This window comes from Lactuca sativa, chromosome 9, assembly GCF_002870075.4.
Source record: "Lactuca sativa cultivar Salinas chromosome 9, Lsat_Salinas_v11, whole genome shotgun sequence".
NCBI classification, from domain to species: Eukaryota; Viridiplantae; Streptophyta; class Magnoliopsida; order Asterales; family Asteraceae; genus Lactuca; species Lactuca sativa.
This window is the reverse complement of record NC_056631.2, coordinates 69,069,365-69,141,453: the sequence shown is the minus strand read 5'-3', so window position 1 is coordinate 69,141,453 and position 72,089 is coordinate 69,069,365. Positions and strand designations below refer to the sequence as shown.

General features: G+C 35.2%; 3 protein-coding genes and 1 pseudogene across 4 annotated transcripts; 2 read left to right on the top strand and 2 right to left on the bottom strand.

Moving 5' to 3' along the window:
* The first annotated feature begins 29,482 nt into the window (after window positions 1-29,482).
* Window positions 29,483-35,870, top strand: LOC111901672 (LRR receptor-like serine/threonine-protein kinase ERL1). Its single transcript, XM_023897557.3, has 27 exons — window positions 29,483-29,945; window positions 30,391-30,529; window positions 30,619-30,690; window positions 30,783-30,854; window positions 30,949-31,020; window positions 31,107-31,178; window positions 31,257-31,328; window positions 31,428-31,499; window positions 31,585-31,656; window positions 31,754-31,822; window positions 32,188-32,259; window positions 32,337-32,408; window positions 32,485-32,556; window positions 32,664-32,735; window positions 32,823-32,894; window positions 32,972-33,043; window positions 33,146-33,217; window positions 33,292-33,363; window positions 33,438-33,509; window positions 33,597-33,668; window positions 33,748-33,819; window positions 33,924-33,995; window positions 34,102-34,175; window positions 34,263-34,394; window positions 34,465-34,812; window positions 34,877-35,247; window positions 35,342-35,870. Exons 1-27 carry the CDS (start codon window positions 29,837-29,839, stop codon window positions 35,672-35,674), a joined length of 2,943 nt encoding a protein of 980 aa, XP_023753325.1. The 5' UTR covers window positions 29,483-29,836; the 3' UTR covers window positions 35,675-35,870.
* A 15,947-nt stretch (window positions 35,871-51,817) lies between these two features.
* Window positions 51,818-55,777, bottom strand: LOC111901751 (protein TPX2). 2 transcript variants are annotated; one of them, XR_008226825.1, is made up of 12 exons: window positions 55,363-55,777; window positions 54,696-54,854; window positions 54,401-54,569; window positions 54,200-54,308; window positions 53,964-54,112; window positions 53,724-53,873; window positions 53,591-53,654; window positions 53,401-53,481; window positions 53,239-53,304; window positions 53,099-53,143; window positions 52,930-53,014; window positions 51,818-52,113 (listed from the first exon to the last, which is right to left on the bottom strand). XR_008226825.1 is itself a non-coding variant. In XM_023897630.3 (12 exons), exons 1-11 carry the CDS (start codon window positions 55,544-55,546, stop codon window positions 52,937-52,939), a joined length of 1,239 nt encoding a protein of 412 aa, XP_023753398.1. In that variant the 5' UTR covers window positions 55,547-55,776; the 3' UTR covers window positions 51,818-52,113; window positions 52,930-52,936. The 2 variants fall into 2 exon arrangements, 1 of the variants encoding a protein (XP_023753398.1); XM_023897630.3 differs by having other exon boundaries at window positions 52,930-52,999; window positions 55,363-55,776.
* Window positions 55,778-67,372: 11,595 nt separating this feature from the next.
* Window positions 67,373-69,612, top strand: LOC111901671 (probable aminotransferase ACS12). Its single transcript, XM_023897555.3, has 4 exons — window positions 67,373-67,981; window positions 68,099-68,227; window positions 68,325-68,485; window positions 68,582-69,612. Exons 1-4 carry the CDS (start codon window positions 67,508-67,510, stop codon window positions 69,429-69,431), a joined length of 1,614 nt encoding a protein of 537 aa, XP_023753323.1. The 5' UTR covers window positions 67,373-67,507; the 3' UTR covers window positions 69,432-69,612.
* A 1,929-nt stretch (window positions 69,613-71,541) lies between these two features.
* LOC111901749 (vacuole membrane protein KMS1-like) overlaps window positions 71,542-72,089 on the bottom strand; it is a 3,563-nt pseudogene continuing 3,015 nt past the window's right edge.

Genomic DNA, 72,089 nt, shown 5'->3' with positions numbered 1-72,089 from the left:
ATCCAAAATCATCATTACCAAAAAGAAATCTTGAAAAGTTGGAAGTTAAAGGAAAGAGAAATGAACCATTTAAACCAACATAACCTCACTTTCCAAATCCGGATTCAAAGTAGAAAGCCAATGATTCATTTGTCAAAGGGAAAACTAATGCGAAGAATATAAACCATTGGCTCGAAGGCAAAGGCAAGTCATATCAATAAAGAAATTTTTCTAAAGAGGAAATCATGTATGTCTATGAAAGATACTTGAATGAATCACAAATTGGAAGTTCTTCATCATTTGAATCGAATCCTTCAGCTAGAAAATGGAAAGAAATTCCCAACACAAAAGTTGAGGCACAACAAACTGTTGATGGAAAAAGGAAAGTCACTGTCGAACCTAAACCATTGAATGATTTCATTTTGATGCCTAAGTCTGGAGAAGTTGACTTTATCGATAGTCTGGACTCGAAGGTTCGAAGTTGGGTATTAGGATCTTCCTTTCACAATGCATTTCACTCTAATATCCAAGGACCCAAAAAGCCTTGGGGACCTAAATTCTTTAATTAATCGCAGGTACTGTGTGACGAGTATTATGAACACTGGTATATCGATAGTGGTTGCTCTTGTCACATGACAGGTTAAAAGGAAAATTTGCGGGATTTTAGAAGTCTGGAAAATGCTAGAGTTGTGAAGTTCAAAAATAACCAAAAATGCAAGGCCAAAGGTTATGGGAAAGTAACGAATGGAAAGTTTCCAGTCAACCTGGTGGCATATGTTGAAGGTCTTCAACACAGCTTGATAAGTGTTTCACAACTTGTTATGGGCACTGGCAATCAAGTAGTCTTCGATGAGGAAGGTAGTGTCATCTCGAATAAGGAAACAAAGGAGGTATTGATTAAATCGAAAAGGAAAGGTGACATGTTCACACTCGACATGAAGCCAATTGTTGGAGTTCCCTATGTTTGTTTACTTTCGAAGGCTTCTTCTGATCTGAGATGGTTGTTTGTCTAAAGGTCTTAATGGTTAAAGACCTTTAGATTAAGTGTGTGCTATAAAGTTACTAGTTTCTTGCATCTTTGGTCACTCTCTGAGAGTGAAAAGCCAATAGCATCTCCATACACTCCCTCTATTCTCTTGCTTTGAACACTTGAAGATTTGTTGCTTGCATTGTGCTCTCTTTGAGCCATACTTAGGTCTAGTTCAAAGATTAAAAGTTTTATACAAAGAACTAGCATTCTACATCAAGTTGAGTCATTGTTGGTGTCTCTAACGTTCATCATTCTTCATCAATTTCCAAGCCTCCCAAGATGATCCAAAGAACTACAAAGGTTGTTATGTCTTCATCTCTTCCTTGGTTGGTGTTTAAATCTTTCTACAACTTGCAAGATGATCCTTGGTGGTTGTAAATTTGCTTTTGTTATTTCGAAATCTCAAGTCTTGTATTTGCCAAATTGTCTAGTTTACGAAACTAATTTTGAAATAAAACCCAACAATTGGTATCAAGAGCCACCTTGCAAGTTTACTTGGATTTTTTGATTTTTGAAAATATTAGTTTTTGGAGAATACGGATAACTTGTTTTTGTATAAAAATATGTTCTTACGTATTTTCTTTGATAAATTTTTAATTGTTATTTTTTGTGACAAAAATTTACATTTATTTTTAGTCACTTAAAGTCGTCTTAGAAAAACAAAAGTTTTTTATGTTTATATGTATTTTTTTAGTGTATAAACAAGCCATGAACCTTTGTATTGTTGTTGTTGGTTGATTTATTAAAATGGTTTGTAATATTCTTTTATTCATAAAGTATATAATAAAAGCAGCTAGTTTTTATTGTTGTTATTTTTATGTAATGAATTAGTTTTAGACTATATTTATTTTATAAAATACGTAACAAGATGAAGATGGAGGCCATTTTTAAAGACCTTGGAGGTGCCCATTGTTTTATGGACGGGGCATTTTCAAGCCCAAGAAATCCAATAAGGTCCACGTAGATGGATCTTGTTTCTTTTGTGGATAAACTGGACATTGGAAGAGGATATGCTCATCTTATATGGAAAGCAAGACTGGAAGAGACTAGTACTTCATGTTTCTACTAGATATAACTCTTATTTTTCATATAAAACTTAGGTACTTGGTACTTAAATGTTAATCTAATATTTTTAAATGACTTGCATATATTTACAGAAGAGTAACCGGTTAAGCAAAATCAAGTTGGGACTACACTCTCATAATTTAGTTTGTTAATTATGATAGGAAGATAATGTACTTGTAATATAAAACAATGTTTGTTTTAGTCTTTTAGAACAACGTATGTTTTAAATTAGCTTGTCTAAATATATGTTTCAGTTTGCTTTATGAGTGATTGACTATTTACTTAAATCGCTTTTCATAACGACAACCTTAACAATCGGAAATGATTAAAATTATTTTTATGATTTGTTTATGCTTTGTTTTTAAAATCAGAGAAATCTTTTAAAGAAAACAGTTGCGGAATGTGTCCCCAAAACAAAATATGATAAGAATTTATCAAAAGCATTTATTAAAGAAAATGTATTTTCCTTAAATAATAAAACCTCGGGATGTCATGTTCCGATACAGACCAAAACCATAAACAGTATAAAATAGACCTTACGACAGTTATTTATAACTACTGATCTATAATCCAAGATCTCTTGTTAAGTCCACCAACTTACACTATTGTGCCATTACCTGTAATGCAAAGAAAACTGAGTGGGTCAGGCTTGGGAGTCTGGTGAGCATAGAGGGTTTTCAACCCACAATAATACATTTATTATATTCAATTATCAAATAATCAACCCAAATACCCATCCCCATATCTCCTTTATTTCTCAAGGGTTTAACCTAAGAACCCACTATCCTTCATTCATTCATTCCTAAGGATTTAACTAAGGAATTGGCACAAAGTCCATTTGCTACCACGGTTTATACAACCGGCACTACGTCACATAGTCACCAGGGTTCATACAATAGGCACTACGTCTCATAGTCACCAAGGTTTACACAATAAGCACTACGTCTCATAGTCACCAGGGTTTACAAAACAGGCACGAAGTCACATCGTCACCAAGGCTTACTCAATAGGCATGAAGTCGCATCGTCACCAACTATTCCATCTACCCATGTTCTACCCAACACTTTTGTAGATATAAATACAAACATAGTTTAAATCATTTAACACCCGTATAAAAACATCAATTCCAAGCCCATCTCAAATAGACAAATAATATATAACACATAGCACGTATTTCATAGCTAATACTTTATATTTATGTGTTAGAAGAAAGTAACTATACACTCACTTGATCAGAAGATGATCGGATAACACTACGGCTTGTAAAAGTAGTATTTTTCGGTAGATCTGGAAGATCTTCACAAAAACCGGGATCCTCGCGGGCAGAGCTTGGGCTCGGGAATTTCACTTCTCGGGATCTTCGGGGCCTCCGGACTTGCTTCGGGGCTCGGGAATGATACCGGGGCTTCGGGATATTTCTTGCACGAAAAACGATGCAAAAACGCGAGAGAAAGGGAAGAAATGAGCAAAGAACTCGGCTGCCCTCGCATTCCTTTTATTAAGGCTGAACCACCGAATTACGTTGGGCGTAACCTGGATAAGCTCGCTGACTCCCCCCCCCTTTGGATAATATAGGATATTTATATTTAAATTTAATATCAAATTTATTTAATAAATTTAAAAAACTCATATCTTCCTCATACGAGCTCCGATTTCGACGTTCTTTGTATCCCCGTGTAGGTGAGACTACGCTCTACAACTTTCATTTAGACTCCGTCGGCTAATTTTGAATTTATTTTTATTATTTATTTTTAGTATGCCGGAACAGGAACATTCCGTTATAAATTCGTAACTTCTTCATTTGACGTCCGTTTTCGCCTATCTTTTTATGGTTTCACTACTATTAACGAGATCATCGATTCTTGTTTAGATTGTTTCGGCTAAAAACCGCTCGATCTCAAATCGAGTATTCGGGCTGCATACCGCTAAGTCGAAACTTATAAAATCATAACTTCCTCATACGAAGTCAGATTTGGACGTTCTTTTAATTCACGCTCACGGTTTAACGTATTCTACGACTTTCGTTTAGATCGCTAAGGCTAAATATCGCTCTAACATAAATTCACTTTTTACGTCGCGTTGTGTCGTGCCGGTTCTGTCGCGAAACTTCGACAGGTCATAAGTTCTTCGTTATAACTCGGATTTCGGCGTTCTTTATATGTACGGAATCCTTGTAACATATACTATAACTTAGTTAAGATTAATCATTCTAAATAATCTTTCATAAAAAAGTCATTTTTGACGCTTATCGTCTCTAAATTGACTAGCCCTGATCTACGGGCGTTACATAGACGATATCAATATAGATTAGCCTGCAGGTTTTCTTAATCCATGTTATCCAAACAAAACGTGTAAAGATAAAGATCCATGTGCGGATATAAAGCAAACATCTCAAGGTTGCAATCGTCATTTTAATATAAAATCACAAGGTATGCTTTTATATCAAGATGAATAGAACATGTGTGTTTACTAAGAACTAGTATGAGCATAGTAACATTCCTAATCTTGTATGGGTGAGACATAATTCATCATAAGAAATTATATTTTGACCATGCCAAGCCTTTTCATCTTGACTCATAATGTGTTTCTAAAATGAAAGACGTATGAAGGACAAGATACATTCTTGGAATGTAAAATATATAAAGATAAATAAAATGAATATTAAAAGTTTTATATCTTTATGCATACATTGACAATATCACAAAGAGATCAACATAGAAGATTTATCTGGAGGAAACCTTAGTATTGTTACATGCACTAAATTTACGCCAGCCTCAAAAGGAACCTAGCTCATAGGTTTGAACTAGCTGAAATGATTTATATTCGATTTGCTTGGCAAATGAATCCATCATTTATGCCATATTATGCATAAGACTTGGTATATGATCAAGTTACGGGCATATCATAACATACCAATTGAATACAGGGTTAAGTCACGGGATGACTATAAGAACATTCTAAGAGTACTTTAGAAGAACTAAGAAAATAGATAGGATATAATTAGTTTAGAATAACATCTTCAGGGAAAGAGCTACATAAGATTATGATTTCTAAGCGAATATAGATAATTATGAATTATAATTGGATTATGACTTCATTTTGGAATGAAGAGTAAGTTTAGTTAGAATGAGTTCCAAGCAAAACAAAATGACATGGTCTACTATGAAATAAGAATACAGTACTTTAGAATTTGAAATCGAATATGATTAGATGAATGAGTTCATTGAAAAATATGTCGACTACCTCCATTCAAGGATCACATAGAAAATCTTGTGACTTCGAGAGTATACTTGATCGAGCTAAGAGACTATATGTCATGAAAGAAAACCAATCATATACTCCAAGACATTTAACTATACCTAGAGTAAAGTCAAATATGGAGATGATAATAGTCACAAAATTCACACAAATTAAGTTTAATAGAACCTATTAATAAAGCCTTTCTTCTAAGTATGACTGGTCACACTTCAACTGTAAGTATTATTCTAGAAATGGGATTTTGATTTGGACTTAGTATTTGCATATTGGAACATTGTGACAACAAATATTATATAATGTTTTGATATATTGTCATATGATCATAACATCAATACTTGTTGTGTTCTATATTAACATGTTTAATCCTTGAATAATCTTATTGTTCTAAAAGTTCATATGCGGTTGTAATTATAGGAGCAATTATGAAGTAAGACTAATATGAATTGGGTTGGATGAATTTCACCAGATGAAAGTAGGCAATGGGTTGTAACTAAGTTTCATAGGTACTTGTCAGAGAACTAGTATTGAACTGACCCGAATCAAGATCATCTCATGGATCACTATCATCAATGATACCTTATTAAAAGGTACTATCTTTGTATCCTTAACACCTGAGATACATAGTGTGACTTAAGTGTAAGGAGTGTTGTGCTTTGATATGGTCAAATGTTGGTCCTTAACCGGGCACTTATAAAATCCATTTTCAAGTATGGTGTGAACTATACAAGAGGCTTATGTAGACAATATGGGAATTTTTTTTTCCTCTTATGTGTTGAGATTTTGACATCTAAGGCACCTTACCAAAAGTTGAACACCTAATGAGATTGATCACGATCCGTATCTCATGTTCAACATGATGTATGTGACAAACGGATAGCTGACTACCTTATATGCACCAATTGTAACTTTGGCCTTTTAGGAATTAGGCGTTGATAGAATGACACAAAGTCGTATGTTGATGGGGGCAGTGAAATGTTGCAAGACGTTCATCACTCTCTGTATTAGTCTAATATGAATCTTGTGTAAGTGGGTGGTTGAAGGATCTTGTATACTCAAGAATCATCGAAAAGTGACATTGCTAATTAACATATGATACTAATGGGTCACACTAACAACAACTTAATACAATTAATTATTTATTAGAAATTGATTCTAATAAATATTTGTAAACTCTTATAATCAATTGGGAAAATATTTATTTCATGGAAATAATTATTTTATAACCACGAGTAACATATTGTTTTCATATGATATGAATTAATAAGTCATGCACAACTTTTTGGACTGGTTGAAACTGTTTTGTCTTTTACCAAAAGACAAAGCTTATATTTTATAAACTTTGAGTTTATAAAGTTTAAACAAACTCTTCTCTTTTTACTAGGCATTGCCGAACATTAGAGAGGGGTGAAAAGGTATGGACTTTCAATTAGTTTATTCAAAAGTAAAGGAATGGGATAAAGCATGGGGGCAACCTTGTCTAAAGGTCTTAATGGTTAAAGACCTTTAGATTAAGTGTTTGATATAAAGTGACTAGTTTCTTGCATTTTTTTGTCACTCTTTGAGAGTGAAAAGTTGAGCGCATCTCCATTCACTACCTTTATTCTCTTACTTTGAACACTTGAAGATTCGTTGCTTGCATTGTGCTTTCTTTGAACCATACTTGGGTTTGGTTTAAAGCTTAAGAATTTTATACATAGAAATAGCACTATACATCAAGTTGAGTCATTTTTGGTGCCTCTAAAGTTCATCATTATTCATCAACTTCCAAGCCTCCCAAACATAATGACACATATCAAACATCGTGTTCCCTTCTATTGAATACTCAAATCCCTCAGAAGATGAAGCGAGGGGGGTGATGAGGACGAGAATGAGGGTGATGAAGGACCATGAAATCATCCTCAAAATGGGGGGAGCCGACAAGTCTCATGGTCCCAAATACCCTCTTAATCAATCATTCAACACTTTCAATCATTTGATCAAAGATTCATGAATTTTGATCAAAGATTCATCAATCTAGATACATGCCAAACCAACTTCACCATCACATATGATGTCCTATCTTCGCGAAACAAACTTTTTTCTGTTTGCCAAGAACACACGGCTCACATAAATCTACTTCCACGTTCTCTAGATCTTGAATTTTTCCTTTGGAAGCAAGCATCTTCATTCCTTTTTCAATCATATGTATACCCCAACTTCGTCAACAACATGTGCCTCATCATCAAAAACTTCCACCATGTAAAGTGTACCCCGCTTCTGACCTCTAGAAGCCATCAAGTTTCCCATTGTCACCTTCCATTCACGATCACCAAAAGGGACATGGTGACCTTTATCATCAAGTTGCCCCACTAATATCACATTATTTTCAACTCTGGAATGAACTTGACATTCTTCAAAGTCCACTTCGTATCTAAACTAGTCTTGAGGACCATATCCCCAACACCTTTAATATCAAGGCGCGTGTTGTCTGCTAGTTAGACCTTCCCTTGGTACCGCCTGAAATTCTACATTACATCTTTGGAATGACTATCATGGAATAACACACCAAAATCCATGATCTAGGATTTAACTGGGTTTTCAACTGCACATATAAGAGCATCTCCTTTAGAGTCTGATGTAATGTTTATCTCATTCTTTCCTTTATCTACAACAAGCTACGAACATGAATTCTTGAAATGAACCTTTTATTTGCAGTTTGAACAAGTGATGTCCTTCCTGTTTTTCGATACATATCTCTTCCTCGAATTTGATATTCCTCTACTCCCACTTCATCTGTTGGACTTCCTTCCTCTTTTCTCAGTACTAATAAGACTTTGGTGAACTCACAAAACTTCTGACAAATAACAAACTTTGGTGAACTCACAAACTTTTGAAAAACGTAAATAAAAAGAACACGATACTTAACGTGGTTCGGTCAAGATGACCTACGTCCACAGGCGAACGAGAGAGAGAGAGAGAGAGAGGGGGGAGGGAGGGAGGGAGAAAGAGGATTTTATTAATTTTCTGGAACTATTACAAGCACTTAAAATTGTATCTCACTTTGAGCTCTCAAAGAAATTTATCAATTTACAATGATGGGGGTATGAGCCAATTTATACTTGAGGGATCAGACATAAAACTCTAATGGGCCAAGTCCATTGGTCCATGAATGGTGACAACCAATGATATTCCACCATGCATCATCTTCTGGAACATTATTCCATGTCATACATGAAGGGTTTTGAGCATTCTAACACTCCTATGGTGTACATGCAACCCTAGAAACCTTGGATCTATGTTTTCTCTATTATGCATGCAAATTTGATTTTCCAAGGTTCTCATCCTAACTAGCATGTTATGGGGTACTTGTAACAAAAAAACATAGTAGAATAACATACCTTTTCTTGTGTTTGAATGCTTGGAGTCTTGAGAGCCTAGCACCAATAATGTGGATGCCTCAGGTGGAATCACAAATCACCAAATCAACTTGGGAAACTTAAGAGAATAGTATGCACTAGAGAAATTGGCCCACTCTTATTCACTCACACACTAGTACCATTTCATATGCCAAAGACCTCTTTATATAGTATGGAGGATTAGGGTTACATCCATGTAAACCCTAATACCCATGACCTTTCATTTCCATAGGATCCATGGGTTAAAAAACTCCATGGACTATCCATTCAAGCTTAGCTCATCCTAAATGAACTTGGCCCATTATATATATATATATATATATATATATATATATATATATATATATATATATATATATATATATGAACTCAACCATATCGCCTCCTTCACCGCTTCACTCGCTGCTATGTACTTTGATTCACATGTCGAATCAACTACCGTCTCCTGCTTGGAACTTTTCCAAGTAATTGCTCATCCATTCATGGTAAAGACCCAGCCTGAATGAGAGTGGAAATTATCCCTATCAGTCTGAAAGCTAGCGTCATTATACCCCACTACTCTCAATTCATCACTCCCACCAAGGGTAAGGACCCAGTCCTTAGTCCTCTGTAGGTACTTGAGAATGTTCTTCACCGCAGTCCAGTGAGCCTTGCCAGGACTCCCCTGATATCTGCTGACCACGCTCAAAGTAAAGGCCACATCAAGGCGGGTACAAGGAATAACATACATGATCGAGCCAATAGCGGAAGCATATGGTAATCGACTCATCTCAACTATCTCAGCCTCTTTACTCGGACTCTGAGCCTTGCTCGGTTTGGCATTATGCTGGATCGGTAAGTCGCCTTTATTGGAATTATGCATTTTGAACCTTTTCAACACTTTGTCCACATAGGTGCTTTGATTAAGTCCGATTAGTCTTTTACTCTTTTCTCTCAATATCCTTATCCCTAGGATATAGGGAACTTCTCCAAGGTCCTTCATAGCGAAACACTTCCCAAGCCAGGACTTAACCTCCTGCAAGGTTGAGATGTCATTTCCTATGAGTAGTATGTCATCCACATACAATACCAAAAAGCTAACTTTACACCCACTAGCTCTGACATATACACATGACTCATCTTAGCTTCTCGAAAAAACAAACACTTTGACTTTCTCATCAAAACAAACATTCCAGCTGCGAGATGCTTGTTTCACTCCATAAATGGATTTCTCAAGCTTGCACACTGTATTAGGGTACTCTACACCAACAAAACCCTCTGACTGACTCATGTAAACATCCTCAGCCAACTTCCCTTTAAGGAAAGCGCTTTTGACATCCATTTTCCATATTTCATAATCATGAAATGCAACAATGGCTAGCATAATCTTAATAGACTTAATATTTGCCACAGGTGAGAGGGTCTCATTATAGTCAACTCCCTAAGTTTGAGTGAAACCCTTTGCAACCAGTCGCGCCTTATAAGTGTGCACTTTCACATCCATGTTGGTCTTCTTCTTGAATATCCATTTGCACCAAACCGTCTTACAACCCGGTACATTGTCAACCAAGTTCCAAACTTGGTTGTCATACATGGACTGAATCTCGTTGTCCATAGCCTCTTTCCATTTGGCTGACTCAGGGCCTGTCATGGCTTCCCTATAGTTGTTAGGTTTATCCAAATTTACCAGTGTACTATCACTAATAAATGTATCACCTTCCGCAATAATATGGAAACCATAGTAATGCTCAGGTGGGTTCCTAACTCTAGTGGAACGCCTCAGAGGTACAGACTCGCCAGATGGTTCAAAAAAAGTTTCCACCTCAGGTTGATTGCTAGGGTTTGAGGTTCCTTCACCATTTGACTCTTGAAGCTCTTCAAGGTCAATTTGCCTCCTATTGTTTCCTAGGCTTATAAATTATCTCTTTCTCTCTCTCTCGAAAGACCCCTCTCATTGACACAAAGACCACATTCTCACTGGGTATGTAGAAGAGGTAACCAAAGGATTTATGTGGGTAGCTGGTGAAAATACACCGCTCACTACGAGGTTCAATGTTGTCCTGAGTCTCAGGTCTCACGAAAGCCTCGCAACCCCAAATCTTGATGTGGTCAAAACTGGGAACGTTCCCAGTCCACATCTCGTGTGGTGTTTTGGCAACCTTCTTGGTAGGGACTAGATTAAGGATATGGACAGCAGTCTGTAAGGCATACCCCCAAAATGAGATTGGTAACGAAGCTCGACTCATCATGAAACGAAGCATGACCAACAAGGTTCGATTGTGCCTATCAGCCACACCATTAAGTTGTGGTTTTCTGGGAGGTGTCAATTGTGAAACAATTCCACATTCCTTAAGATAGTTAAAGAACTCGGTACTAAGATACTCTCCTCTTGATCGGATCGAAGCATCTTAATGTTCATGCCCAACTGATTCTCCACTTCCTGTTTAAACTCTTTGAACTTTTCAAAGGTTTATGACTTATGCTTGATTTAGTTGACATAACCATATCTACTGTAATCATCAGTAAAAGTCACATAGAAGCGGTTAACATCCCTAGTGGTGGTTCTAAAGGGTCCACACACATCTATGTGTATGAGGTCCAACAAACCTTCACCCCTAGCACAAGTACCAGTGAAGTGTGACTTCGTCATTTTTCCAATCAAATAAGACTCACAACTATCATCTGACTTTAAGTCAAATGACTCCAATAATCCAACCCTTTGGAGTTGGCCTATACGCTTCTTGTTGACATGTCCAAGACGACAATGCCACAAGGATGACTTATCCAAACTAGTGGAAGAATCGATATGCAACACATTATTTCATAAGTTGTCTACAACTGACACAGTTTCATATACACCATCACAAGGTAATGCTTTAAAATAAATAACATTATTATAAAAAGCATTAATACCACCACATTCATTATCAAATGAAAAAGTAAATCCTTGTTTGTACAAACCGTGAAAAGAAATAATATTTCTCGCCATTTCAAATGAGTAACAACACTTATTCAAATCTAAAAATAACCCACTACTTTGCAACAAAGAAGAAACTCCAATCTTGGTGACAGGTGAAGCTTTCCTATTCCCCATTATCAATTTTATCTTTTCGTGCTCCATATCCTCACTTCTTCTTAGGCCCTGCAGATCAGAACATATATGAATACCACAACCTGTATCAAGGACCCAAGAATTAGTACGCGGTGAGTTATTAGACAATATAGTGTAAATACTTGCATTGGTAGGTTTGACCTTCCCATCCTTAGCATCTTGCAGGTACTTGGGGCAGTTTGGTTTCCAGTGCCCCTTATCATGACAATAGAAGCATTCAACTTCCTTTGGGTTGGAAGAAGGTGTGACAGAACCACCTTTGGTTCCACTCGGAGAGGAGCCATCAAGAGACTTTCCTTTGGTACCGTTCGAAGGGGTTTTCCTCTTTTTCCCTTTACTTTGTCCGATTACCAGAACATGGGCAGTGTTAGGAGTAGGAGTAGTAACAACCGATTTACCTTTGAGACTACTTTCGACGGTCTTCAAAAGTCCTTGAAGCTTGTTGACTGTGACATTGTAACACCCCAATTCTCAGGTATTGCTTAAATAAGATTTATTGGGTTAAGCTCTACTCGACGAGTTGGTTGACCTACTCGTCGAGTAGCAGCGATATGGGATCGCGTGTTAAGTGATCTACTCGATGAGTCCATATTGGGACTCGACGAGTAGGAGCTGGCAGATGAAACCATAAATCGCGGGGTTTGCACCCCTATTTAAAGGGACCTTAGCCTCCCTTAGGCTTCTTTACAATTCTAGAGAGTCCTTATACGTGTGTGTGTGTGTGTGCTTTGGTGTGGTGTTTGAAGCTTGGAAAGAGAATCTTGGAGGAAGAAAGCTAAGAGTGCAAAGGAATTGAAGCAAGGAAGGCGTGGGAAGCAACATTTACCTCATCTAACATCCTTTAGAGTTATCAAAGTGCCATCCTTACTCCTCTTTTTCCCTTTCGTTGAGTTTCTAGGGCTTTTTATGGATTTTCAAGTTGGTATGATGAGCTATGGGATAGATCTGAAGTTGTAACTTCAGATCTGTACCCTCCTTGGATTCTAGAAGCATAATGTCACAATTATGGTTGTGATTGAGGTCCCTCTTGGGCATGAAGCCCCATTAAGAACTTAGATTTGGCATTTAGAGCCTTTAAGGCCATGCATGCACGTAAAGTTTGCAACTTTACGTGATAAGCATGCCCTAGAACTTTGGATATGTGATTTGGAGCCGCTGCATGTCTCAAAACAAGTCTGTATGGAAAGAGGAATGAATGGACTCGGCGAGGCACATGAAGATGGTCGTGAACTCGACGAGTTGGATGAACAACTCGGCGAGTCCGATGAAGATCGTCATAAGACTCGACGAGTTGAAGAACAACTCGGCGAGTCGGATGAGTTTTCTCTTGGATATGTATGAGTGTGTATCTGTCGAGTTTCAAAGAGGGAACTCGATGGGTGGCCTTAAAGTTGATCGAGGATCGAAGGAACTCGAGAAGTCACTCCGATGACTCGGCGAGTTGGAATGTACTTCAGGGAACTCGACGAGTGGCCGAGGGTACTCGGCGAGTCAAGGTCAACATGGACAGTTGACCTTGACCGAGGACTTTGACCTTGATCAGGGATTGACTAGTGGGTTATGGGGTACCTTATAAGGTTAAGGACTTATGAGTATATTGTACTATGATCATAGGTGGTGGAGCCGGTGTCGGGTGATCCGAGAGTTGGAGTGTATCTTCCGAGTCGACATTTGCAAGGTGAGTTATCCTGACTATATCGATAGGGTTTACGGCACCAAGGTCGGCACTTTATTTGTTGATGTTATGGTATGCTACATGTGGTTATGATCTGTTAGATTGGAATCATGGTAGACAATATGTTATGCTCTTATGATCCGTAAGGATTAGTATGTTACTGACCTACTAGGTCGGTATGTTAGTTACGAGAGAACTCTATGAATGATGATCAGTGTGATAGATATGTCTGATGTTGTATATGCCAGTATGTGATAGTTATGTGCACATGGTTATTTGCTTGTTGGATGGGTTGAGGCGGTCCTGCTTTGTGCTGAAGGCCAACATATCCTATGAGCGGTCCGGGGAGACTGCATGCCTACGAGGCAGACCAGTCATGCCGAAAGCTCGGGATAGATTCAGATAGACTGTAGGCCCAGTAGGGCGGTCCAGTCAGGCCGATGGCCAATATGTATGTTGATTGATTGATACATTGTTACTGATATGGTTTGTCAGTGTGGTATTGGTATTTTGGGGGTAGCTCGCTAAGCCCTCGGGCTTACAGTTTTCAGTTTATTGTTTCAGGTACTTCAGGAGATCATGGAAAGACGAAGGCGTGACAGTACCGCTCCTCATCCGTATGTTATGTTTTTGAGACACTCTGATGGATATTGATTTGAAAACGTTTTTGTAAACAATGTTATTTGACTTTCATTTATGGTTGAAAAAGTTTTAAATTGGTGTAAAATTTATGGATGTTACAAGTTGGTATCAGAGCCTTGGTTTGAGTGAATTGGAGGAACACTCATGTGAATCCAGTCTCAAATCAAGGAGATTTTCGGAAAGTAAGTTTTAAAAAGGTTTTCAAAATAAAGGATGGAGGATGCAGAGGGTACGATCAGCCGGAGCCTGTAAGTAAACGCCAAAATACCATGCAGTTATTTGATATTCTGATATGTTAGGACAGCATGCTAGTGCTAGGCTAGGGATCTTCAAGAATCGCATGATAGATTTTCCTGATTACATGATGCCTATTAGCCTAGGGTTTCTTGTACGTGGAATTGACATCATAACTGTAGACGTTTAGTGTATGCATCACGGCTGATCATAATAAAGACCTTATAGCCTGAGAATGTTGATTCGGCCTTTGGGTAGGATTGGATATTCGAAAGTCTATTGGGTCCAGCGTTATGTGCAGCTAGCGTGCACTGGTGCTGCAGGGGATGATGGAAGTTTCATGGATGTGTGAGTCGTGATAAGCGGTGGGACTAGGTGCGAGATAGTTGGTATTCCCCTAGAAGTGAGGGTTGAGCGCATTTACTATGTTGATGATATTGTTAGGACGTTGTGGTGATACTTGAGACAAATATGGGTAAGTGTGGAAGGTAGTATAGGCCCGTACTACTGAAAGCATAGGACCCATATGCGTAGCAAGGAAATCATAACCCCTCGGGTTTGTGAGTTATGGCCTCCCGAAATTATGTTATTTATCTGATGACTTGTGTATATATTCAGTATGGTGGTGACGAGACGTGTTGCTTCTGGGTCCGGATCAGGATCGGGGTTGTAAGACGGAGGGTTGGAGGTGCCGGTAGCACCTGAGCCCGTGCTACAGATAGGGACCGAGGAGTTGGATGCCAGGATCCTGGAGATCATGCACGACGAGATTGTTTCTGCATTCCGAGCACAGTTACCAGAGATGTTTGGGTCAATTAAGACCGCGATGGTTGAGTACTTTGATGAGCGATATGCAGCTCTAGCAGAGATAGCTGTCGTTGCAGCCACTTCAGCTGTAACTGTGGCAGGGGTTGGAGGAGGAGTCGGCAGGGCTTTCCAGTACTGGGACTTCGATAATACGAAGCCCCCAACATTTGATGGTACTCAGGATGCAATCAGAGCTATACGGTGGTTGTCTGACGTGGAGGGTTGTTTCTTCACGTGCTCATGCCTACCGACCAGAAGGTCAGGTGTGCTCTCAGCCTGCTTAGGCTCGGGGCAAAGGACTAGTGGAGATTGACGACATGTTCATATTCTGATGATCAGCGGACTACTATTACTTGGGAGTAGTTCCAGGATATGTTTTGCACCCGCTACGTTCCACGTGTGGAACGGGAGCGGCTTGCTCAAGAGTTTTTGACATTGAGGCAAGATGGGGAGTCTGTGATGGAGATTACCCGGATGTTCACTGAGAGGGTTATGTTTTGCCCGGAGTTTGCATCAGAGCAGTCCCAGATGACTCGTTATTTGAGTATGCTCAAGACGGATATACGACAGTTTGTGGCTACACAGCGTTGTGATACCCTCCTAGATCTACAGGAAGTCGCGAGGCGGCTTGAGTTGGAGATAGAGTTGCAGCTGAAGGAGCAGCGTCAGGCACCGACATAGTCTCTGTTGGCGCCTAAGCGGTCTAAGACCGCTGATACACGGTCTGGGGGTCAGCGAAGTTGTACTTGTGGAAAGTGTGGTAGGGTTCATTCGGGATTTTGTAGAGCAGGAGGTGCGCGCCACAAATGTGGCAATGAGGGGCACTATGCCAGGGACTGCCGTCAGTCCGCCCCTCCCACAAATATGAGGATTTGTTACCATTTTCATCAGGCTGGTCATGTGAAGACCAACTGTCCACAGCTCGCCGCCAAGCCGGCGCAGGGTTCCACGCCAGCTACTGTGAGGATTGGAGATGGGAGGCCACGCGCCTTCTAGCTCACGGCCGAGGAGGCCAAGGTAGCCCGGGATGTGGTTGCTGGTACGTTTCTATTCTCTGTCTTAATTATTGTATTTGTGTTATGCTTGTGGGTTGTACCTGTGATTAGGTACATTTTTAGTAAATGCTTTACCCGCTTTGGTATTATTTGACTCGGGGGCGAGTCGATCGTTTGTATCTCAGACCTTCTCTAGAGGGTTCAGTGTGTCGATGGATGATCTTGAGTGCCCATTGCGAGTTTCGATCATCAACGAGCGCGGGGTTTCTACTTCTTCGGTCTACCAGGGATGCGAGTTGGAGATTTTCGGGGTGTCCTTCCCGATAGATTTGATTCCTATCCCCACGGAGGATGTATGCGTGATTGTGGGGATGGATTGGCTTAGCCATTATGGCGCCTTGATCGACTGTGAAGGACAGTGGGTGGTGGTTTGAACCCCAAGTGGGGGAGAACTTGTAGTATATGGTGAGGGCACCAGGTTGGGAGCAGGGTTTTGTTCGGCAACCAGGGCTCGACAGTATATTCAGCACGGGTGTGCTGGTTATTTGGCGTATGTGGTAGATACACGGGTTAGAGAGCAGCTCTCAGTTTCTGAGGTTTCGGTGGTGAGGGAGTTTGCTGATGTGTTTCCGGAGGAGTTACCCGGAGTGCCTCCGGAGAGGCAAGTTGAGTTCAGGATTGATCTAGTGCCAGGTGCGGCCCCTATCGCCAAGGCGATGTACCGATTGGCACCATCTGAGATGCAGGAACTATCATCTCAGTTGTAGGAACTGTTGGGTAAGCATTTTATTCGTCCGATTAGTATACCCTGGGGAGCACCGACCTTTTCGTCAGGAAGAAGGACGGTTCGCACAGGATGTGCATTGACTATAGGGAGCTGAACAAGTTAACGGTGAAGAACCGTTATCCTCTCTCGCGGATAGACGATCTTTTCGATCAGCTGCACGGTGCATCTTGGTTTTCCAAGATTGATTTGAGATCATGTAACGCCCGCAAATCCGGGCTAGTCAATTTAGAGGCAATAGGGGTCGAAAACGACTTTTCGACAAAAGATTATTTAGAATAAATCATCTTAACCAAGTTGTATAGTATGTTACAAGGTTTTCGTACATATAAAGAACGCCGAAAACCGAGTTATAACGAAGAAGTTATGACCCGTTGAAGTTTCGCGACGGAACCGGCACGATACCGGGAAGCGTAAATAGTGAATTTACGATAGAGCGAGATTTAGCCTTAGCGATCTAAACGAAAGTCGTAGAATATGTTAAACTAAGAAAATCGATAAAAAGAACGCCCAAATCTGACTTCGTATGAGGAAGTTATGATTTTTCTAAGATTTAGCATAGCAGTGCACAGTCCGAAATCTGAATTTTAGATCGGTCGATTTTTAGCCGACAGGATCCAAATGAAAGTTATAGTACTCTTAAATACCAACGCGTGGATATAAAGAACGTCGATAATAGAGCTCGTATGCAAAAGTTATGGACGAAGCTTAGTCCCTACTTTTTGAGCGCGGCGAATTCGATACAGTTTCGTAAATACGAGATAGAATGAGAATTAGCCAACGAGGTCTAAATGAGAGTTGAAGATCTCATTAATAGGAACTCAACGGTAAAAAGACAGACAAAAATGGAGCTCGTATGCGAAAGTTATGGACGAAGCTTAGTCCCTACTTTTCGAGCGCGGCGAATTCGATACAGTTTTGTAAATCCGAGATAGAATGAGAATTAGCCAACGAGGTCTAAATGAAAGTTGAAGATCTCATTAATAGGAACTCAACGGTAAAAAGACATACAAAAACGGAGCTCGTATGCAAAAGTTACGGACGAAGCTTAGAGACTACTTTACTATAAAACTCCTATAAATACAAGGGTGAACTCCTCATATTTTCTTCACACCATAAGCCTCTCTTTCTCTCTCTAACTTCTCTCTAGCCTCCCTAAACCCCTCCCAAGTCTACGGAACCTCCCTAGCACGAGAAGAAAGCCCCGGAGCGCCCGACGGCTCCGAGAAGAAAAGCTTTCGGCTTGGAAACGCTGCTCCAGCAAAACCCGGTTTTTAATAAAACTTCGCTGTAAGTGTGCTACGCTTACGCAATTTTTAATATAGCTTTCAAATAATTATAGGAATGTTATTAGGTCCTTAAAATAATTATTTGGGCTATTATTATGAGTTATATCGAGTATTATTAACACTTAATAATACTCGGACTAATTAATTTGTCGCGGTTATCGTTAAACTAAACCCTAGTGGTATCGATACTAGGTTTTATCAAAGGAATATCGTTTTGAGAGTATCGAAGCGCTGTCCGAGTGCTGAGTCACCACCTACTCAGGTGAGTGCATAGTTACTTTCATCTTACACATAGATATGAAGTATTTTAATATAAATTACGTGCTATGTGTGCATATTGTTTGAATACTTGTTGTCTATGCTGGATGAATGATTTATACATGTTTTAAATGATTTAAACTGTATATTTATTTTATATCTACAAATATGTTGGGATAAAACATGGGTAGATGAAATAGTTGGTGAGTGATGAAATAAAATAATAAGAGATAGGTGATGATAGATAGGTGACTATGAATTGGTGATGTAGGATACTACAACCTTGTCCGACAATTTGGAGATGTAGTCATCTACCAGAGTATAGATGGCGACCACGGACTATTATAGACAACCCCGTGGAAACACCAGCAGGCTAGCAACCTGTAGGTGATGAATTACGAGTTCAGGCGATGTTGTAACTATGTATTCATGCGATGATAGTCTAACCCTTATTATGAAGTACGAGTCCAGGCGATGTTGTGGCTACGTATTCATGCGATGATAGACTAACCCTTATCATGATTTACAAGTCCATGCGATGTTGTGGCTGCGTAATCATGCGATGATACCCTAACTCTTGCTAGACACATATTGAGGGAGTAATCCCCGGATTAGTATTGTCTATGCAATGTAAGCGATGATCCTTAGGTAAAGTTCGTAAGAACAATCATATAAGGAAATACGATGTAAGGAGATGAAAAGTAAATATGATATAAGAGATGATCCTTGAGATAATATCTTTAGGGAAGACTAAAAGAAGATAACGGGGATGGGTAATTGGGTTGATTGTTTGATTGTTTAAACATAATAACTATATTATTGTGGGTTGAAAACCCTATGTACTCACCAGGTTTCCCAACCTAACCCACTCAGTTTATTTACATCACAGGTGACGATATGAAGTGACATTACACTGAGAGATTTAAAGAGATGTAGATCACTAGTGTAAATAATTGTAAGTTCTGTTTATGCTTATGTTTCTGTATTAACAATGACATCCCAAACGTTTTAAAATGAAATAAATACGTTTCTTCGAAAATGTTTTAATAACGTATTTATCGTGTTTTTCTGGGAACAAATTCCGCAACATATTTATAAAATGAAGTACTCTGATTTTTATAAAGCATAAACAAAATCGGTCTTTTCTGGCCGTGATTTTGGGGATGTCACAGATCAGGATATCACCAGGTCAGGGTGAGGGAGGAAGACGTGGAAAAGACCGAGTTTCGGTCTCGTTATGGTCATTACGAGTTCGTGGTGATGCCGTTTGGACTCACCACCGCGCCCGCAGTGTTCATGGATCTGATGAACTAGGTATGCAAACTGATGCTCGATCGCTTCGGTCATTGTGTTTATAGATGATATCTTGGTTTATTCCAAGACCCACGAGCAGCATGAGGATCATCTCAGGGAGCTTTTGGGGATTCTAAGGCGAGAACGGTTGTATGCCAAGTTCTTGAAATGCGAGTTTTGGTTACGGGAGGTCCAGTTCCTCGGACATCTCGTTAACCAGGAGGGGATTTTGGTCGATCCGGCCAAGGTGGAGGCGGTTATGCAGTGGGAGATTTCGAAATCTCCCTCAGACATCAAGAGTTTCTTGGGTTTAGCAGGGTACTATTGGAGATTCATTCGTGATTTCTCCAAGATTGTCGTACCCCTCACTCATCTAACGAGGAAGGGGGTGGATTTCCGGTGGGGCCCTGAGCAGCAGAGGGCGTTTGAGACTCTCCGACAGTGTTTATGCGAGGCGCCAGTATTGACATTCCCCGAGGGAGTGGAGGATTTTGTGATATTTTGTGATGTATCCATCACAGGTTTGGGGCAGTCCTCATGCAGAGAGTATGGGTGGTAGCATACGCATTGCGGCAGCTGAAGCCGCATGAGACGAGATACCCTACGCACGATCTGGAGTTGGGAGCGATGGTTTTCGCCCTCAAGATTTGGAGGCATTATCTGTATGGGGTCCGATGTACTATTGACACGGATCATAAGAGTTTGAGGCACATCATGGATCAGCCGAACCTGAACATGAGGCAGTGCTGGTGGCTGTATGTGGTCAAAGACTATGGTTGTGAGATCCTTTACCATCTTGGTAAAGCGAATGTGGTTGCGGGTGCTCTGAGCTGTAAGCCAGTTGGGTCCTCGACCCTAGCCAGGTGTATGAGGATAGTGGTGGATTCCCCGCTGGTGGGTTTGGTCAGGGGCACTCAGATTGAGGGTGTGAGACCAGAGAACTGGAAGTTGGAGAGGATTAAGGGCGAAAGCGCCAGGTTTGTTTAGGATAGCCGCAGATTGTTGACCCGTTACGGTCGGGTTTGGGTTTCGATGTCTGGAGGGGTCCGGCAGATAGTGATGGAGGAGGCTCATAAGTCTCGTTTTTCTATTCACCCGAGAGCCACCAAGATATACCGTGATTTGAGTTCGAGCTATTGGTGGCATGGCATGAAGCGAGATATCGCTTGGTTTGTTGAGAGGTGCTTGACCTGTAGGATGGTCAAGGTCGAGCATCAGAGGCCGCATGGTAAGCTGCAGCCTCTGGAGATCCCTATGTGGAAATGGGAACGGATCGTGATGGATTTCATCACAAAGTTGCCGAAGACGACAAGGGGGTTTGATGCTATATGGGTTATCGTTGATCGATTGACCAAGAGTGCCAATTTCCTAGCCATACGGGAGAGTTCGTCGGCAGAGAAGTTGGCCGACCTGTACGTCTGCGAAATTGTCTCTCGCCATGAGGTTCCAGTTTTTATCCTTTTCGATCGAGATATCAAGTTTACTTCCCGTTTTTGGCAGAAATTCCATGAGGATCTGGGTACGCGACTGCATTTTAGCACGGCGTTCCATCCGCAGACCGATGGGCAGAGTGAACGAACCATTTAGACCCTCGAGGATATGTTGAGGGCGTGCGTCATTGATTTCGATGGGAGTTGGGATTCCCACCTACCGCTTGCAGAGTTCGCCTATAACAATAGCTATCATTCCAGTATTGTCGCCCCGCCTTTCGAGCTGTTATATGGGTGGAAGTGTAGGACCCCAGTCTGCTGGGGAAAGGTTGGGCACAGGGTGATGGGTCGGACAGAGGTAGTTTTGCAAACTACCGAGATGATACAGCAGATTAGACAGCGACTGCAGACCGATCAGAGTCGGCAGAAAAGTTATGCCGACCGACACCAATCTGAGCTGGAATTTCAAGTGGGTGACATGGTTCTCCTGAAGGTCTCACCCTGGAAGGGTGTGATCCGCTTCAGGAAGAGGGGAAAATTGGGCCCCCGTTATATTGGGTCGTTCAGGATTGTTACCAGGGTTGGCAGGGTGGCTTATAGGCTAGAGCTTCCGGAAGAGCTCAGCCGGATCCACAACACGTTTCGTGTTTCGCAATTACGAAAATGCATTATGGACCACGAGGCAGTGGTGTCATTGGATGGCATTCAAGTCGATGAGCGCCTGAACTATGTGGAGAGGCCTGTGGCTATTTTGGAAAGGAAGAAGAAGATTCTGCAGAACAAGGAAATACCTTTGGTAGAGGTACAATGGGAACATCGGAGGGGATCCGAGTGGACGTGGGAGCCGGAGGCGGAGATGTGCGAGCATTACCCGACATTGTTTATTCCAACAGACTTCGAGGGCGAAGTCTAGTTCAAGTTAGGGAGAGTTGTAACGCCCCGATTCTCAGGTATTGCTTAAATAAGATTTATTGGGTTAAGCTCTACTCGACGAGTTGGTTGACCTACTCGTCGAGTAGCAGCGGGATGGGATCGCGTGTTAAGTGACCTACTCAACGAGTCCATATTGGGACTCGGCGACTAGGAGCTGGCAGATGAAACCCTAAATCCCCGGGTTTGCACCCCTATTTAAAGGGACCTTAGCCTTCCTTGGGCTTCTTTACAGTTCTAGAGAGTCCTGAGAGTCCTTATACATGTGTGTGGGTGCTTTGGTGTGGTGTTTGAAGCTTGGAAAGAGAATCTTGGAGGAAGAAAGCTAAGAGTGCAAAGGAATTAAAGCAAGGAAAGCGTGGGAAGCAGGATTTACCTCATCTAGCATCCTTTGGAGGAATCAAAGTGCCATCCTTACTTCCCCTTTTCCCTTTTGTTGAGTTTCTAGGGCATTTTATGGATTTTCAAGTTGGTATGATGAGCTATGGGCTAGATCTGAAGTTGTAACTTCAGATTTGGACCCTCCTTGGATTCTAGAAGCATAAAGTCGTAGTTTTTGGTGTGATTGAGGTCCCTCTTGGGCATGAAGCCCCATTAAGAACTTGATTTGGCATTTGGAGTCTTTAAGGCCATGCATGCACGTAAAGTTTGCAACTTTACGTGATAAGCATGCCCTAGAAGTTTAGATATGTGATTTGGAGCCGCTGCATGGCTTAAAACAAGTCCGTATGGAAAGAGGACCGAATGGACTCAACGAGTCGCAAAGTTGACTCGGCGAGTTACATGAAGATGGCCGTGAACTCGACGAGTAGGATGAACAACTCAGCAAGTCCGATGAAGATCGTCATAAGACTTGACGAGTTTAAGAACAACTCGGCGAGTCAAATGAGTTTTCTCTTGGATATGTATGAGTGTGTATCCATCGAGTTTCAAGGAGGGAACTCGACGGGTGGCCTTAAAGTTGATCGAGGATCGAAGGAACTCGACGAGTCACTCCGATGACTCGGCGAGTTGGAATGTATTTCAAGGAACTCGACGAGTGGCCGAGGGTACTCGGCGAGTCAAGGTCAACATGGACAGTTGACCTTGATTGAGGACTTTGACCTTGATCAAGGATTGACTAGTGGGTTATGGGGTACCTTATAAGGTTAAGGACTTAAGAGTATATTGTACTATGATCATAGGTGGTGGAGCCGGTGTCGGGTGATCCGAGAGTTGGAGTGTATCTTCCGAGTCGACATTTGCAAGGTGAGTTATCCTGACTATATCGATAGGGTTTACGGCACCAAGGCCGACACTTTATTTGTTGATGTTATGATATGCTACATGTGGTTATGATCTGTTAGATTGGAATCATGGTAGACAATATGTTATGCTCTTATGATCCGTAAGGATTAGTATGTTACTGACCTACTAGGTCGGTATGTTAGTTACGAGAGAACTCTATGAATGATGATCAGTGTGATAGATATGTCTGATGTTGTATATGCCAGTATGTGATAGTTATGTGCACATGGTTATTTGCTTGTTGGATGGGTTGAGGCGGTCCTGCTTTGTGCTGAAGGCCAACATATCCTATGAGCGGTCCGGGGAGACTGCATGCCCACGAGGCAGACCAGTCATGCCGAAAGCTCGGGATAGATTCAGATAGACTGTAGGCCCAGTAGGGCGGTCCAGTCAGGCCGATGGCCAGTATGTATGTTGATTGATTGATACATTGTTACTGATATGGTTTGTTAGTGTGGTATTGGTATTTTGGGGGTAGCTCGCTAAGCCCTCGGGCTTACAGTTTTCAGTTTATTGTTTCAGGTACTTCAGGAGATCATGGAAAGACGAAGGCGTGATAGTACCGCTCCTCATCCGTATGTTATGTTTTTGAGACACTCTGATGGATATTGATTTGAAAATGTTTTTGTAAACAATGTTATTTGACTTTCATTTATGGTTGAAAAAGTTTTAAATTAGTGTAAAATTAATGGATGTTACAGACATCCTCCTTGTTCATATGATAGGTCATTCATAACTGATCATAACAAGTAGGTAAGGAGTGCAGTATGATGCCAATAGCCAACTCCTCAAGGAAGTTTACGTTCAACTTCAGCAAATGGCCCACAAACCTTTGCATTTTCTGCATGTGGCCCGTGATGGATTCACCATCCTTCATTCGGGTTTTTATCATGGAAGAGATGATTTCATACCTCTCTTGACGAGCACACTTATGGTATATGTCCATCAGGTCCATGTGCATCTCAAAAGGGTAAAAGTCCTCATCGGACTTTTGAAGTTCGGCTGTCCTGTGGAGTAGCAGTAGACTCATCAATTTCTTTCAGCTTGTTGTCAAGGACATATTCCTTGTCCTCGTAACGTGTGACCATCCTGATGTTCCTGATCCAATCATTAATGTTTGAACCATCGAAGATGACTCTCATACAAAGGTTCATGAGAGAGAAGGAGTCGGTAGGGTTTGAGCCAGAAGCAGCATTGTTGGAAGACATCTGAAAAGAAGAAAGACAAGTTTAGGTTGGATATAGAATCCTTAATAAGACACCCAAATGTAATATTAAGGCTAGAACCCAACACAATACTTTATAACTTGGAAAATGGATGTCGTAATCCAAGCTATAAGATATTTGAAGGTAGGCGAATGACGATTCACCAGTTTCCACCATAAAAAACAAAATAAATAGGTTTTACTTGGATTGAAACTCCTAGATCTTTTGAGATTTATTGAACTTTTCAGTGGCATGTTTAAATCTCGATTGTGCCCTCTCGAGTTTGTGACTGGGATACCGATGATCACAAACAAGGTGTGAATAACAATGCAAATTAACTTGGTATTCTTAATCTTTTATCACCTAATCAATGTACCAGTTACTCACACACGCTCCACCGATCTATGATAAACATTAAGTCACCCTTAAACACTCTTACTAGTCCATGTTAGTGTGCCGGTTACCCACACACGCTTCACCAACAACTTGGTAAGGTAAAAAGTGTAATCTCATGGGTTAGCACCAAATTCACATTTTCCTAAAGTAACTAAGATTGGGAATTTATAAAAAGGTTTAGTTACTTTATATTTATCATTATACTTTTAATGATAATTATAGTCCTTGTCCTACCCGTTCGGCTAACGACCCTCTACCAGTCAAGGAAGCGGTGGGTGAGAGTGGACACCTATTAAGCTTCCATTTTATAGGCAACAACCTTATACCCCCTTTATAGACCAACTTCGCGAATGAGGCCTACTAACGGTAAGATCGACTTGATATTATACATATATATTATTAACTTATAATACTATAAAGTATAAGGGTTGAATTTTAACTTTTAAAACTCTAGGGTTTGGAATTAAAGTGTGTGTGAGACTTTACAAATTACAAGACTTGAGGGCAAGTTTTGAAACTATTCAAGACTTTTTATTTCTATAACTTATGAGTTTTAATGGTTTTAAGTAAAAGACTTTTGGAATTCCATAACTTGAGGACAAGTTATGGAGTCCATTAATTGACATTTAGATCAAGAATTACACTAACAAACAATTTGCAAATAATTCCTATGATCTACTAAAACTCATAAGTATGAACATTCATATCAACAATTTCAAGAATCATATAAACATATATAAAACTTGAAAATTTGATAATAACCATTGAAAATGGATTAGCATAATCATTACCACATCAAAACAGGTTTTATAAGTCCAAAATAGTTTAGGGTAATGATTCTAGTCCATTTCCAACAGCAAAGCTCGAAAATATGCACACAGGGCCTCCTACTCGCCAAGTGCAAGAACTTACTCGGTGAGTAGGATGAGTTTACACTTGGACTCATCGAGTCCCCCCATGGATTCGCTGAGTCCATTGAACAGTGAATAGTTTTTCGACTTTTTCAAGCATTTTGCATCAAGTATAATGAAAACAAGCCTAGGCTCTGATACCACTTAAGGGTTTTGAGCATTCTAACACTCCTATGGTGTACATGCAACCCTAGAAACCTTGGATCTATGTTTTCTCTATTATACATGCAAATTTGATTTTCCAAGGTTCTCAACCTAACTAGCATGTTATGGGGTACTTGTAACATAAAAACTTAGTAGAATAACATACCTTTTCTTGTGGTTGATTGCTTGGAGTTTTGAGAGCCTAGCACCAATAATGTGGATGCCTTAGGTGGAATCACAAATCACCAAACCAACTTGGAAAACTTGAGAGAATAATATGTACTAGAGAAATTGGCCCACTTTTGTTCACTCACACACTATTACCATTTCATGTGGCAAATACCTCTTTATATAGTATGGAGGATTAGGGTTACATCCATGTAAACCCTAATACCCATGACCTTTAAAAAACTTCATGGACTATCCATGCAAGCTTAGCCCATACTAAATGAATTTGGCCCATTATATATGTATGTGTGTGTCTATATATATATATATATATATATATATATATATATATATATATATATAAGAGTCAATATTTAATTAGGTCCTTTTGATGACTAAATTAATTCTTGATCACTAATAATTAAATAATATTATTTCATATTAATATATTATAACTTATAATATATTATAAATCATAACTATACTATTCTCAAAGGATCATCCATACAAATTGTTTCGGTGAAGTGCAACCTAAATGGACCATGCCGGGTCGGGTCAAATACATACCAAATATAGTTACGGGCTCAGACACCTTATCCAACAATACAACATATGAGCATCAACAACACACATGATGGAGCACCTTGTGTCATAGTGGAACATCATGATGTACAAGTGGCCCATCATGAACACTAATGGCCCAACATCCATCATGGTGGCAAAATATGGTGTAATCCTTGAGCAATACCAACTTTTGAGCATCCTTGAACGATCTTGAGCATCATAGAGGACTTCATAACATACTTGGCTCACCAGGTATACCATGGCTCATAAGGAACCAAAATGACCCATCTTGCATCATGATGGTGCAACATGTGCAAGGATGGCGCAATAGGCTTCAAGTGTGGCGCAAGAACTTCTAATTGGAGCAACATCACCACCTTGGCATAGCAGGAACATGCTCGGTGTAACAATATACTCCATGGCACAAGAAGAAACCCTATGGTGCAAAAGGGAGCATCATGATGTAAAAAGGAATGCTTATGGCGCAACAGAATCCTTCTTGGCCCATCCCTTTCTTGGATGGCGCAACAAGGTCTCTTTGTTGCTCCATATCACTCCCACGTGCTCCAAACCTCTTCCAGGTGCTCCAAACCCCCCTTTATATGATTCGTTCATTTGGCACTTGATCCGTTTTTCATCACATGCTCCATGAACCCCAAATGCACCATTGCGATCTAAGTGCTCCATGTTAGACAAGACTTCATACTCCAACATCCTCAACTCCAGACTTACTACAACATAGTTAATGTTCTACTTGACCAAATTACATGTCCGAGATAAAAAAAATGCATCATGTTTGATTTTCATTCGGATAATATGGACATTTTGAAACTAAAAAATCTTAAAAAAGATGAACAAGCGACGATAGAGAAGGGGGTACAACTACTTCCACGCCTATGGAACTCTAATCCGATACTCGAATACAAAGTATTTGTCTTTTCTAAATTTGGTCAATTATATCTTTTATCTTTAGACAAAAATACAAAAATGGTCTTTGCGGTATGCATTTTTTCAGGGAAAAATACAAACCACTAAACTTTTGGATTTGTGGTCATTTTCACCAGGTTTGCTTGCAGTTTTGGTCCCTTTCCAAATTAAAAAGAGTATTATACCCTTAATATATTTATTTTCCAATTTTCTTTTACTTTTTAAATGTATTATTATTAAATATAAAAGAGGCCCACCTACCGACCCTATCTTTCCCTCTCCGTCTAAAATGCAAGTATGCCACACATCTCCTTTTTCCCACTTTAATCGGGACATAAATAGCCATACTTCCACCCACCTCATCACCATGGCTCTCTTTCTATATTACACAACCAAACACAAAATAGATTCATACATTTCTTATTTTTTCTCATGTTTTGATACACAAACACAATCATAAATACATGTAGTCTCCTTTTCATGTCATTCTATTTGTTCTCACAAAATGACAGGTATTGTGACCAACTGATATCAACTATAATTTCATCATTATTTGTAGATTCATCGTATTAGGCGAGGATGACAATAATGAGGACACAAAGGCATGACAGACTGGTGTTCGTATCAATGACAGGGGATAAAACTCAAGAAATCAAATAAAAAATCATTGATCTTTGTTTAAAACCAAGATTGTAAATCGATTCACTCATTAATGATATTCATTTTTGAAACTCAAGAAATCGAATAAAAAATCATGTGTGTGTTTAAAAAGATTCATCGATCTTGGTTTATGGTTCTTATTTCAGAAAATTTCGAGGGGTGGGGGGGGGGGGGGGGGGAAGGGGTCTAGCCATAGTGAGTAGTGTCGGTTCTTGTCACCTCCAGCGACAATAGTTTTTTTTGAAACGACAAATTAATTAACCTACTCCTAAATAACCACTTATGTCTCCACTGAGACTTGAACCCATGACCTCTCATTTGAGAGTGTCACTCCTTACCGTTAGGTCATTGACCATTTGGTAACAGGAGATGGTAGCAGTTCTTGGCTAGTGAGAAAAAAAGGAGGTTGATTTAAAGTATGAGAATCGAGGGGGGAAATAAAAGGGAAGGAGGGACTTTTTTTCTTTCTTTCTTGTGTGTGGTCTATCTAAGGAAGGTGAGTGTATATGAGAAAAAGGAGATGGTTGATTATCTAAGTACATTTTTTATATTTAATAATAATAATAATTTTATATTCTTTATTTATATTCATATTAATGAATAGCTAATAATTTGCATATCAAAATGCAAAAGTTTAATTGTTTGTATAGTTTTCCTAAAATTTGCATATCAAAATAACCATTTTTAAACTTTTTTAATTGTTTGTATAGTTTTCCTAAAAATTGCATATCAAAATAACCATTTTTAAACTTTTTTTTTTCTTGTTTTTATTCCCTTTAATCAATCTACTTCCCCACTTAGCTCCTCTATTTCTTTTGATATCTAATAGTACAAACTTGCCTAAAAAATAAAATGTTTAATATTCTCTATTTATATTCATATTAATGAATAGCTCATAATTTAGGCTAATATTATCTATGATTAAATAATGATCATTATTTTTGTTAAATTTAGTGAATTGAATTTTTGCAGCGCGTGGTAAAGTGTAAAGAAGAGGGACAACTGTCGCAAAATATAGCCAGTTAGGGAAACGGCAGTACGGGTAGTGACGGCCGCTGCCACTTTTCTTCTTTTTCCCAGCACCCTATTTACTAACGTCCATTCACCGCCGTTTACCTCTCCCTCCCTCTTCTGCAACAACAACAACAGCACTTTCTCTCTCTTCATAACAATTCGCCATTAACACGACTATCCTCTCTCTCTTTCTTACAGTTCACGCCAAACGCCTGTTCTCTCTTCATTTCATTCTTCTCTCTTTCTCTCTCTCCAGTATTCACACACGCACTACTGCGAGTGTCATGCCTGGTGCTACTGTCACTGTTACTCCATGAACAGCTCAATTTTGAGGTAATTTGACTGTTTTATTTGGTTTCAAGGAAGAAACTGCGTTTCTCTCTGCATACATTGTTGCTGTAATCGATGATGGAGAAGAATATAGCGTTTCCGACTAAGAAGGTGCTTGGATTATGTGTGTTAATGGCGGTTTTACTGACTCTGGTTCCGTGCACGATGTCTCTCAACGACGAAGGTAATTTATTAACTTCATAGAATACACGAGTTCTGTTTTCTAGCATTGATTTTTTTTTTTCCTTTTGGGTATGTATGCTTGTGTTCGTAGAATATGTAATAAAACATATGCTGAAGGTTTCTGAGTGATATCGGGAGTCGAGTTTTTCTGTTGTTTTTATCTTTTTAAGAAAGCTGAAGGTTGATATGGTCAGAGAACGAATGGATGAAACATCCGATTCTACTGTTAGGAAGAGAAAGTTTCGAAAACAGTATTTTCAGTCAAACGAGCAGAAACGACAAATTCCGAAGAGATTACTGCTTCACAAACAAAATCTGCTTAGCAATTTTAATTTTCAAAATTTTTGTTATTAACTTTTACATATTACATTCATTACGTTATGTTCTAAATTTCCGTTGAATATTTTAGTAGTAAATTAGTAATCGTGTTGAATAAATGTGTGCAGGGAAAGCATTAATGTCTATAAAGGCGTCGTTTAGCAATGTCGTTAATGTGCTTCTGGATTGGGACGAAGATCAGAACGACGATCTCTGTTCATGGAGAGGAATTCTATGCGACAATATCAGCACAACTGTAGTTGCTTTGTATGTTGCTCATCTTCAAACTTGATCTCATTTTCTATATGTTTTCTATCGTTTCGATTTCACGTTGCTTAATCCATTTTTCCGAGTAGGAACTTGTCAAATTTGAACCTCGGAGGCGAAATTTCTCCCGCCATTGGAGACTTGAGAAATCTACAGTCTGTGTACGTATTCCAAATCATATGAGTATAATCTAAATCAACAGTCTCTCTTCACTTTAATCTGTTCTCATCGTTTGGTTTTACTTGATCTACAGAGATTTGCAGGGAAACAAACTCACAGGACAAATACCAGATGAAATAGGCAGCTGTGTTTCTCTAGTGCTCCTGTAAGCTTCAAAGCTTCTTCCATTTACATTCACCAAAAAGTGAAAGTATAAAACTAAAAACATTTTTTTCTCATTCTGTTTGTCCATAATGCAGCGATTTATCTGACAACATGCTGTATGGTGACATACCATTCTCGATCTCAAAGTTGAAGCAACTTGAACTATTGTGAGTAATTGCTTATGTAAACCCAGAATTTCAATTATAGCGCACACATTCATCTCTTTATAAAGCAATAATGTTGCTGAAAACAGGAACCTGAAGAACAACCAAATCACAGGCCCTATCCCCTCAACACTAACTCAAATTCCGAACCTTAAGACTCTGTAAATTATCAACTTATCTTCATCCTTTTCCTCATGAAAGTTCAAGTTCTTAACATTGAAACTTTTTCTTTTGTTTAGGGATTTGGCTCAGAATCAGCTGACTGGTGAGATACCAAGATTGATTTACTGGAACGAAGTATTGCAGTATCTGTGAGTTTCATCCTTCATTTCACCTTACAACTTAAATGAAATTTATTTTTAGTCATCTTTTTATAACTCTTAACACGTTTTGGACTTCTTTTTTTACAGAGGTTTGAGAGGCAATTCATTAACTGGGACTCTATCTGCTGATATGTGCCAGTTGACTGGTCTTTGGTATTTGTAAGTCTTCTATTTTAACAATGAATTATATAATTTATATCTCTTGTCTCTTCTCTCTTCTCATAAATTCTTCACATTTCTTCAGTGATGTTCGTGGAAATAATTTGACTGGCACAATTCCAGATAACATTGGCAACTGTACAAGCTTTGAGATATTGTAAGACTGATTTTTAGTAGTCATTATGCTAAATAAATAAATAAATAAATAAATAAATTAGCATACTTTTTCATTTGAACTATTTTTTGTTTTGTAGGGATATTTCTTACAATCAGATCACTGGTGAAATCCCATACAATATTGGGTTCCTTCAAGTGGCTACCTTGTGAGTTTGTCTTGTTCGTAATTACATTTTTGGTCCCTGAGCTTGTTCAAAGTTTGTAGTTTTGGTCCCTGAGCTTGTTCAAAGTTTGTAGTTTTGGTCCCAAGTATTTTGTGTTTGCAATTTTGGTACTAATTGTTTTATTTTTGTAATGATTTTCGTTCCTGAGTTTGTTCAAAACTTGTATTGCATAAGTTTGATCTATATTCATAAGTTTCTTCTTGCTATTTTGGTGCCAATAGAGACAAAAATTGTTACTACAATTGAAAATAGGCACTAAAGTTGCAAGATAAATTTATTAGGGACCAAAATTGAAAATTTTAAACAACCAATTGGACCAAAAATGTAACCTACTCTATGTTTTCCAGGTCTCTTCAAGGCAACAAGTTGACTGGAAAAATCCCAGAAGTCATTGGTCTAATGCAAGCGCTGGCAGTTCTGTAAGGATTTCCATCATTGTCAAAAGACTAAAATACCCTTCTGTATTCTTTGACTAATTATTTCCATTTTTCTCTAGGGATTTAAGCGAGAATGAACTAGTGGGACCAATTCCCCCAATCTTTGGAAACTTATCCTTCACTGGAAAACTGTAAGTGTCTTCAATTACGGGGCACCGATATGTCTAATTCCATTCCATTACTGATTTGTTTAATTCCATTCCGTAGTTACCTTCATGGGAATCAACTCACAGGACCAATTCCACCAGAGCTTGGCAACATGACAAAACTTAGCTATCTGTAAGTAAAAGTACAAATAACAAATCTTATAAAATTTTATATTTTTTGGGTCAAATTCCATATGAACAAATTTGGTTATATTCTTGTTGGGTTTTTTAACTTTTCAGCCAGTTGAACAACAACCATTTAACCGGTGGAATCCCTCCTGAACTTGGGAATCTTGATCAGCTTTTTGAATTGTAATTTCTTAATTCTAAATTCTTACATTATCTTTTATTTCTTTTATTTAAAAAAAAAAAACTGAAATCATATGCTTTTTTCTTTAGGAACCTTGCACTCAATGATCTTGAAGGACCTATCCCAGAAGGCATTAGTTCTTGCACTGCTTTAAATCAACTGTAAGTTTAATAATTTAATTTCCATTTTTTATTTATTTATATGATTCCATTTTTTAAATATTACGTGTATTTTGCAGCAATGTACATGGGAACTTCTTAAATGGATCAATTCCTTCCGGATTCCGGAATCTAGAGAGCTTAACTTATCTGTATGTTCTATTTCTTTCTATTTCTTAATTTATTATTATTATTATTACTATTATATTATTATTATTTAAATATGTTACAAATATTGCTTTCTTTAACTACAGGAACCTTTCATCGAACAAATTTAAGGGGACTATACCGTTTCTACTAGGGAGAATAATCAATCTAGACACGTTGTAAGTTTTCAGTTATAAAATTACTTAGTATAATAAGTATATCTTCTAATAAAAATTATTTTAACATTTTCTAGGGATCTCTCAAGCAATCATTTCTCGGGTCCCATTCCTGCTTCTATCGGCGATTTGGAGCATCTTCTTACGCTGTAAGCAAATTTTTGTACATAATATTTGATCATATTTTCATAAAATTTACATTTCTTATTTGTTTAATTCATAGGAATTTGAGCCATAATCACCTTGATGGCTCAATACCACAGGAATTTGGGAATTTAAGAAGTGTCCAAATTATGTAAGTTTCTTAATTTAAAATTTCTTTTAAAAAAAAATAAAAAATAAAACGTCATCTTATTATAATTTTTTTAATATATTTTGGTAGTGACATGTCATTCAACAAACTCCACGAAGCTATACCAGTAGAAATGGGACAGCTACAAAACATCATTTCTCTGTAAGCCTATTTTCTTCTTCTATTATAAAAATTAAAATAAACTTCTGTATTTCAACTTTTTTTTATTTTTACTTTCCAGAATCTTAAATAACAACAACCTAAATGGAGTAATTCCTAATCAGTTATCCAACTGCTTCAGCCTCACTAATCTGTAAGCTTTTAATTAAATTCATATTCTATATTTACTTTTAATTAAATTCATGATCTATAACCTTTTTTTTTATTATTTTTTTTTAATCCACTCTTATTCATCAGAAACATCTCCTACAACAACATTTCTGGTGTGGTTCCACCTACCAGAATCTTCTCTCGGTTTCCCCCCGACAGGTAAAAATTCATTAATTCTCTCCTTTTTTTTATTATTATTATTTTATTATTTTTTATTTAAATCTTTATGTTATTAACACCTTTCTTTTGTATCTCCATTTTCCAGCTTTCTTGGAAATCCTATGTTATGCGGGAACTGGCTAGGCTCCATATGCGACCCATATTCAACAAAATCAAAAGGTATTATCTATCTATTTATCTATTTAAATTTAAATTCATTTTTTAAAAGTTAAATAAAATTACTAATATCTTCATTTTCTGTTACAGTTTTATTCTCCAGAACAACCATCGTTTGCATGACATTAGGGTTCGTAATCCTAATCGCCATGGTGACACTCACGATTCTAAAATCAAACAAATCAAAACAGTACATCACAGAAGCCAACAAAGGCGTACAAGGTTTTTAAAGCTTCCATCAATAAAAAGTTTTTATTAATTGCAAGGCTAAAAAGATAATTTTTCATTTTAGGTCCTCCGAAACTTGTGATATTACACATGGACATGGCGATTCACACGTACGATGATATCTTAAGAGTGACGGAAAACTTCAACGAGAAATACATAATCGGATATGGATCATCAAGCACGGTTTATAAATGTTGTTTGAAAAACTCCCGACCTATTGCAATTAAGCGGCTTTATCCTTACACTCAATACCAACATAACTTTTTCCATGAGTTTGAAACTGAACTTGCTACAATTGGAAGCATCCGTCATAGAAACCTTGTGAGCTTACACGGTTACTCCCTTTCACCTACTGGAAACCTCCTTTTCTACGACTACATGCCCAATGGTTCCCTCTGGGACCTTCTTCATGGTATGTCAAAATTACCAATTTGCCCCTATTTGATCTAGTTAACGATTTTATGAAATTTTGTCAGGGCCATCGAAGAAGGTGAAATTGGATTGGGAAACGCGACACAAGATAGCAGTAGGGGCAGCACAGGGACTGGCGTATCTTCACCACGATTGTAACCCAAGAATCATCCATCGAGATGTCAAGTCTTCCAATATTCTACTCGACGAGAATTTCGAACCTCACTTATCCGATTTTGGAATCGCCAAATCTCTCCCAACAACAAAAACCTACGCCTCCACTTACGTTTTAGGAACAATCGGCTACATAGATCCAGAATACGCCAGAACATCTCGCGTAACCGAAAAATCAGACGTCTACAGTTTTGGCATCGTTCTTCTTGAGCTGTTGACCGGAAAGAAAGCCGTTGAGAACGAATCAAACTTGCATCAACTGGTATTTATTTATTACTAATTTACTTACATAAGAAAAGGAAATTGGTTAATATGTTGTTGTAATTACTAATTACTAATTAATGATTTAATTGTAGATATTGTCAAAGGCGGATGATAATACGGTGATGGAGGCGGTGGATCCGGAAGTGTGGGTGACGTGTATGGATTTGGGGGATGTGAAGAAGACGTTCCAGCTGGCTTTGTTGTGTACGAGGAGAAATCCTTGTGAGCGGCCCACGATGCATGAGGTGGCGGGGATATTGCAATCGTTGTTGACAGGTGTCAAGAAGGGTGGTGGTGGGGAGAAGAAGTATGAGAAAATGGTGGTGGGAGATGATAGGAAAAAACAGGGGAATGAGGATGAGAATTCATCTGATGCGCAGTGGTTTTTTAAGTTCCGTGAACTTGTGTCGAATCACACGTTTTAGTAAGGAAGTAAGGGAAGTATATGATATATGTTTTTGTTGTGTGTTTTGGTTTTTGGTCTGATGGATATGATAAATTTTTTGAATTAGGAAGGAAACACGGTGTAATGTCTGTTATAACTTATATTATCATGTAATGCTTGGTTGGTTGGTTGTAAAAACTGATACACAAGGTGAAGCTGTTATATTTTGGACCTCATCTCTTGTTATGCTTGTCACTTTTTTTTTACAATTTTATTATATGGTTGGTTGTTCAATAACATTGGTATTTATGCCAAAGGAGGAAGATGCTCATATTTCAAAATAAATATATTTCTATGGATTTTTAAAAAATGACCACTTATTATATGAAAAACAGACCGTAAGTTTGAGCTACCTTTTTTTTTATTAATTTTTTTTTACGTTAATGACTTTAAATAAAAAAACAAAAGCCAGCCTTTAGGAATAAGAAGAAACACTAAATACTAAAATGAAATCAGAGATGGCACCATTTGCACCAACCCAACTTTAAAAGAGCACCCAACTTTGAAACACCGAATAACACCATTTGCACCAACCCAACTTTAAAAGAGCACCCAACTTTGAAACACCGAATAGCAGCCAAGTAAATTCATGTCCACCCAGAGCAGATTCTGTAAGTCACGACCTGCTTTTTCTAAGTGTTCAAGTCTTGAGGGTTTCAACTAAAAGTTGGCCAAGAGAGGGTGTGCGACGGAGGACCCCTCTCCCTTATTTTTTTTGCAAAAGCAAGGAGCCACAATTGACAGCCTAGAACCCATTTTTAAAGGAAATAGCTCAAAAAAAAAATTTGTTTTTATCAAAATAACCAACAATTTTCAAATGCGGTATTTCAGATCCGAATTTAGCCAAGTCACAGTCTTGGGGAACCCAACCCGTTATATATATATATATATATATATATATATATATATATATATATATATATATATATATATATATATATATATATATATATATATATATATATATATATATATATATATATATATATATATATATATATATATATATATCATTTCAGAGAATTTAGTTCAAAATCGAACTTCACAGTCTAGGTAACCTCCATTCCGAAGTATAGATTTTTTTTTTTTTGAAGAAAATGTCTTCTAATGGTTAAGAGTTGACATTTTTGTGGATAAGTTATTTTTACAATATGTTATTTTAAGCATATTATTGATTTAAATATAGATTAGAATAAGAAAATCTGATCCGAAACATGTAAAAAGTATATGAAATTTAGTGTATTTTTGTACGAAATGTTTTGTTTGAAGTAGTTTTTGTTTCTATTTAGGTCTTTTATGCTAGTAATATTTGTATTAAGAACAATTAGAACTTGTATAGAGCCAGAAAACTGTCTCAGAAACAGCAACTTCATGTTTGGAAGACGAAAAATATATCCAACATACACGGAAATCTTGTCCGGAACAAAGTTCTCATTGTTTTTTGCAGCATGACGATATATACGACACAATTCTCACTACAACATACAACATGTAAACAAAAATTGGGTGCAGTGGCTGAGGGCTATAGGGGCATGGCCCCCAGTTTTTTCCTACTTTTACTATAGGTATATAGAAATCAAATTAAGCATGTAAAAACGAAAAGTTTCTCCTCTATATATAATAATAATATATTCTATCCCAATATATATTATAAATGTGTATCTATATTATTTATTTATTCTTAACGTCGGTATATACTTATTTTTTTTAATGATGATAAACTGTTATTATCTACGTCAAATAATTAGGATATATTATTTATAATAAAAAAATGTTAAAATATGTGTGACTTAAAACAAAGTATACTGTAAAAAGTAAAACTTAATAATGTTATAATATTCTTGAATATGTTGCCATAAGACATTTTAAATTATTTCGTAATATTAATTTTAGTGACAAATTTTTTTGTTAAAATCTTTGACCCAAAACTATATATATCAACATACTAAATTTTAATTAACTTTATAATACATACAAATTTAACTTTAATGTACATGTAAATTCTCAATAGATTATGCATGTATAAAAAAATAATTAATTCTTTTTGTCAAAATAAGCTAATTCACAAAGGAGCAAAAAATTATTTTTTGAAAAACAAAATTCTGTAAGATATCAATATAACACCATAAAGTCATTCACGATTAAAAAATAAAAATAAAAAATAAAAAAAATCAACAAGACCTATTTTTACGAACGATCTAAGAATATTTCATGTTAATGGTTTTATTTAGATTTTTGATATGTCTTAATTGTGAATCAAATTAAACTTATTTATATTATTTTGTTTCAAAGTTTGATCTGGCCCCCCTAAATCTAATGTTCGTGTTCCGCCCCTGATTGGGTGGGCAAATTACGACTAGGATGCAGCCTACCCCTCAAAGCGTCTTGTTTTGGCAGGTGGCTCGATGTCCTAAGGGGTGTGGAGGGTTACCCGTTACTATGTCGTTACTTGTTTTGCAAGGAGGTAGTGACCCATCCAAGGTTCGAGGTAGACAAGTTGGTTGACTATCGACTCTTTTTTGACAAGATGACACTTTGCCTCTAATAGGTTTGTGGTTCGCGGAGTATTTCAAAGCTCGTTTTTCATCCACATAATTCAAAGGCAAGGTGTTTTTATTTGTCTCCCCATCAGACACACTAAAAGTTGCCGACTTACAACTAGTCTTCAATAACTCAGTAAGTCATACGACAAAAATATAGTCCAAGTGTTATTGTTGTATATTTAAGACCAGAGAGTTTTATGGTAGATACTAGGTGTACAACAAATACATTGCACAAATATCAGATTTTGACCAATTCAACATGTATAAAGTAATTTACCAATTTTATAATAATTTTTAGTTTACAGTTAAATTTATTATTTATGAAGTGCGATCTTTTTGTGACATAAGTATCATGGGGCAGAATAGTATGTGATTACAACAATCACATCGAGTGAACGTCATAGCCTAGCGAAACTATCATAAAAACCAGACTCTTTTTAAGCTTTGCATGTTTCGGCATAAAGCAAACCAATTCTCTCTTGTTTGCCAATTTTGTTCGTATATTAATCAACAAATATCAACAACAAAGTGCATGACATGCATTTGGGAAAACACTTTGGATCACCATTTCATTGGAATTAGCCCTATCATATATGATGATAAAAGGGTATATATCAACAATACATTCTTACATCCTTGATAAAAACCATATCTATGATTTCCCACTTTCTATTTTTTTCATCTCCTAATATGAGTGGAAAGATTTGGTTATTAACGTCCATGACTACTGCTAGAAACATAGTTTCAAGTATTTCCCTTTAATGTGGTCACCGTCAATGAAAATAGTAGGACACAAACATGTTTTAAACGCTCGAATATACAAATAGTAGATTAGTAATAACTCAAATAACTTTATACCATGTAGAAAAAAGTGTGCAAAAGAATTCTTCTCACACAACTAGTAGTGACAAAAAAATATTCAAATTGATTGTTGTCATTTGTATTTATATGTGTAATAGTCTTTGGATTCGTCTTTTCTAAATTGTAATAATATAGAAGTCCTACATACCTTTCTTTGGGGGCATCTCAAAAGATTTAGAGCATACAAAATTTTCCTCTATGTTTGCCATTATGATATATGAACATTAAAGCGGTTAATTAGAGTTTGTCATAATTGCTTCCCTCGTAACATATATCTTTACTATAACCTATAGTGTACCTTAACAAGTGACCAAACACTTTCTTGGTTTCTTGGTGAGGATGGGGATGCATTCTTGTGTTTGAACAAACATGGTTTTCAGATAATTTATGGACTTAAAAAATATTTATAATCTTATCTTTTGTAGCTCTTATCCATCATACATTTTTTAATATAGCAAATTGCTTCAAACATGCATGTTGAAGATGTTGAAAATATGTGACTTTGGTTTGAAATCCCTCGTTAACAAATCTCATTCCCAATGATAGCTTAATATTTTCTTTGCTTTTGAATATTTGTAACAACTAGACATGTGAAGAGGGATTGTGGGCTACATAAATTTTATCTTTTTTATTTTGTAATTCGGCCAACAGTAAGGGATCATGCATTCCCCAATGAGTGGTTTTTAGTTCTTAAAAATTAGAAAATTAATAAGAGTAACTTTCCTTATGGGGTCGTTGAGGTTCAATTCATTATCATCTGATTGAGTCTTGTCATCCTCATATTCGGTGAAACATTATAATTTTTCCATGTGGAAGTAAAATTACATCATCATCCACCATTATGATTTTTTTATGATCGATTATTGATTTATCACCCTTAAATGTTATATTGTCATCAACAACAACCTTATCTTTATATTTAAGATGACTCCCGTTTACAGGCCCATCGTAACAAGAAACATGATTCAATGTCACATGCAAGGTTGTAAAAGTCGTTCGACGTTAGCTAGTCGGTGGACTAGGGTCAAGGGATTAATCGGCTAGACGGATATTAATCGGAGACCATTAATTGCTAAGTTGTTAGATTTTAAAAAATTAAATATGACTAATATCGTATAAAAGTTCATAAATACCACTAATATCATAACAAAATAGGTTAATATCATAAATACAACACTAATCATACCTCAAATAGTTTCTATTGAGATATAACTTCTTCAAAGTGTTAAAATTTCCTCGGGTTCTACTGTTTCAGTCATTTTGTATGCATGGATTAATCGCTAGGTGCTCTCTAATCGGTCGAGTAGCGCCTAGGGATTAATCGGAGATTAATCGAGACCTAATCGAGATTTTTACAACACTTCACAAATAATAAATTACATAATTTGTTACTTCCGGCACCAAATGACTCATTTCTTCTGGAACAATTTTCCCCTTTAAATTTATTAATGCCACTTTCCTGAACATGATTAACAATAAAGAATTGCATTTTATTAGGATGTATAGTAGTTACAAAACTAAAAAAATATCTACATCACTATCATCAATAATTTTCATAACTTTGTTTGATCCGATCCATTGAAAAGAAAAAAGAATATGATTAGTATGTAACTTGAACTTCGAAACAACCAACTAAATCAACATAGAAAAGTTTATATCATTAGTTAAATCTACACGACATCATATATATAGTATGGACTAATATATTACATAGACCCGTTTATTCACTTCTATTTCCCTCAACTACAAACAAGTACTCTAAAAAATTAGGAACTCATTTTAATAATAGAAAGCTAGTCTAAATAATTTGCATTTACTCTATTCAAATGGGAGCAACGGTGCTAGAAATACCTTACTCTTGTGACTTTGAAACAACACTCTGGAATGTCATTATATTTCAAACGGTATTATAGAAAACACAATATCAGTCTAAAATGTATGATGTCAAATTCTAGAATATCTTTACACCACATCACACCAATTATCACCAACACCGAAATGACCTTTACTAGTCCAGAATGTGACATTCCACATATGTTGGTTATTTTCAAATTCTAAGACAAAGAAGTTTTTTTGTAAATATTCTCATTTATGTGGTTTAGTTTAGTTAATATCCCTTTTTTCTAATGTAAAAATGAATAGATTAACATAAAAAACATAAAAAAAAACATTAATGTTGGTTAACTTAATATACTTATTACAAAAAGAAAAATATTGCATTTGTAACTTTTGAAAAATTTCGAACATTGTTTTTTTTGCATTTGCAAGAGTTATTTGGCCCATTTGAGACAAATACTAATGTAGTGGGGTTTATAATGACTCTGACATTGGATATAGTGTTGTTTGGTATGACAGTTGTTGGTGAGCCGTAAATGATATTTTGAGAACAATGTTGTCGAGTCCAACATAGGTATATCAACATCTATTAAAATCAAGTTTTTCCAACTATATTTCACATATATTTGAGGATCATGATGAATACAAGTGTATCGTAGGGTCGATGAATCTTCGTTGGACTCATAATTTGGGAACAACGGAGTAAATATATCCGATAAAGAAGAACCACTAGAAATGGAAATACGAGAATGTGGACGAAAAGTAGTGTGCTGACCTATTCCTCCATTGATAGTTACTTACAAACTTTTAGTTTACGTATAATGTTTTCTTGATAAGAAAATAATTCGAACTTAACTTTGGTTTTTCCAAAATCTATATTCGATGATATGTATAAAAAGAAACTACACATTTAGAACTATTCACAACAATTTGTGTAACACCCCAGTTTTTTCAAAATTTCAAATGCTATGTTATAAAATCTTTTCGGGAATTAACCTGCATTTAATAAAAACTCGGTCCCACAAAAACATTTACAATTAAAATATTGGTTGTTACTGTTAAGCATCAATACAACTATAACAAGCGAATAAGAATTAGATTAATACAATTAATAATGAACTTAACAAGTTCCCCTCCATTCTCTATCTATTAACTTCTAACTTCCATATATCATCTTTTATCCTTAAGTGCAACCTGAAATACATGAAATTAAAAAGAGATATGCAAGACAAAATGTCTTGTGAGATATGCAAGTTTGTGACCCAAAACCTTTATCACATTTTTCTTAAAAAAATTTCAAGCATTTTAATGAAAATCATTTCATACATATCATAACACATAATATCATATCATTTCATAAGACATTTATCCATATTCCATTTCCTTTTATCATTAAGGGTTAATTTCGGTTTAAACTGTTGTCATTTTTATACTTAGGGTCTTCGTCCAATAAAGGAACCACTCTCAAGCCTAGAACAAGGTGGAAAGTACAAAATCAGTCCCCCAAGGCATCATTTCCATTAGGACATCTACTTCGTTAAAGGGAAGGTACCACCCTAGTATATTGCTTTAGATCTCATTACGAGGACATCATGGCTTGAGCAATATATTCTTGTCATTAGTTTCCATTTCTTATCATTACTTTCCATGCTTTACACATTTTGTACGATAGTATCAAAATAATCATTTCAAAAGTAAAACATCTATACTTCAAACATTTCAAACACATTCATTCTTTCAAAACGTTCTTTGCTTTCAAAACATTCTTGCTTTCAAGACGTTCTTTCAAAATATTCCTTTCAAAAGTATTTAACACTCTCATTTTAAAACGTTTAATATATCAAAGCATTGGTATTTCATTATCATAAAATCATTTTACCATGTACCCCAAAGTGGGAAAATGCCAACACATACTCACCTTAATCACAAGAAGGTTAGCTAATCCTCTTCTAGTTCCTTTCCATAGAACAACACTCTTTAACACTACCTATACAATATATGTATATAATTTATTAAAATGACCAAAATACCCCCATAGGTTCCATTACTAAATTTTATTGCTTCAAACTATTCCTTATGTAAAAATATGAATTTAGGTGAAAACCGTGCGTAAATCCAAGTCCGTATGCAAAAGTTAGAAGGAAATCGGTGAATACTTCACAAAAGGAAACACGGTCGTGTTTCTTTTTTCCTTGAGAAAACGCGGTCGTGTTTTTAGGTCTGCACACACCCAAATCTTGATTTTTCTCAAAATAATACTCTACTTTGCATAGTTCTTAATGGTGTACCAGGCCGGTAGTCCAAGGAAATCCATTACTGGCTTGATACTTACCAGATCGGCGATACATAAACCACGACTTATCACGAACGAATCTAAAGTCCAATACATCGTACACAAGTATCGAAACCATATCCCAGGAAATATGAAAAAGAGATGGTACAAAACAATAAAATAACAAGGAAAGGATAAGACAGGTGCTTGCCCGTGGACCGGATAATAGATGAAGGATCGGGCAGGACTATAAACCTTTCTAACAATGAGTGGCCCATAAATACCCCAGAGACACGATATCCAGAAGGGGACAGGGTAAGGTAAAGAGAACTATATATAGAATTAAGGCAACACTAAGAATCTCAATCTAACTTAGGCATTAGAGAGTTATGCCAAGGTCCAACCCTCGGTCTGGCTATCTGACCTAGCACTTGTTTATCTTTTGCAGAGTTGATTCCCGAACACTTATTAGACTAAGACCTTTAGGTGATAGTGCTAAGAACACACCTGGAGTTTTCCATAACAACAGTTCTTAAAGACCATTTTCCAATTCACTTTGTACTATTGTATAGGTTCTCACACATGATTAGGAGGTGTTTTATCATCTTAAAACACTATACTTAATCCAATTACAAATTCTAAAACTCACATAATTTGTTCCTAACTCATTGACACCCATATGAATGTTATTAAGTACATAAAAACACAACCAATCCCATTATAAGTGCTTAATTTAACTATGGAATCCTTAATTTCATTATTACATTCTAAATGCTTGTGAACACTCAATTGAAAGGGTTAAGATCCCAATAACACTCTTTAACCAATATGACTTATTACCAAATCATTTAATACATCATTGGGTGTTGTCAAGTGTATAAAACATGTTATAACCCAATCCAATCCCATCCCAAGCTCTTAATAATAAAAGAATTGTCCAATTCCATAGCGAAATCCCAAAATGCCCTTATAGATAAAAACTCCATAAATTCAACTAAAGATCATTAAAGTCTTTATGTTTTTGCGTTCAAATCATATTATTTATATTAACTCATGTTTATGAGTATCATATAGTCATCAAATGCTCATATATAAAGGATTCCATTGTTGTCATCACAATTTCCCCAAAACCATCTAAAATCCATGTTTATGCAACATTCTACCATCATGGATGTGTTTGAGCATTCCAATTGGATTCATTGTCCTCAAATAACATATAGGTCATTGAATTCATTCCATACTAACTTATTGATACAAAATCCCTAAATTAGATTTCTAGGGTTCATGGAGATTCTTACCCAAATCATCAAACCCGTCAATAGGGCGATTGGATTGATATTAGAACCATAGAAACTACTCAAGGGATGTTAGAAAACCAAACGCTAATCATCAATTGAATCCAAAATTAACATTAGATTTGAACTCAAAAATAGAGCTAAAAGAGAAGGATTTATAACTTATTAGCCTTTGATTGCTTCTCTTCCTGTATGGAGGCTTTAAAACTTGTTTGAGTCAAACCCTAGATGGATAAAGATAGAGAAATAATCATGGGAGAGTTCTTGGTTTCCAAATACGATTAGAAGAGAGTGTCGGGATTGTATGTGCATTTTATTCCTCTTATCATCCTAATTTAGTAAGATTCCGAAAATGCCCTTACTCTCCTTGATTTTGGGTAATTTTCCAACATAATTAATGATTTTTCTCTATCTTTCCAGCCTTGTAACTTGGCCATACAAACTCCGATTTGGGAAAATTTTGGAAAGTCTGTTAGGAGTACTATTAGTCCTATGTTACTTGTTTCGTTTGAATATGTCCAAAATTGGAATTATTCAACTGTGATGTAACACCCAAAGTTTTGAAGGCCAAGAAAGGAAAGAAAACCCTAATTTTTAGGGGCGACTCGGCGAGTCCAAGGAGGAACTCGGCGAGTCAGAGCGGGATCCGGGTCGAGGAGTAAGTGACCGACTCGGCGAGTCGGCCAAGGTGACTCGGCGAGTCTGGTCTGTGCGAGGAAAACCCTAATTCCGGGAGTTGTATCCTATTTAGAGGGTGTTATGTCCCTCCCTCAGCCCCCATATCATCCCAGAGAACCTGTAAACCTTATTTTTTCGTGTGAGCTTCCATCATTTGAGAGAAATAACTTGGGAGGAAGGAAACTTTGGAAAAGAGCTTGTAGATCAAGAAGGTTGCTTCAAAGGAGAGGTGTGTGCTCGAGATCTACTTCAGTTTGTGTTCATCTTGGAGCTCGGGGAGCAAGTAGAGCAGGGTTCAGTGAGTGGTCGGGCAGCAGCTAGTGGGATCATCAGCAAGTTCAGCCAGTGCAGGTGAGTTTCCCTTTGTATGAATGGGTCTACGGCCACAATGTCGGCCCATGTAGTTATGAGTAGAAGACCCGGGGGTTAGCCCTAGGCACAGTATGCTAGTATGATATTCGGACGAGGTCCAATGATAGAGGGCGGGTGCCCAAGAAATGGTTTATGTGATAGTTATACTTGTTGTATGTGTGATGCTTGTATGTGCCTGGTAGGGGGTGAGTGGGGGCGAGGTCCCGTATCTCACCAATAGCAGAGTGTGGATGGTGTTCCACATCTCAGTAGCAGCAGTCCAGAGGCGAGGCCCAAGATAGGAAAGGAGTGAGGATGGGCGGGGCCGTATCTCACTATCAGCCGGAGTATGGACGAGGTTCCATAACTCATCAGTAGCAGGACCTGGGCAGGGCCCGGAGATAGGCGAGGCCTTAGAGCAAGAGCTGTTAGTATATGTTTAGCTTATGTGATGTTACGTGATATATGTATGTGCTATTATATGTTAGTGGGCGGGGCCCTGTGACAGGCGAGGCCTAAGTGAAACAAATATGTATCCGAGCGGGGCTTGAAGCCAGGCGGGGCCTGGAGCGGCGGGGCCGTTGTAGCGGGCGAGGCCCGAAGTAGGGGGCGAGGCCCCGGATAGCGGGCGTGGCCCAGTATGTGCAGTATGTGGTTATGCTTGGTATGTGGTAAGGTGGGGAACTCACTAAGCTTCGTGCTTACGGTTTTCAGTTTTGTTTTCAGGTACTTCCAGTAGCGGAGGGAGGAGCTCGGGGTGATCGCATGGCCCACACCATAGATTAGTCAGTCTGGGAATGTTTACTCTGATAATGAACATGTGTTTTGAAAACTTATACTCAAATTATGTTTTGGAATGATGACTTTGTTTAAAGTAATGTTTTATTAAAAGAAATTTTTGGTCTTGAATTTTGGGTCGTTACATGTGAACATGGAAAGTCAGAATATTATAACATTTCAAATGGTTAATCTACAATTTTCAAACAACCATATCTCATTCGTTATACATCCATATTTTCTGACTCTTTTTCCTATGTATTCTTTGTTTTATGGAATACAACGTTCCATGATAATGTTATTTATAATTAACTATAGATATCGACTTATTAAACTCCAAAGTTGGTACCTTGTAACTGCCAAATTTCCAAATCAACTTTCATTAACTTTTTATCCAACTTTGCAACCTTGTAGATTCTTCGTATGAACACCTTTTAAGTTGATTATTTTTATATTGCTTCGTTTGCAAATCCATTACAAGTTTCCTTTGTACCCTCTCTCCTTACCTTTCCTCTAAGTTTCACTTTTATGGTCTCAGAGTTGGAATTTTATCACTTTTACATGGAACTACAAATTTTGTATTATTTTCCACTTTTTCCCTTGAAAAATCATATAACTTGTAAAATGGTGACATATTTACTATTATATCCCTTATTGGTTATGTAAGATAACCAATTTACCTCTTTGACAATTTTGTCATTTATTACCATTAGTCATTTTCCAACTTATTTCCATTTCTTTCTCAATTTCTAAACATCCAAATTTTGGATATTACCATGGGCGGACGCAAGAATAAGTAGTAGTAGGTGCACAAAAAAAAATTCTGATCAAATATAACAAAAAAAAGTTACGAGTGCATTAAACATAACAAATTTCTCTAGACAAACTTCGTGAAGGGCAAAGTGTTCTTTTCATGGGCAGGTTCTAGGTCTTGTTGAGCTTGTTTCCGTTTTGGTTGTGGTCGTACAAAGTTTTGAAGACTTATTACCAAAATTTCATTCCGAATTAATGCATTTTTATAAGTTCAATTGTTTAGAGCAATATATATTATACAAATACCAATTAATAAATGCATTTGTAAAAGTTCGATACATTTTGCTTGACAAAACAAACAAATCAATTCAAAATGTAGAATGAGACATGAATTGAGTTAACCTAAATTTTAATAATTATGAAGATAAGCATTTGTTTAGTTTGAAACATATGTAATGCATTTTTATAAGTTCAATTGTTTAGAGCAATATATATTATACAAATGCCAACTAATAAATGCACTTGTAAAAGTTCGTGGGAGCATATGTTTGCTAATGAAAAAAAATGATTTTTACTAAATTGTTGTCAAGTTAATGAAAAAGCAAACGATTAAGATATGAATTTTAAACGATAAGGAAAGTAATTTAATTGAGTTTTACTGAAAACGGCTTAAATTTTAACAAGCTATATTCACCAAGCCCTTTTTGTTGGCTAGATATTTTTGGGGGCAAATAACAAATTGTACATAAAAGTAGAAGTAAATGTAAAAATAAATAAAAAAAATTGTCGTGGGCAAGGAAAAGTGAATGTAAGAATAAATAAATAAATAAATAAAAAACTTGTTTTGGGAAGGAATCGAACTGAGCCATTTCCCAAAGAAGAAATTTAATCCGCGCCTTTGACCAACTTAACCATCCTAACTTTTGATAATATGTATGAATTGCAATAATAATAAACTCGTTTCTTTATAGGTGCATAATAATAAAAAAAAACTTTTTTTTACATTAATACGAAAAAATCTAGTAGTTGCCTGTGCAACCCCGTGCACCATTATAGATCCGCCCCTGAATATTACAATTCGCGGTTTGCATTAACAATGTGATGGTATGCAACCTCTTGCATTAGTAACACACATTTTAATTAACTATATATCTTCGAGAATGATACACAATTTGGATTAACATATTCATGTGGAACGTCGGGCTCATAAATGTACCTTGTGAATAACAAAAACGATTGGCATAAACATTTTATCATTTAAATTATCGTGAATGTTTCGACTATTGTGAGGAGGTACTTACAAGATGCGTGTGAGGCAAACATTTACTTTATAATCCTGATGGAGCTATTTGATGCTTGTTCATTCATTACTTTGTCTTGTTAAAGACTTATTCACCATTTTTATCAAGTTACTGAAGGATGATGCAGTTGATACTAGATGAAATCCAAAGTTGTCACTGTGGTGTCGAAGCTCTATTGTTCACGTCATTGACTCCTTTAAACCTGGTAGAAAGGTTTTGAGGTGTCCTAATTACATGGTTTATGTAACAAATATATTGGTAGGAAGTGCAATGGATTGATACTTTTGTTCATTTTAGCTACGTTTGATGGAATAAGAGAAAAGACCATAAATATTTTATTTTTATAAATGAGGAACTAACTTTACAAAGCTACAAATATTTATCTCTTGACAGAAGAAATATGCCAAAGGTAAATGAATGAATGAAATACAATTAGAATTGAAGAAGCATAATGAAATTTTAGAATTGTTTTTGTCACGGCCTTAGTGGTTTTTATAGTGTATGGTAATACTTATTTTTATTTGTGAAATGCTTGTTTTATTTGTGAAAATACCTATAATGGCTTTACCACGATAGTTTATTATTGGAAAGTTTATCATCTAATTGTTGTTCATTTTTATAGTAAAAATATCAAAATTCCAACAAATCAAACAAACAGATAATCTACAATCCAAAAATCCAGTAATCTTTTTTTTTTGAACCGACAAATAAGAGGCATATATATTAAAGAAAAACATGTTAAACAACCCAGCAAGGAGCTAGGAGATACAACAAGTAAAAGACACAAACGGAAAGAAGATAGCTACAACCCTATAAAAGGGTTAGTACACCAATCCGCCCAACTAATCGCCTCTGTTTTCCCCCTGTATTTGACCCACATATACATTGTAGATATGATGATATCTGCCACTTTTGTTGGTTGCATCCTCTTGTTGTTGAATAATCTATCATTTATCGTCTTCCAAATACTCCATAAGTATCCATAACAAATCCCCAATAATCTTCGCTTTTTTTTTTTCGGGCAATTGCCCCAGTTTGACGCATAACCTATAACATCATGTACAGTCGTAAGGTCTCTAAAGGATACCTGACACCATATATAACATCCAGTAATCGAGACAAATTTTACGTTATGTTACAAAACAAATTGTTACATCGACAATCCAACATAACATACAAAATAAAAATAAATAAAAAATGCAAACTAACATGAATGTCAACATTGAAGAGGCAATAAATACACGTCTCTCCACCACTTGGTAGAGAACAAATTATACATATATTTTCATAATTTTAATGGATCGATGTAGGCCTTCAGTTGAAGAAGAAAATTCATGATCACTGAAGAATGAAGATCCTCTAGAATCGACAATGTGTGCCTTAAGTAGAGGCAAGTTCGCGCTATGACTCTTGTTAGTTGTTTGTCTTTTAGTTCATAAAAAATAATTTGTAGATAGTTATTCACTAAAAATGAATATGAAATGACTACATGTTGAAATCTTTTTAAGCTGCTCTGTAACTAAATTAAAAACAATACAAAACAAACAAGATTAATATCTATTCAACAAAACGAGTGAAATGTAGATTGTTTAAAATAAAAAATTATTTAACAACTTACTTGGAAATAGTACACAATATATAGTAAATTACTATCTTCGTGTGCATTAACTTCTTCAAAACATATTTTAAGAAAGTACAACTTCTTCGATGATATATGTTTTGTATTGTATTGGTTTTTCGACATCATCGACTAAGAATACATAAAAATTGTCCTCATGAGTACGCAATAAGTTTTCTCACAAGAACATAACATTTTTTTTTTGGAAATGAGTGTTATCGTTAATCCACAGGGTTTATGTGGTTTTATTTTTAGAAGAGACTAAAATCTCTATCTTGAAATACACTATTTATTTTGTGATCTTAGTGAATAACTTTTATCTACACATCAGATTTTAATTGGGGCATGATAGTGATTTAGGTATTGTTTCTTCTTTTCTTAAATGTACTTAATGTACAAAAAGATTAACGAATTCAATTATATATATAGCCATTAAGTAAATTATATAGCCTTAATTTTTTACTTAATGTTAACAAAAACGTCATAGAAAGGGGTTTCATATTTATTTTGCTAATATCCTATAACACGTGTTAGGATTTAATTTTTAATTTTATTATCAGTTTACTCTTTGTTTAATTTAAGTTACTAATCATGTTATTTAACAAAAGAATCTTAAATATGATGATCTACGGTTTAATTTATAATGATTATTAAACAAATGGTAAATTGCTATTTATCAATTTTAAATAGAATGATAATATTCCAAAAGAAACAATATAATATTTATAGAAAAATTATCATTTAGATCAATTTAAATATACTTTATCAATTGTTAATAGAAAATCAGACACTTGATTAGCAAAAGTTGTGTTAATAAAACAAAAGAGACAACAATAAGCAGAGGACATGATACTCATGATAGTGATTTAGTAAGCAAAAACTGTACGCAGAAAACAAAGGAAACAACAAACTGAGGATTACGATACTATTATAATCATTGAAGAAACATAGCCCCACCACTTTGAGTCTTTGAGTACTAGTGTTCACAAGGCTACATTTTTTTTGCTGGATTCACCCTCAATAAGGATTACATGTGATGTTAACAAAATCCTCCCATCAATATATATATTTTTTTCAGTTGTGCCATATTACGTTTTGCATTAATCCCAACATCATCATGTAATATCTAACATTTTATTAAAATGGTCTCATTTAACATATCATTAATTAAAATTTTTGTAGTCTAACGGTATCAAATGTTGAAAAAATATCCTTAAATTGTAAAGAATTCATTCCCCTATAAATATATTCATAAAATTATAAATTAATAATATCAACTATAATAAATGAGATTTATTTTGCCACATGTCAATCTCTTATGAATTTTTACACCTATCATTTTGTGATATTTTTGAAAATAAATAATATCTACATGTAAATTTCTGATTTTTTCTTCAAATTTTAAAATTAAAAGTCACATAATACTTACATTTATATATATGTAAAGTATTAAATATAATAAATGTGATATTAAATTGCAATTAATATGTTTTCTTTATTCTTTATTTTGAAATTTTATTTTAAAAAATACTTATTGTTCACCCTTTGATATTTTTTTTAATCAACCTATAATTCACGGGTTTTACACCTAATACATATATAAAATAAGATAATGGGACCCACAATTGATTAAATGGTCTTGCAAACAAATTTGAAATGGAGTATTGACATGATGTCACTTTAAAATAAAAGCCGATTCAAAACTTGAAAGTGGTTATTTATAGGGTGATGCATGTGCACTTAACCAAACATTGAGAGATTCAGTCATATTTTGATCATAATAATTATTTTCCCTTCAATGACATGAAACTTTATGTTTTAATGATTTTAAGTAGTGGTTGGTTAAATTTATATGTAATTAAAAAAACATTTATTACATATATATAATGTATGTATGTATATATCATTGAATAACAATTGAACCGTGGTTGGCCACATGGGATTTGATGAGCTGCTCTGTGTATGTATTCCGCTTTTCTTTTCTTTTGTACATGACAATGTTAAATCTTCCACTCTATCAATAGCAATTAGCAAACGCTATTTGTGTTTTTTTTTTTTTTTTTTTTTTTTTTTCAAAATGTGGAAGCAAAAATACATAAATTGCATGTATATCTTCAACCCATTTTCAAACAACCTTCATATCAAACACATAAAATATTAATTAATTAAAATAAAAAACAAAAACCAAAACTTTAAATTAAGGTTAATTATATAGAAAACGGTTTTTCGGATAAAACGTCAATTTTATTTATTTATTTTTTATAAAAAAAACCCTTACATTTTTTTTTCCGATTTGGCGTTTACATTTTTCCATTTTTTTATTTGGCCTTTTCATTTTTCCATTCTTTCTATATCGGCCTCACATTTTTATATATTTCTGGATTAAACCATAACTTTATATTTTTACCATTAAAAAAATCTTCACATTTTTCCATTTTTCTCCGAATTGGCCCTCACGTTTTTTTTTTAAATTAAACATCAACTTTATTCTTTTACTAAAAAAAACTTTATAATTTTCCATTTTCTTCGTTTGGCCTTCATATTTTTTCAGTTTGGCCATCACAATTTTCTATATTTTTGGATTAAACCACAACTATTTTTCCCCCTAAAACCTTTGCATTTTTTCATTTTTTTTGGTTTGGCCTTCATATTTTTCTATTTTTTTCGATTTGACTCTCAAATTTTTCTATTTTTCTGGATTAAACCTCAACTTTAATTTTTTTCTTCTAAAAAACCTTTGCAATTTTCAACTTTATTTTATTATTAAAAAACCATTACATTTTTATGTAAAACCAAAAGATTACCAGTAAACCCGTAAACCTACTAAAAGGCCAAGTCAAAAAGAATGGAAAAACATAAGGTTTTTAACATAAAATATAATTGAAGTTTAATCCCAAAAAAAAAACCAATATATAGGATCATTTACAAAAACCTAAATAAGTTTGGGTACCTGTTAATTAGGTCTTAAGTTCAGTGATCCTCCTATCGTTTCCACACTGATTTGGCTTCCCAGCACACCTCTATATACATCTCAACTTTAAATTAAATCCTTATAAAATGTTCCATTCACATTTTATGAATAATAATATAAAACTTAAAAACAATAAAATAATACGTACCCTAAACTCCTGTTGAAAAGATCTAGGCACATTCTCCTTTAACCCCTAAACACATTTTTTTTTTCTTTTAAATACAACAATTACCAAATAGCAATACTATACATAAATACGTAGAGTATAAAATTTATAAAAAAACTAACCTTACTCAAACGAGGTGGCCTTACAAAGGATATAACTTTAGTATCCGATTCATTTTTCAAAGAAAGCTGCCATAATCACATAACTTTAGTATCTGACTAAATCAATAACTATCAAACAACATTTTATAAATTTGTATAAATTTGTTATATGAAAGTTTTTACCTTTTTGAATAACTCTATTGGTGGCATATGTGAATTTTGCTTTGAGTTTAACATAAATCCACCTTCTTTAATTGGGTGTACCTATGAGAAAAAAAGCTAATTAGCTTTACAACATCATATATTCTAATATTCATATATTACAATTCTAATTTATCATTATTATTGATTTATTTTGTAATGTTGTCTCCACCTTGGCACTATTGGAAGCTTTTAGATTATTTGGTGATCTGGATTTATCATTTCCAAAGTTTTTGCTGCAAAAAATAACAAAACATTTAAAAAAAATTTAAACCTTAATTCCAAAATAATAAAAGTTATCTAACCTCTGAATCAGTATCTCTTCAATCATTGGAGGAGCGGATTTTTGTTTACAGAGTGTTAAATTATCACAAGCATTAACTTTTCTGTTGAATGATTGTGATTTAAGATTGTTTGCTTTTGGTTGTTGAAATGCTTCAGGTTTATTATGGGACCTAAATATAAAAAAAAACAAGATGTATAAATATAAAATTATAAATAGTTACTTTATACAATATAAATGACACAAATGTTAGAAATAGTACCTAAGCTTTTGAGCTTTTCCTTCTGTTACCAATTCAGGTTTTTGAGGAATTGTAGTTTTATTACATCTAGAATTTGAGTTGCTCTCCATTTCTGCAACCTTCTTCACAATCTTGTGAATAAATGTAGTGCGATGTTTCAATTGGGCAACCTATTTTATAAGAAAAAAAAGAAAATTGAAATTGTTGTTTGATGTTTTTAAAGATGGATGATTTGAAGTAAATGCTAGTTTTTATACCTTACGCAAATAACCAATTTCTAGCTTTTGTCTTTTGGTAGGTTGGTTTGAAGATATGCTAGGAGGAGATGTTAACTTTTCACCAGGGCTAACTAATGGCTTCTGCACCCTGTAAGGTGATAAATAAGAAAATAATGAAATTTTTTAAAAAGAATTATGTGATGAAAAGAAGGAGAATAGAACCAGAGAAAATATGAACACCTTCCATGGCCTCCAGAATGTGTGTTTGTGTCACGCTCTTTATTTTGTTTGGCTAAATGACTAGCAGTTGGTTTCATGAATGATGAACCACTTGGTTTAGATGAGTTGACTGTGGACTTTGACTTGGATTTTGAATTGTCTTGAGGCATATGATTATGATGCTTCACACCTGAATCAGGAAAAGATGTAGCTTTGATTATTAATGTGTATTGATGGATGGGGCTCTTGTGTTCTTTTTCAGTTGAGATATACAGTTAGGAGATTGATGAAGGATTAAGTGGGGCATAGGCCATACCTTTGATTTTTGCTTCTTTTGAGGGGGCTTCATGATCAATGTCACCACCATCTGAAATACTGGATGTACTAGTTTTTTTTCTGAAGCTGGTTTTATGAGATTTCATTTGATTGGCTTTGGCTTTTGCTGCCTTCATCATCTTTAACTTCAGAATGAAGGCTAAAACACCAGAAATTTTAATCGGAAAAAAGTGAGCCAGTTAGATAAAAATCAAAGGCAGAATACAATGCTACAATGAGTACAATCTTTATGCAACAGGTAGCTAATCTGATTAATGTTAAGAAAAACAGCTTACTCCATATTACAATTAAGAAATCAAATTTGAACAGGTAGCTAATCTGATTATGTGAGAGCTCTCGAATTCCATCAGGTATAAAGTTTCAATTCGAAGTATTAAATGCAGATAACAATCACAAAATTTGAAAACTCAATACCGGCTGGTAGCTCGTCAATTTAAAAACGAATTCATGCCAGAAACTGAATCTAGCTAGCGGAGCTCATAATTTATGGATGAAATTATCAGCAGTTCAATTAGTAGTACAATCAGAAAAGTCAATAAACAAACATAAATTAACATATATATAGCTCTCGGAGCGTGATGATTGAAATAAAACATAGTCAACTCCAATCTAATAAACTAAACACGATCACAAATTGAAACGCTTACGAGAAGGTGGATATTCATGAGCGTATCGGAACCAGCTCTCGGCTTCTTCCGCTTCGGATTCCGTTTCGCCTCTCGTAAAATCAAAAAACTGACAAGAATCAAACTCGTATTCGGAATCAATATCATTCGAAAACGAATCTTCATCTGCAAGCAATTCCTGCATAATCTCCATTTCTTCGTCCATTGTCTCCTCCTCTTTTATATTAGCCAAGAACTGGTTCAGAGGAAATCAGGGGAGACGGCGGAGGAAGAATGCAGATTATGCCATTGGAAAGCCCTGGTTCGAGAGATATCAAACTCCGATTAATTTGAAACCCTAAATGTGAAATTAGAAAGAAAGGGGGAATATGAGAGATTGAGAATCGTCGAAGTGAACGGCGAAATTTTCGTGAAGCTTAAAATCGATAGAGACATACATGCGCTGCGCCTGCCTGTGTTTGTAATTGTATCCGTTGTTTAATGAAGCGCCCAGAACTCCCCTTTCCCACTGGTATTTTGAAAATGTGGGGCCAATTTTTATATATATCATTCAACTATTTATTTATTGACTTTGAAGAGTATATTCTTAATAATAATAAAGTTTAAACAAATATATGAAGGAAAAAAAAAGTCAATTTTAATGTATGGCATTGGATTAATTATTTGAACATTTATTTCTATAGGAATTTATAAAAATAATCTGTTTTTTAAAATAGCCAGAAAGAAGAGTTTATCAAAAAATAACCAATGAAACCGCAAAACAAATATGTGGTTTCATCGCATTGTGGTCTTCGATTTAGTTCATTTTCGACCTATAGTCGGCCTAATAGTACGTAGATATAAAAAGTCTGACTTTTTTATTTTTTAAAATCGCAGATGGCTAAGAGTCATTGTGATTTCCTTTAGCCTAACCTGCGAAAAAGCATGTCATTTGACTACAATTTTATACATTTTGACTACGGTTTCTGATGTCTTTGGCTATGATTTCGTAAATTTTCACTTGTCTGTATATAAAATTTAGACTAATCAAAAGGTATGATGTTGTATATTTTCACTAGTCAAAGGGTATGGATTCGTAGTCAAAATAACAAATTGATATGAATTCGTAATACATCTTTAAAAATGGCATACAATATTATACCGATAGGTATGTACCCTTTATAAACAACAATATTACAAATAATACTTATAAAGTTTTATTTACCTCTGTCAAATGTGGGCAAGGGATTGTGCAACATCATAACAATACCCTCAACTTCCCACAATGAGGTAGACCGACGTTGAGTACCCTACTCTAAGGTGTTGTTTGTTTTTTCTGAGGCAAAATGGTTGCAGTCTGCGGACCACATCTGTAGACCTCTGCAGCAGAAGAAGTGGACCAAATGTTTGCAGTCTGCAAAAAGAAGATTGTTTGTTTTTTTAACATCTGCAGACTATTAAAATAAACTAAAATCTAAATAAATTGATTTTTTTAAACTACAAAGTGATTTTTTAATATATTTATGATTTTGTTATAAATAATTAACACATCTAAATAGACTTTTATGTATTATTGTATAAAAATTGAAAATAAAAATGGTACAAATTAACGTATAGATTTGATAAAAACCAATAATTTTGGTCGCAAAGTTATGCCTAAACATTGTAATTAGGAATCAAAGAATTTGATATATAAATGAATGAAAAAAAAATTCGATTTTTTCAATTAAATCAATTAAAAACGTGCAATAATTATTTTTTTTAAAGAAATTAACGATGCTTTATTAAATGATATTTTATAAATTTGGAACAAAAAAAATGATAATATATTATTATTTTTTTATATTTATATAAACAACTTCAACGACCATTATTGTAATAAACTTTTATTTATAAATTTGTTAAAAATATCATGTTTGTGTGGTCGAACTTTTTTTTTAAGTATTATAATTTTTTTTTCAAATTGTTTATCACTAATAAAGTTGGAATAAATATTGTAACATCCCGAGTTCAGGAGTGCAAGTTCAGGGTTCAAAGTGAAATTATGAATGGTCAACTCGGCGAGTCCATGGGTGGACTTGGCGAGTAAGGTCGCGATTCTGGTCGCGTGTTAAGTGGCCAACTTGGCGAGTCGATGGCTGGACTCGGCGAGTTGGTGCTGTGTGGAGAAAACTCTAATCCTAGGGATTGAGCCCTATATAAAGAACATAATACCCTCTCCTCAGCCTCTTTGCTCTCCCTTGAAGTCCAGAAACCCTAATATTCGTGTGTGAGAGTTAGAGAGCGATTTGATCTTGAAGGAGTGTTGTTGAAGAAATCTTTGAAGAGTAAGAGGCTTGGAGCAAGGGGCTTTGCAAGGTTTTGGCTTATTCTTCTGTTGGAGTCTTCTTTGGAGGTAAGGATTCGTTGCTTGAGCTGTTATCCATCTAGATCTATCATTTGTGGGATTTTTGGGAAATTATCTAGTGCTATCTTGAGTTTGGAGGTTGGATCTGAGGTTGCTACCTCAGATCTAGAGTAGTGATGATCCAAAAGAGCATAAAGTCCTTGTTCAAGAGTTGTTGATGAAGCCTTTTAGTCCCAAACCTTAGCCAAGAGTGTATTATGCTTAGATCTCCTTGGATTCACGTAAAGTTTGCTACTTTACGTGATGGATGGCTTGTATAAGAGTAGATCTATGGATTTGAGACCCTGCATGGCTTGGAAAGCCTCTGTATGGGTTAAGAGCTAGTGGTACTCGGCGAGTCACATGGGTGTACTTGGCGAGTTGCATGAAGATGGGCATCAACTCGACAAGTTGGAAGAACAACTTGGCGAGTTGGTTGAAGATAGCCTTGGATTCTACGAGTCTGTTCTTGGGCTCGGCGAGTCTGGTCGTGAGGTCCTAACCTTTTCTGGTTAAGCTGTGAATCGGTGAGTCAAGGGATAACTCGGTGAGTTGAGTACGGTTAGACTCAGAGTTGTGGGACTCGGCGAGTTAAGTCATGTTATGGGAGTTTCAGAGCATGGGGACTCGACGAGTCGACGGGTTGACTCGGCGAGTAGAGTCAGTCAGGAGGGTTGACTTTGATTGAGGACTTTGACTTTGACCAAGAGTTGACCAGTTGACTTTCAGGGGTATTTTGGTAATTATGGGTATTTATTGAGTTCAGTCTTTTGGTATTATCAGTGGTGGAGTACGTGTCGGAGGTTGGAGCAGCGTGATCTTATCTTTTCGGTCAGCAGTTGCGAGGTGAGTTATCCTCACTATATCGACAGGGTCTACGGCACCAAGGCCGGCCCTTTATCGGATTGTAATCCGGATATCGTTGTTATGTTATTGCTTGCTATGTTTGCATCCTGGTAGTTAGGATGACATTTGTTAGAGACTTGGTTAAGGTCGGTATCCTGACATATAGGATGATGATACGTTAGTGACCGGTTAGGTCGGTATCCTGGTTAGGATGATGTTATGTTATGTGATCTGCTAGATCGGTTTGATTGAATGTGAATTGTTAGATGATTGAATGTTTATGTGCTCATGGTTGTTGAAGTGGGGTTGGGTTGAGGCGGGTCCTACTTTGTGCTGTAGGCCAACATACCCAGGGCGGACCGGTTATCCCGAAGGCCCAGCGAGCGGTCCGGATAGGTTGTAGGCCCCAAGAGGGCGGACCAGACATATCGAGGCTCGAAGAGTGGACCAGGTCGACTGAAGGACCGGTACGGGCGGACCAGTCATACTGTAGACCCAGAGAGTGGACCAGGTGGATTGAAGGCCCGGTGTGGGCGGACCAATCACACTGTAGACTCGATGTACATGGCTAGACTCGGAGGGTGGACCAAGTGGACTGTAGGCTGGTGCGGCGGACTAGTCACACTGTAGACCCGAAGTGCATGGTTGTTCTGTATCGGTTATATGTTATTGTTATGTTTGTATGACGTTGGTATTTTGGGGGTATCTCACTAAGCTTTCGGGCTTACAGTTGTGGTTTAAATGTTTCAGGTACTTCAGGATTGTGGCAAGGCAAAGGCATTATCTTACCGTTCCTCGGGTTTTATGTGTTTACGATGTGGTTTCTGGGAAATACTCTGATAATAAATGTATTGAAAACCTTTTTGTAATAACTTTATGAAGTTGGGTTGTTTTTGAAAAGTTTAAATTGGTTGGAATTTTTAGAGTGTTACAAATATAAATTAAAAAAAAACTAAAAAAAATAAAGTATATGTGTTTTTTTAGGCTAGAAGATGTTTGAAGATGTTAGAAGACTCTGTTCCACATCTGCGCCAAGAAGAGGGCGCGCAGACATTTTTAGGTCTGCAGTCTTCAAAAAAACAAACAGTTTGCGAAGACTAATGTCTGCGCGTGGTCTGCGCCGCGCAGACAGAAAAGGCTAGGAAGATCTGCGGACAAAAAACAAACACCACCTAAGTCATGTGGGCTAGGAGTGCATTGACAGGGCAACAAACAATTGTAATATATGTGGAAAAAGGTACGGCATAGATTGCGGTCACTCTATACGAACCCATCCCATATTAGGCTCGTATCATGCCATAAGCCTAAATGTAGAACTCATTTCCAAAAGTCAGTTTGTAGGAGAAGGGACACCTAGACTTATAAGACACCAACTTATAGTACTTTCAGCCGATGTGGGATCAATAACAATATCCCACGCTTTGAAGAGCCAACGTCCTCGGTCGCCTATGATACTAGGACCAATAGGTCAAAAATGGGTTTGTGCCGCAGGTGTTGAACGGTTGGTCACGGTTGACACCCCTTTCGGTCCAAGCAACCACTCCAAGTGTTGGCACCACGAAAGATGGGGACGGCTCTGATACCAATTGATACGGACTCATCCCATACTAGACCTGTATTATGTCATAAACCCAAGTGTAGAACTCATTCCTAAAAACCAACTTATAGAAGGGGACTCCTAGACTTATAAGTCACCAACTTATAGTACTTTCAGCCGATATGAGATCTTAACACACTTCCCGCGAGTCTTAGTTCCCAAACCAACACCGTGCAAGTTTTCTTGATTTCGATCCGATTTTTGGACCATCCTTATCCCTAGACTATCATTTTTTTCCTTTCCTTTTTGCCATTTGTTTTTCAAAAGGAATAATTGTTTATTTCCAAACGTGCAAAGTCGCAATAAATAATTTTATGGGTTAACGCATGCAATCTGTCAATGGTGCCGTCGATTTTAAATTTTGAAATGAGATTAAAAAATACTGTTTATGTCGTTTGAAATATTTAGTATTTTATTTCATGTATAGTTTAGTAAAAATATTACAATATTCAACGTCAGACCTAAAAGAAACACGTGAACCAAAATTATTTTGCTAATTCTAAGTTATAATTATTAATAAGTTAAAATGTGATTGAAACTTACCAAAAAAGTTACTTTCTTTCAATAATCCAAAATCTAGTGCGTTGCATAGTTTCTAAAAGAATAAAGGTCGAGGGTTTAAATTTTGTCGTGGACATATGTGAAATAGGTGTTGTTAGCTTATGACTTATTAGATTTGCCGGTTAAAAAAAAAGTTAATATTTAGAATTTAGATAATAATATATTATTTTATCATAAAATTTATAAAAAAAAAGTAAAGTTCAATATAAAAATTATAAATGTACAAAATATTTTCATATACAATATTTTTCACATAATGTTCAAATCATAATGACTCCAAAAAAAAACCCAGAAGCATCATAGTTTAGAAGTATCTTTTTATTAAGAAACAACAAAAAGATGACAAGTTTTTTTTTTTTTTTTTTTTTTTTTTTTTTTTTTTTTTTAATATAACCGGAAGGTGAATGAGAAATGACTAGCAGCTTCTTAATAACAATATAAGTATATTTGACAATTGAAATGTTTGGCAATAAGGTCTTTTTTTTTTTTTTTAAACTTCTAAAAAGGTGATTTAATAATAAAAGAAATCTTAGATGAATATGAGCTTTAAGATTTTTGTTTAAAAAAAAACTGAAATCTAAAAACTATTTCATATAACATTTATTAAAAAACTATTTGATATTTTTAATCAATTTCCAAAATTATCGTTTATTTATTATGTTTCACATTTAGCAATTTTTTAATCAATTTTTACACATGCCTTTTTATATGTTTCATATTTAGGTACTGTTTGTTTTTTTGTAAAAAAACCTATTCAGAATTCTTATTGGTGCGCAACACAACACACGTGCAACACTTTTCATCTCGTAGTTATTTGTTTTTTAGATGTCTTCGAAGTAAAAAATATATGTGAGTGTTATGTTTGGGGCAACATTTGTTAAAATCTTGTTTCTCCTTGATGAATCTTGATTATATATTATTGAAATCTTATGTCAACATATATATATATATATATATATATATATATATATATATATATATATATATATATATATATATATATATATATTCGTTTTTTTGGTTTATTCTTGCCAATGATTTTTTTCCTTGTTGATTTCACCTTTTTTTTGTTTATTTTTACTAAATGATTTTTTTTTTCATTTTTTATATTAAATAATGATAAATTTTTTGCTGAAATATATTATTTTTTTGTTGAATATCATTATTTTTTGCTGAAAATCATAAATTCTTGCTGAAATGTCATATATTATTAAATTTTTGACATTAAAAACTATTTTTGTTATATAAAATCAGTTTATTTTATTTATTTTTTAATATTCACATCAACATACAAAATTTAAAAAAACAAACATGCTTCTTATTATAGTCTGTAACCGTTTGATCAATCTATTTGGTTGTAGCGGACCGCAGAGGTGATCCACAATCTTCATTAATTTTTGTTTCAAAAAAACAAACAACACTTTAGCTTTTAAACAATGTCATTTTATATAATTTTACATATTGCAAAAGCTTTTATTTATTTGTGTCAAACATTTGTATAACAAATAAAATTATAGTTTTCAAGATCCAACTTTTAGCTACTAGCTAGTAACTAGTTTTTGCCAAGCATGCCTAATATCAATTTTTTTATATAGAATTTTACATTGTATTGTTATTAAATAAATAAGACATAAATTAAATATTTATCATTAATTAGTGAGAAAAAAGAAAAAAGTTGGAGACGCTCCTCCATAGTACGGGTGGAAAATGAGGTGTGCCGTGAAGCAAGGAAACATGTTACATAGTGCCAAATGAAGTTATAGTTGGGACCTTTGATTTTACATTTTTACCACATCATTTTGCCTTTTTTTATGCATAAAATAAACTTTACAACCCATCATTGCAATTTCTTTTTACCACTTCCTATATAGTGTCAGTGCCAAAATGAATAGGTCAGCTGTTTATTTATCATGATAAAAATTGTGAATTTTTATTTATTTATTTCTTTTGAAATAGGGTTGGTTAAATTAATGAGTTTTGGAGGTTGTGTGGATTAAATCCTAAAATAGTGGCACTCAAGCACCAAAAGATCATTCCGTGTAGGTTTGTGTTTTCTTTTTATTTTTTTGATGTTGGATGTGGTTAGTGGAAGCAATTTTCATTAGGGGTGTTCAAATTAGATATCTGAAATTTCAAATATGAATTTATTTTTGTATATAAGTGTCAAGTATTCTTCTGCATATAAGAATGTGATTGGCAATGAATGTTTGGTGTATGGGTGTACTCGTCTTGTTGTTTATGTCTTGTGTATTTGGAGGCAAGTGGTGATTGATCTTACAAGGTTGTGCTATCGAAAGTCTTCAGGGGATCTTTCATCTTTGAACAATAATCTTCTTTTTTGGTGCTGTTTTCTTGTGGTTATATTGTCTATCTTCTTGAGTTTTATGTTTTGATGGTTGATCAAGGATTCCATGGAAAACCTAACGACAAGCAAAATAAGATAGAGTATGATGATTGTGATGAAGATGCTCAATGTGTTAAAGAACTGAAAGAGTTTTATAAAAATGTTGGCAAATTGGTCTATGCAAAGTAAGGCAGAGTATGAGGATTATTTTCTATTTATATTAAAAATGTTAATATCTTTATAACCTTAAAAACAATAAAATTTGATCACAAAAAATGAATTGATTTGAGTGTATATTAGGAGGTTTTAGCTTTTATTTTAAACAAAAAAATATCTATTTCAAAAGCTACTTCAAATAGTTTTTGGTGACTTTTAATTTTTTATTTTAAAAATTTACTAGACTAACTAAAAATCTTAATGACTTATCCATTTTTAGCAAAAAAAAAAAAATACTCATTTGTTCCAAAATAGTCAAATAGTGTTTGACTATGGTCAATGACCATTTTAGAAGTTTGACTTTTCGGGCAATGAGCTATTCTCTTCGTGGACCCGTCTACTCTTTCAGGGCCTATCGACCTAAAATATATATATATATATATATATATATATATATATATATATATATATATATATATATAAGAGAGAGAGAGAGAGAGAGAGAGAGAGAGAGAGAGAGAGAGAGAGAGAGAGAGAGAGAGAGAGAGACCTGACAATTAGTGTATTCGTATCAGCCACGAATTTGACACGATACGATTACACGATGAGAAATAAACTTTATCACAATTTTTAAGATATATTTGTGTCGTGTCGTGTCTCTCACTGATTCGTGTCTTCGTGTCTGAAATTGTCAGGTATATATATATATATATATATATATATATATATATATATATATATATATATATATATATATATATATATATATTAGATTACTTCATTTAAGGGGTGTTTGAGATTGCTTTTTAGCCTAAAAAGTCATTTTCAACAAAATGACTTTTTGTTTTATAACTTTTTGCAAAAGAAAGTTTTAAAATGTGTTTAAATTAGCAAATGCTAAAAAGCCAAAAATCACAATTTATAGCTTTTAAAATTACTCATTTTTTTTCTTGCCAAAAAGTCAATTCTAAAAGGACTTTTAGAATTGTCAAACACTTTTTCAAACTTTTAACTTTTTGGAAAAACTAAAAGTTTAAAAAGTCTTTTAAAAAATAATCCCAAACACCCTCTTAACCTACTTTTTTCTTGGAGACGGCTACTACTTTCTTTCAATGGATGCTTCAAAGAACAATGATGTATGTGTCGTTTTTGGCTGAAATTTTACCCTATTATTGATTAGAAGTAGTTTTTATACATATAGTTTTTTTTTTTTTTTTTTTTTTCCGAAAAAAATAAAACCGTAGGTTTCATACAAAACCTACGGTGTACAAGTTTATAATGCACAAATTGTGCATTGTGTACTGGTACATTGTATAGGTTTCTCCCTAAAACCGTACTTTTTTTACATACGGTTAGGAAGACCGTAGGCCATCGAGAACATACTGTAGGTTTGTAAAAACCTACGGTTTTAATTTCCAAAAATGAAAAAAAAAGTGTATTTAAACCGAAAACCGTAGGTGAAAGGGCGAAAGAGTAGACAATCCTAATCGTCTACGGTTTTGGTGGCTATTTTGGAACAATTGCTAATTTTTGGCTAAAAATGGGTTAGTGTTTTTGGCTAGTTTAGTAATTTTCTCTTTTTATTTTTATCTAATTTTACAAGGTTAAAAACTAACATCTAGTTTGGCCAAACAATTTTGTACAGGTAAAAGATATAACGTCCACCTTCCGGCTACCGGCTATTTTTTTTTCCCAAACACGGCCTATGTATAATTGCAAAATCAATGAAAATAAATTTGATAAATGAAAAACTATGTTATAAAAATAATCTTTAATCGAATAAAAATATACTCCTAAGTGAATACGCATAACGGCATAAACATATTTTATGTGTGAATAAGAATATGTGTATTTTAAATAGTAAAAAAGTATCTATCACATAGTTTTGTTTACAAAAGTAAAAGCCGAATGCCATTAAATATTAAAATAGAATTATCTTAAAGAAAACACTTTTATTAATTTTTGAAAATAATACAAAATTTATTAAAGCTTTGATTTTAGTGTGATTGCTACATACCAGATGATGCCTACTTCTATGAATGGTTGACACAAAAGAAGTAAAAATGAAAGAAAATAAGAAATTTGTTTTTTATTTGTTGTATCGTGAGGAATATTTATATGGCATGTTGAGTTTTCCGATTTTAAAAAGAAAAAATAGTTAATTTTTGTTAAACACGTGGATACGGAAACTTTAATTTGGTCCATTCTGTGAATAAAAAAAATGCTCAAGTAAATTATTTTTCATCTAAAGTTTACAAATTATGTAATTATTTGTCATGAGTATTAGGGGATGTCTAGCTGGCAAAATGTTTTTATAACGTATGAAATTGGTCCAAAGATTTAGAATATGAAAAAATTGAGACATAAATAAGTTAAAATTTGTTATAAGCAGTAGACAAAAACTTTTAATATTAGTGGCACAAAAAATAATCTGACCAAATATAAAATGGTAGCGACACTAATTTTTAAAGACGCTATATTTTAATAGAAAAACATTTTTTTATATTAACGGGGTGAAACGTAATAGTGATCCGGGACCTCCCGAAAAATACTTAGGCCCGTAATTTGTTATGAGTTTGGTTGACATGAAATAAAGTTTGTAGTTTGGTTTGCAAAATTTGTTAAAGTAGTTGAAAAGCAAGTTATATAATTATAAGACAAAAAATATAATTTTTTGATTTTTTTTGACTTGTTATTATTCATATGAGTATTTTTGTCATTTTGTAACCATCTAGACTTGTTTAAAAGGTGATAATTAAAAGCTTCATAGTCTTTGAAGAAGAGATAAGCATCAACAAATCTATTGAGCCGAGTAAATACAAAGGTGTTGTTTGTTTTGAAAGTGGTTAAATGTCTTTTGTTTTTTTTTATGTTTGTGGAAGAAAACGTGCACTTGAGAAACTTCTACCTGCCAGAAGAAAAAAATGCTCAAAAAGTAATTTTGTAGAAAAACAAACGAGGCCAAAGAGAAGATGTCCTTCCTCCCAACTATTGATAAATGATTTGACTTAACTTGATAGTATAATACTCTTGATTGCTAAATTCCTAGTATATGTATGTTGTTGCATCCATGAAACATATCATTTAGAATGGGTTAACTTAAGTGTTCTCGGACCCTTTTGAGATTAACTCCCATTTCGTTGGTGTCACTTTTTTTTTTTTATTATTATTATTATGTATGACATGTTTGCCTGTATGGAAATTAAGATTAAAGATTCATGATGGACTTAGCAAACATATTCAATGGTTTCATGTGGGATTGCCACATGCCTCAGAATGTGAGGCTTATCGATTGGGTATATAAATGAGTTTTGGGGGAGTGATTCTACCAACTTTTTTATACAATTATACCATTTTGACCCATATTATAAAACGATTTGTTTAAGGTATAGAAAACTTAGATTGAAAACTAGAAGCATGTGCATTGCATAATTTGTTTTGGTTTTCATTGATACTATGTTGGCCCATATCATACTTTAATACTTGTATTGGAGATGCTTGGTTTATAAAGGAAAATATTTAAAATTCCTTAACAATCTTATTGAAAGGTGTAAGCATGTGCAACTCGCAGAAAATGTCGACAAATAGAAGTAAAATCTCACTTGTAATTTTGAGATTTTCTCTGTTTACTCTCTAAAGAAATATTATCAATATAGTTATTTTCTTCATGGTTACTCTGTTGCATCATCATCTAAATCTCCATATAATGAAAAAATCCATTTGATTTATCACCCAAATTTCTCTTAAAAAAAATCTAACAATCAGTGGCTTTGATGTATATGCAAAATAATCAAAGTAAAACTACTCATTAGAGAACGAATCAATATGGGTTTGATTAAATCAAAGATTTGAGCCATGGCTTTGTTGGAATCAATCCTCATGTCACCTTAGAAAATTTCTTTTTCAATCAACCGATTCTGATTTTTTTAAAACTCATACAATAAATCACAACTTAAATAAGGATTGGAAGAGCAATTAAGGCATTTAATGAAATGGGATGCTAAATCAATTGGTAATTGGTAATATTGTAATGTAATGTAATAAGGGACTATAACGAAATGAAAGTTCTTAGAAAAGGGAAAAATGTAATTTTGTTTTCTAAAAGGGACAAACCTGCAAATGATAATAACGATGGCGGATGTGTGTAGATCGCTCCAGATTTCAAAGATTCCAAGTAACATAAACAAAAAGGATCACTCCACAGCCAAGCAACACAAACGCTTCTAGATTTCCGATACTCTTTCTCCACACGATAATCAAAAAAACGCCCACCGCCGGCAAGTTTCCGGCGGCTCAGATGACCCAAACAGGTCCCCGGAGAATCCAGAACTCCGGCCTGGAGGAAGAATCGCAGGAACAATCCCAATCATCTTCAACAGGTATGCGACTCATTGTTCCCTTGCAAGGAATAGTTCAAGGTCGAGGTGGCTTAATTTTAGGTTCAGTAATTCCTTGTGCTATGTTCTACTTCCTCCAATTCTACCTCAAACGACGCCGTTCACCGCCGAACCCGCGGCAAGAGCAGACCTCGAACCCTCCGTCGCCGACTCCTTCGTCGTCTAATCTACCGGAGCTGTCTAGGTCAGCTTCCCGCTCTAATCTGTTGTCTCGTGGCTCAATTGTTAGGCCTCATGTGTCTGCTAGGGTTCATTCTATTGCGAAATCGAACGCTTCTCCTTATTACATTGGGTTGGATAGAGCTTCTGAAGATCCTTACGACAGAGTGAATAATCCCAACGGTGTTATTCAGCTCGGATTGGCAGAAAACCGGGTATAATTTAATAATTTATGCATCTGAGTGTGTTTCAATCATATCTGCTAATCCTGCTACGATCATTTATCTTTTTAGCTTTTGAATCATAATTGATTGTACGTTTTCCGATTGCAGCTGACACTTGATTTGATTGAAAATTGGATCACTGAGAAATTGAACGATTCTATACTTGGAGCAGAAGGTTTGAGTGTTAGTGGCATTGCTACCTACCAACCATTTGATGGAATAATGGAGTTAAAAGTGGTAAACTATCTCTACTTCTTATGGATTCTGTCATTTCCAAATTCGAGAGAATCTCAATCTTCCTTCTCACATGCTACCATTTTCTTCCCTCTTTAAGGCCATGGCTGGATTCATGTCACAAGTTGTGGGAAAAACAGTGTCATTTGATCCATCACAAATTGTGTTAACTTCTGGTGCAACTGCTGCTATTGAGATACTTTGCTTTGCTTTAGCTGACCAAGGAAATGCATTTCTTATACCTGCTCCATACTACCCCGGGTAAGTTTGATTCATTTCATCACACAATTTCAAGCTCTATATTGTTATTATAAGTTCATAAATCGTATATCATATAACTCAAAATCAAAACCTCAGATTTGACAGAGACATGAAATGGAGAACAGGAGTAGACCTAATACCTGTCCATTGTAGAAGCTCAGATAACTTCACTTTAACCATTCCTGCACTCGATCAAGCTTTCAATCAAGCAAGAAAACGAGGTCAAAAAGTCAGAGGAATCCTTTTATCAAACCCATCAAACCCAATTGGAACCCTAATGACCCGTGAAACCCTTTTCAATCTCCTCGATTTTGCCCGTGAAAAGAACATCCATATCATATCAGACGAATTATTTGCAGCCTCAACTTTTGGAGAAGATGAATTCATAAGCATGGCAGAAGTTCTAGACTCACAAGAAGATCCTGACAAAGATCGGGTCCATATTGTATACGGATTATCCAAAGATTTATCCCTACCCGGGTTTCGGGTTGGAGTTATATACTCATATAACGAAACCGTATTAGCTGTTTCCAAAAAGATGACAAGATTCTCTCCAATTTCAGCTCCTACACAACGGTTAGTAACTTCTATGCTTTGTGATTCGAATTTTATAAAAGAATATATAAAAAAGAATCTAGAAAGGTTAAGGGGTATGTATGAGTTGTTTGTTGGAGGTTTGAAGGAATTAGGGATTGATTGTGTGAAAAGTAGTGGGGGGTTGTATTGTTGGGTTGATATGAGTGGACTAATTCGCCCTTATAATGAGAAAGGGGAATTGGATTTATGGGAAAAGATGTTGAATTTAGGTAAGATTAACCCTACCCCTGGTTCTTGTTGCCATTGTATTGAACCAGGGTGGTTTAGGTTTTGTTTTACTACTTTAGAGAAAGAAGATGTTAGTGTAGTTATGGAAAGGATTCGTGGAGTTGTTGAAACTTGTAAATAGTTTTCTTGAATATTGATTGAATGGAATTGTGATGTTAGTGTTTAAAGGAAAAGATTGTTAGGTTTTTCGTTTTTGTGTAATGTTAGTTGATTTGAGGAGAAAGATAGTGATTTTTTAAATGTAGGGAATAGTAGCACAAGATTAATATTTGATTTTGTCCATATGGTTTCATTTTGTGTAATGCTTTTTGTCCCTTTGAGTAATTTTTTTTGTACTTTTTGTTCTTGTGGCTTAGATGAGAAATTGTAAGATTCATTTGGGGGTTATCAAGAATAATGAATAGGACATGTATATCATAATGATAATAATAAATGTTAATTATAAATATAAAATAATGGTAAAATAGTAATTTTAATCTACTCACCGATACCAATTAAAAGAAAAATGAGATGCATAGAGTTTCTATGTCTGTCTCAGGTATAAATAACTGTTATTTGGTTTTTTGGACCATTCATTTGTATTTTATAAACCAAAATAAATCCGTAATTTTAAGCAATATCAATCCCAAAAATCGAATATTCAGATGTAGAAAGTGGACAATTCAGTTTTATCCAAATAGTAAAAATTCTTAGTCGTGATTTCGTATGAGATGGACTATTATGGACATTGCTAAATTGTCGTTTAAGAAACATGTTTGTTTCATAATCTTTATGAATTGCATTGTCTGCTCTCTAAGGTAACTATTGTGTATTATGATAATGTTAATGCATTTTATCTTTAATGTGAGCTACAAAACATATTGAGATTGATCAGATTGTTTCAAAGAAGGTATCTCGAGAACATTCTATATGCTTCATGTCCCAACTTGTTACCGATAAACTAATGTTTTGCTAAAGGTCCACCTCCAGAAGTACTTTTTGAAGACTTTTGCTACTGTAAACTTTCCTCTTTGACTACAATAGAGTAACAGATAATGACTAAATTTTATAACTCGTAGATAACTATATTTGTTGCTATATTTAGCCAAACAGTCGTCTTTTTTTTTTTTCTACAAAAATCCTCTAACTTACAAAATGGTAAACTATTTAATAGAAAATTATAGAAATTGTCCTTACATTGAAAACAAATAATAAAAACGGTCCCTATAGTTTACATAATAGGTCCCCGTGCATAATTATTTTTACAAGAATAGTCTATATTTCAAAAAATTACATAAATGGTTGCTTCCTAATAAGAGGTTTATAGAAATGGTTCTTACGTTTCATAAAATTATAGATATGGTCCACGTTTTCACAAAAAATTAGAAATAATCCCTAAAAAGGAAAATTACAGAACTTGTCCCTAGGTTTCACAAAACTAAAAATGATATTATATATATATATATATATATATATATATATATATATATATATATATATATATATATATATATATATATATATATATATATATATATATATATATATATATACCTAGGTTATTCTATTCAAAATAATTATTGTGTTATTGTATGCATAACTGTAGACCAATCAATTTTACTTATTTTAAGAAAGTGATTAATATATATTATTGAATTAAAAATATTATCTAATTTAATTACAAGAGTATTTTAGTCAATTAATATAGATTTAATAAAGGAAAATTGCATATTTTAAGGGATCATAGATTCTAGTAATTTTAAAAATCTTATTTTACGAATTATAGTTATTTTAATTCGGACATTCTAACATAATATGCTTATTTATTTAATTATTTACTCAAAAATATAAATATTCTTGAACCATAGATAATAAAAATATTCTTGAACCTATTTCTTGATCATGACTTTAAGAATTTCTTGTAGAATAACAAATTCTTGAACAATCAATTGAAGAATAAAAACAAAAAAATACATTATTTCTTTTGAATACAGGTAACAATTGTTAAGAATTACATTTATTGTTAAAGAACAAAACTAAAATTTCAAAACGGGAAAGAAAACATCAAAATCTAACAACGACTAATACATTCTAAAAGAATAATATGGTACGTTTCAATTTTGTGGTCCGTTCTTCAAGCATCAACTTCTGTGATTCCAATAGAATTGGAATACGTGATTCCTTTCCAATAGAATTGGAATCTCACCAATATCATCCATTGAATCATCTACATAAATATACTTGATACCTTTTCAGAATTCAACCTTGTCAAGCTCCTGCACTGTCCACATAAATGAAGTGTTAAATCAGAAAAAAAAAACAAAAATTGAAATATGAATCCAAGAATGACACATGGGGCTCATGAAGAACAACTAATGAGTCGTATGGTCCATTCGAAAGTGACAAAAAACCATCTGGTGGACTTTCTAATGCCAATACAGTAAGATCAACATCTGTTTCTGCTTTCTTTTGCTTCGGCTTCTTGACTCTTGGGACAAAATGAGTTCTCCCATCTTTGGTTTCCAACTCCACTAACAAAAACAAGTAATAAACATCAGATGTATAGATATTTGATTTAAACAATTTAGATACGAAACACCAACAATATCAGCAAGATCGTTCAACCATACATGCCCAATATCATTTCTCAGTAGTTTTTTCATATGAAATTCATCAACCGAATCAATGCCTAATTAAAAAAAACAAATTTTTTTGAAAGAAATTAACAAAAGACACCATTTTAAATATTTATGTCATTCAGAAGCACTGTAATGAAAAAACAAATTGAATGGGGGAATAA

Coding starts and splice junctions, on each gene's coding strand:
- LOC111901672 (XM_023897557.3), top strand. CDS start 29,837: ATGATGGAGAAGAATATAGCGTTTCCGACTAAGAAGGTGCTTGGATTA. Junction 29,946..30,390: donor GATGTCTCTCAACGACGAAG/GTAATTTATTAA, acceptor AAATGTGTGCAG/GGAAAGCATTAATGTCTATA. Junction 31,500..31,584: donor TTGACTGGTCTTTGGTATTT/GTAAGTCTTCTA, acceptor ACATTTCTTCAG/TGATGTTCGTGGAAATAATT.
- LOC111901751 (XM_023897630.3), bottom strand. CDS start 55,546: ATGGACGAAGAAATGGAGATTATGCAGGAATTGCTTGCAGATGAAGAT. Junction 53,655..53,723: donor GAAGAGATACTGATTCAGAG/GTTAGATAACTT, acceptor TATTTTTTGCAG/CAAAAACTTTGGAAATGATA. Junction 53,482..53,590: donor AAGCTTCCAATAGTGCCAAG/GTGGAGACAACA, acceptor TTTTTCTCATAG/GTACACCCAATTAAAGAAGG.
- LOC111901671 (XM_023897555.3), top strand. CDS start 67,508: ATGACCCAAACAGGTCCCCGGAGAATCCAGAACTCCGGCCTGGAGGAA. Junction 67,982..68,098: donor TCGGATTGGCAGAAAACCGG/GTATAATTTAAT, acceptor TTCCGATTGCAG/CTGACACTTGATTTGATTGA. Junction 68,486..68,581: donor CCTGCTCCATACTACCCCGG/GTAAGTTTGATT, acceptor TCAAAACCTCAG/ATTTGACAGAGACATGAAAT.